Raw genomic sequence first — 72,089 nt, forward strand, 5'->3', positions numbered from 1 at the left:
TCGATTGTCCACGACATTGCAAGCGGCGCGAAGGCCAGCGGACCTTGGTCCTGCTCTTCGCCCCCGAGCGTCGCAGGCGCGAGTGGCCGCGAAGAGCGGGCCAGGGCCGCGCGGCCGGCGGAGCGCCGCGCGAGTTACGAAGCCGTGGTGAATGCAATCGTTATATTTATGCCCAGGCCGTAAGGCCTGGGCAAGCCCACGATAAACGCCCTGTCCAAGTGACTACAATGGAGCTAATGGCTAATGGCTAAGCTAATGGCTAAACACTGCCGAGCTAGGCTAGTAAATAAAGAAAGAGAGTCGCAAACGAGTGACGTCAGCGCCTTCACTAGAGAATGGCTGTCGTCGCCATCTGGTGGTGATTGGTGTGTGGTGAACGACAAAACAAGCGCTCTTACAATGAACGTACTGAGTTACCCAAACATACTGTAACATATATACATAAAGTGTCTTACAAAAAGAGACCATAGCAGTCAATGCTAGTTAGTGCAACAAGTATCTCACTCACTGTCATTGTTAAACAAAGCAAAATACTCAGAAACTACCAACACAACCAATTTTTGACAACCAATGTCAAAAATCAGTGCGAAAAGCCAAAACAAATTAGTATTAGTTAGTGCATACTTTATGACTGATGGGAGTAAAACAGGATGTTAACAGTATTGTGAGTTGTAGAGCACTCCTCCTCAACAGTAGCGGGCGGTAGTGCAGTTCGACATTGGATGACACACCTCCAATACACCAGAGAAGAAGGGGACACGTGTTTGTGAAAAAACAAAATGTCTGCGCCCTGTGTTGTCGTCGTGTGCTGAAACTGTTCTGATAAAACTTCTGTTTGTTTATTCTTGGTGCGTGTTAACGTCGAACGAGTGTTTACGTACCTTTTTAAAGATAGCAAACCGCTAAACGTGGAACTATGGCTCAGAGAAAGAAGAAGCTGACAAAGAAAAGGAGACATACTGGCCGTAGAGACGCTGAGGCCGATTCAGATGGAGATTTTGAGCTCGCTGCCGAAATTAAGGACGATGATAATGTAAGCATTACTTTTCTGACTAATTATTTGTTTAGCAATCATGCGGTGACGTAGTAGTAGGCTACTACTAGTAGGCACTCGTGTGTGACGTGGTACTTTTTGTTGTTGCTGTTGACTTTAATATCCTGTTGAACGAGGCATGATGAACATCGCCAGCCAGAGGTGTTTTTTAACCGTCTGTGTGTGAGTGCGTGTGCGTGTGTTTTTTACCTTTCCATGCTGTACAAACTGGTCTAGATCAATGGTTCCCAAACTCTGGGTCTAGACCCCCAGGTGGGTCCCCAGATGATTAGCTCAATGTGCAACATTGTTTTCTCACTCAACAAACCAACATACAGTAGAAGTGTATTATGAAATGTGCAGGGTATCTCTGGTTCCTCCTGGTACCACAGAAATGTGCAGGGTATCTGCACATTTCTAAATCTACTGTAAAGTTCACAACGGAAGTTGTAGTTAGGCTATTTTCACAATATTTATCTGTGGCTGGGAACTGAGTCAAATTAAATGTAATGCCTCCTCAACACCTACAATTGTAGGGTGACCACTGACCAGACGTCCCGTTTTACCCGGGACAGTCCCGTTTTCAAGCTGCGTGTCCCAGTGTCCCGACAAATATCTCTAAAACGCTATTATGTCCCGGTTTTCAACATTCACTGCAAAATTGTCCCGGTTTTCGCCAGAATTAAAATAATAGTAGCTGTTTTCAGTGGTTGCATAGACATTTATCATGTTCTTTTCATGAAAACTAGCCCCATATAGAACCTCACCCGTCGCTGCGTCCTGTTGTGCTCCGAGATGAGGTCCTAGAAAGGTGGCCACCGGAATCTTGCGACAGCCTCCACATCACAGTTGGAAAACACACAAAACGAAATTTTGTCCAAAAAGTAACGGCAGTTCCGAGCTCCCAGGTTGTGAAAACCTAACAGCGGTACATAAAACTTGAACCGCGGCATGAAACAACCCCTTAAAATCGCTAGTTTTGTCTGCCGGTAATGTTTACAAGCCTGGAAGTTGCAGCCGGAATGGCATTAGCGCCCTCTCTGGTCGAACGTAGCCCCAACCGTCGCTGCATTCGAACAGACATTCGACCAGAGAGGGCGCTAATGCTGCCATTCCGGCTGCAACTTCCAGGCTTGTAAACATTACCGGCTGACAAAACTAGCGATTTTAAGGGGTTGTTTCATGCCGCGGTTCAAGTTTTATGTACCGCTGTTAGGTTTTCACAACCTGGGAGCTCGGAACTGCCGTTACTTTTTGGACAAAATTTCGTTTTGTGTGTTTTCCAACTGTGATGTGGAGGCTGTCGCAAGATTCCGGTGGCCACCTTTCTAGGACCTCATCTCGGAGCACAACAGGACGCAGCGACGGGTGAGGTTCTATATGGGGCTACATGAAAACATGCTCACCTAACCAATCAGAAAAAAGGAACAAATTCATTGCGTGTCTGAATTCAACGCTGAGGCTGTTTGTCAATCACTCACTGCCTGTTTGCAACCCTGCGGTGCGTGTGTGCGCGTGCACGAACGTTAGAGAATGGGCACGCGCGTGCGCGGTAACGTGCGCATTGCTTTTAGGGTCCCAGTTTTAGGCAACAGTGTTTTGTGTCCCGGTTTGAGTGGCTGAAAATATGGTCACCCTATTAACAATTGGGAACCCTTGGTCTACTCTAGAGACTGTAAAACAATACCTTAAGAAACTGTAGACCTAGAATGTCTGTGATCTTACAACATATTACATTTCATGAATATTACAAATACACAGCCATAGATCTGTCCCCGCAGGTTAGCAGACTGACCTCCGTGGCACTTAAGTGTTAAGTCATCCTAGCCCCATATAGAACCTCACCCGTCGCTGTTGTGCTCCGAGACGAGGTCCTATAAAGGTTTCCCCGTGGGGGGGGGGGCGAACGCCTCCAACGTTGAGGTAGAAAACACTCTTCCCGAAATTGTATCCACAAAGTAAAGGTAGTTCCGAGCTCCCAGACTGTGATAACCTAACCGAATGTCTGTTCGAATGCAGCGACGGTTGGGGCTACGTTCGACCAGAGGGGCCGCTAATGCTACCATTCCGGCTGCAACTTCCAGGCTTGTAAACATTACCGGCTGACAAAACTAGCGATTTTAAGGGGTTGTTTCGTGCCCTGGTTCATGTTTTATTGACCCTGGTTAGGTTATCACAGTCTGGGAGCTCGGAACTACCTTTACTTTGTGGATACAATTTCGGGAAGAGTGTTTTCTACCTCAACGTTGGAGGCGTTCGACCCCCCCACGGGGAAACCTTTATAGGACCTCGTCTCGGAGCACAACAGTATGCAGCGACGGGTGAGGTTCTATATGGGGCTAAAGTCATCCACGCTACTTGTGTACTCACCCAATAATGAATTCCTAAGACTTGGGAGTCAGATATATGCCTTGAAGGTTCTGGCAGAAAATGTGTTTAGTATCTAAACAGACGACATTCTCAATCTATGGCTGTGTATTTGGATTTTGGAATACTGTAATGTACCGGTATGTAAGATCATAGACATTCTAGGGCTAAAAAACTGCTGCTGCTTTTTCCTCCCAGCTGCATAATGCTAATGTTTCAAAATGTGTTCTATTTAAACTGTTTCTGCCTCTTTCACTTTTTACCCTTTCCCCCTGTCTCTCACCCGCTGTTTTACACACATGTGATGCGACAAATAAAACTGATAACGATTCAAATCCAATTCCGCTTTTCAGCTTGGAAAAAGGTTGCCTCGATTCCCTACCGCCGACTGTCTGTCCGATGTGGAACCTGACACCAGGCAGTTGGTTAGGGCCCAGAACAAGAAGAAAAAGAAGTCCGGAGGATTTCAGTCCATGGGTAAATAAATATAGCCTGAGCAGAACATAGGCATAGCATTTAGATCATGAATGATGCCCCAAAATGGTGCATATCAGCTCATTTGAAAAAACTATGTTTTAATTTGATTTAGTAGAGAATTCTACAACTGTATGTGAGGGAGATAACAGTGGAGACTAGTGTGAAACCTGTCTTCAGAATAAGTCAGTTGCGTTCTCTCACCTGGCCAACCTCTAGCCAGTGGAATAATAGTGACATTATGGATGGAACCATCTGGACCTTGAAGGGTCCATTTGGTTCCATTTGCACAATCACAGAGTTACAGACCCATAAGGGTCCATGGACCCTAATAGTGCAACAAAAACAGGTATGGTAGGGCACAGAATGAAAAGATGTTGTTTTGGTGACTAATTTAATTTGCTATGAATACATTTATCTGGTACATCAGTTAACGTCTCTTTACTAGCTTAATAATTGTGGAGCATATATAGACAGTATTGAATCAACTTCAAATCATTTTCAGGTCTCAGTTACCCTGTTTTCAAAGGAGTCATGAGGAAGGGTTACAAAGTGCCAACCCCGATCCAGAGGAAGGTCAGTTAACGACTCGTCAGCTTATGACACTTTAAACAGACCATTTCCCGCATCGCACACTTTAGTGACCACAAATGCAGCAGTATTTTATTCCACGTTATTCTCTTATCCCTCTATATAGACTATCCCAGTGATTTTGGATGGTAAGGATTTAGTAGCCATGGCACGGACGGGTAGTGGTAAGACAGCTGCCTTCCTGATACCCATGTTTGAGAAGCTGAAAGCCCCCCAAGCACAGACAGGAGCCCGGGCCCTTATCCTGTCCCCCACCAGAGAGCTGGCCCTGCAGACCATGAAGTTCACCAAAGAGGTCAGTAGCAATGTTATGCTCTTTTTAGCTTTTGATCCAGTTTTCTCTTTTAACAGTTTCCAAGCCACAGGGGTAGATTGACGAGAATTATTAATTAGGCAGCCAGGCCACAGACGAAGATTGACGAGAATAGGCTATTTTTATTATAAAACAACCCAAAATACATTATTTTTGCCTAATGGCCAAACAGAACTTCATACCAAAGACTTTGCCTCCCTCCAGTGGCAGATCATGAGACTGAATGAAAACGGGGAAGTGTAGGCCCATGTGACTTCAGCTTTGTTGTGACAAGATGTTAGAATGCATGAAACACAAAAACACACTTTCCTCCTCACCCGTAAGTCCTATTTTGATTCGGAAAAAAGATCTGAGCAGCGCTCGACGCAAAAGTAGGTATTAGCTCATTTTGTTAGCATGATTGTATGAGTGTAACTGGTAGAATTTAGCGTCACCCAGGGTACTGAAAATAATGGACAGAACGGATAGATGTGTAAACAGTGTTTTCTTGTGGTTGTAAAAAAAAAATGAAATGGGCTGGCATGGAAACTGTTAAAGAGCACATTGTGACATTTGCTTCCTCCAAATTAGTTAACCTATAGTGATGTTTGTGTTATTTTGTCTTTGCAGTTGGGAAAATTCACAGGCCTCAAGACTGCTTTGATCCTTGGTGGAGACAGGTGGGTTGCCTCTGAGAGTCTGGCTTTGTTGGAGTCTGAAAATAATTCCTTTGTCCCATCACAAAGGGTCTAAATGTTTTTGTTTGTTTTTTAAATTTCTCTCTCTCTCTTTTTCAGCATGGACGATCAGTTTGCTGCTCTCCATGAAAACCCAGACATGTAAGTGGCGCTGAAGCAGGGATATTTGTTTTCTCACAATACCAGTCAATATAGCCTCCTCTGCCCTATGTTTATGTAATATTGTTAATCTTACTGCAGAATCATCGGTACCCCTGGTCGGCTCATGCACGTTATCAGGGATATGAACTTGAAACTACTTGGTGTGGAGTATGTGGTATTTGATGAAGCTGACAGGTAAGAAACACGTTGTGATTGTCACGTATTACTGAATTATGGTATATGCTGATGTAATAATAGTAATAGCTCAGATTTATATAGCTCTTTTCTAAGTACTCATAGCAACTTAACACAGGGAAGAAATGGAGATAAATAATCTGTTTGTCTAAAAGTAAAACCAAGGTGCTTGGGGAGTAAGGTGGGGAATAATCTTTCAAGAGGGTGTTTTTGAGGGCAGTTTTGAAGGACCCATTGCTGTGGTTAGGGAGTTAGTGGGAGAAATATGTGAAAAAGGTGTTCACTTCCGGCAGAAAGCGTGAAAATTTGCACCTAGGGGTATTTTTGTGCGCTGAATTCAAAAATTGACGGTCCCAAGCACTTTTCTCAAATTCACTTTTCTCTCATTCACTTACCATAGGGTTAGGGTTAGGAAAAAAAGACCCCCCAAAAATCTTCTTTAAGTAGCATGTGAGGGGTCTATCTAGGGGGTTTTCATGATTCTGAATCCATTCCAAGCATTTGTTTTGCACAAAAAACATTCCTTGGGGAAGAAATGGACCCCACAAACTATGGTTTAGTGATGAGTCATCACTTTTCAAAGTTTTGTTGTGTCCATTTCTCGGAAAGGAATGTTTTCCGTGCAAAACAAATGCTTGCAATGGATTCAGAATCCCGAAAAACACCTAGTTTGACCCCTCACATGCTACTTGAAGAAGATTTTTTGCGGGGTCTTTTTTCCCTAGTATGTAAGTGAATGAGAGCCACCAGATCCCATGGGAAAAGTGCTTGGGACCGTCAATTTTTGAATTCAGCCCACAAAAATACCCCTAGGTGCAAATTTTCACGCTTTCTGCCGGAAGTGAACACATTTGCCTTTTTTTGTTACATATTTCTCCCACTAAGTGCTTTTCACCGGGAGGAGGGCAGCCACTGAAAAGGCTCTTATCATGTAATTTAATATGTATGTTACCTTTTCCCATTAGATTGTTTGAGATGGGTTTCGCTGAACAGCTTACGGAGATCATCCGTAGACTTCCAGACACCAGACAAACCATGTTGTTCTCTGCCACTTTGCCCAAACTAATCGTGGAGTTTGCTAGAGCAGGTAAGGCTGTTGTCATCATCGTTGTTAGTGCTTTCATTATGTTCTGGTATTTGGTTCATTCAACATTATATTGACCTTTATGGCAACACTTGAGTCTCTTATGACATAGCCATTTTTTTCAAATGGTAGCTCAAGCCTTGTGTGTTTGTGAAGACAAGGGGATAATCAAATTGTTTTTGTTCCCAGGGCTGACAGAACCAGTGCTGGTTCGGTTGGACGTGGACACTAAACTAAATGAACAGCTCAAGGTAAAGGGATTAGAAAACTAAACTTATTAAAATGTCACTTGGAGAGCTTAGAAGACAATTTGTCATATTTTCTTAAAACTTAAATCACTCTTATCAATCATAAAATTATTGGGCGTAATGACACGGAAGTGGGAAGCAGTACCAGATGGAACACCATGCTTCATACCATTGTCGATTCTTCAGTGCATGATAACTGGTGGTTAATTTAGTATCTCAGTCGTTACCGTAGTCTGTGAAGAGGGGCGAGAGCAGGCTTGTTTTGATACACTAATGGTATCATTCTCAGTAGTTTATCAGTGCAGTAAGGGCTACATTTTTGTACATAAGGGCTTTAACACATCGTTGCCTCAAACATAGGGTCACAACGCTTTTTAGGCCGCAAATAAATATCGTCTTATTTTAACAATCTTTTAAATGGGCCTTAGGTAGTTCAATATTGCATTTTTGTAAGTTTTGGTCCCAGGGAGACACCATTATTTTTTCTCTTTTGGGTCTCGAGTTGAACATCCAAACTCACCGTTCCATCATATCTTCATTTCTCTTCTCTCCACAGCTGGGATTCTTCCATTTGCGTATAGACGACAAGCCAGCGCTACTCCTTCATCTTTTGAGAAATGTGGTCAAACCCCAGGAGCAGACAGTGGTGTTTGTTGCCACCAAACACCATGTAGAGTACGTCAAAGAGGTGAGACACTGGTTCTTCTTGGTGTCATATTGAATCTGAGATGAAAACAACAGATTGATTTGTGTTGACTAGTTTACAGCTATTAATTCTCGCGTAAAATTGGCCGTTCAGACCGGCCAAGTGCGTTCAATCAATGTGAAAAAAGTGATTTGTTAATTAATCGACTAAATCGATTTAGGACAGACGTATACAGCGTTTCCTTGAATTATAGATTTTTTTTTTTTTTTTGGGTGTGCCTTTTTTGCTTTGCCTTTAAGCTAATTTTTGTGTTTCTGTGCAGCTGCTGTCGTCAGAAGGTGTGGAGTGTGCCTATATCTACAGTGCCCTGGACCAGACTGCCAGAAAGATCAACATAGGAAAATTTGTCCACCGGAAGGCCATGGTTCTTATTGTGACAGATGTTGCAGCTCGTGGTATAGATATCCCTCTGCTGGACAATGTCATCAATTACAACTTCCCTTCCAAGCCCAAACTCTTCCTGCACAGAGTCGGTGGGTGACCCAAACACAATGCAGACATTACGCATTTAATAAATAAACATCATTTGATCGAAAACGGCCTAATGGGCCGGGGTATTTGAGAGATTTTTGCAATATTTTCTAACACTGACAGTGTCTAAAGTATTTCCTTTTTTCTTTTTTTTCTACTAATAATATTTTTTAATGACTTTTACATTTTATGACGAAGACAAAACAAACAAACACGCACAGCTCAGATACGTTGCAAACTCGGTATTTACTTTATCTGAGAGAGCATTCAGTGAAAAAGGTTTGGCCACGGTATGAAGGTTTCTTTGAGACATAACGGCAGCAACCAATATTTACACACGCCAGCTGTCCATGTTGTTTTTTCCCCTTTACCTCCTAAAGCATGTAGTCAAAATTCTAAGCTCCTATGATTTAGAGCTCTGAAACACAGATCTGTTGAAACCCTCACAATGCTGCTTTGAATTGTGATTATACAGTATGGTCATCCTTTGTCTGTCCGTTGCAGGTCGCGTGGCACGTGCTGGACGTAGTGGCGTAGCCTACAGTCTGGTGTGTGTAGATGAAGTGCCATTTGTCTATGACCTTCACCTCTTCCTTGGCAGACCCATGCAAATGGCCACCCCAGAACACACAAGTGGTAAGCCTACATAAGGCCTGCCTGCCGAACTTATAATTGATTTATAGAAACTAAAAGTAGGGCTGGGCGATATGGACAAAATCAACGATGACAATATTTTTGGACCAATACCTCTTATCGATTCTTTATAATTTCTTTCAAAATATTCAAAAATAATAGATCTACAAGGTCTTTTTTCAATAAAATAGCAAACCGATGTACAAGCAGATCACAACGCGTCGGATTGCGATGCGTTGTGAGCTATGTTTGAATAGTAAAAAAAAGAAATCAGACTATATAAAATAGGGCACACTTAAAACCTAAACCAGGAAAAGACAACATATGTCATATCAAGATGTTACAAAAACCAAAATCCATGATGTCTAGTCTTGCATCACACAATCAATATAATAACTGTACTAGCCCAGCCCTGCTAAAAGGTTTGTTATTATACCCCTCTTCCACTCCAACTTCATCCAACACAAACCTCTGTCCCAAATTTGTCCAGCTTCAGATGGTGTGTTTGGGCGAGTCCCCCAAAGTATCCTTGACGATGAAGGGTCTCATCTGATCGTAGCCCACGAGAACTCCCTTGACCTGCAGAACACCCTGCAGGTCTCAGACAATGCCTACAAGCAGTATCTCAAGTCCCGACCAAGTCCCTCCCCCGAGTCCATCAAACGGGTCAAAAACACAGACCTGTCCACTATGGCTGTTCACCCGCTTTTAGGTAAGGATAAGATGATCATTATCATTCTTTTGGAAGGTCATGATGAAAATTGCTGACGTGGTAATAATATAACTCAGATTACTGTGTCTCTGTAATTTCTCTGCAATTGTATTGAGTATTTGTTTTGGATTCTTTAAAACTGTACTTTCTCGCTTCATTTCAGGGTTGGGGTTGGAAAATGTGGAACTTGAGCGCCTCCAAATGGTGGATTCCATCAAAGGCTACAAAGCCAAATCAGTGAGTTGTTATCCTGTTGAATGGGTTGTGCACTGACTTTAGGGCTGCAACTATCAATTATTTTCTTAGCAATTATATTTAGATTAATCAAAGGATGGAGAAGTGTGTGTTTTTTTAAATATATTGTTAAAACGCTCCATATATCAATGAATAGATGAACCACTTGATTGTTATTTTATTCTTAAATCGGATTAACTGTTGCACCCCTTCTGTGGAATGGGTTGTAGGCTGACTCTTAACCAGAAGGTGTTTGCTTGCGTCCCGTAGACCATCTTTGAAATCAACTCTAAAAGTAAGAACGTGGCCAGTGAGGTAATGCGAGCCAAGCGGTCAAAAGACACTCGGCTGGTGGACAAGTTTAGCAGGAAGAGAGAGCACCTGGCTACAGAAAGCAGGCTCCACCAGGTCCCCATCGCTGGTACCTCCACTACTAGTGACCATCCCCCTGTTGAGGTGAACAGTGAGGAGGAAGAGGAGTCTCTACAGGTGAGAACCTGTGAATCAGAATCCTTTTAGTTTGATTCAATTTACATTTTTCTTTTTTATTAAGGCTACAATGAGATGAAAAAGACAATTATAATAAAGGGCAAACATACATTTTGTCATCTCTGATGTTGTCATTGTATAATCAATTTAATAAGATTACTTTTGTTTTCATTGGTTATTTAAAGTTTCAGTTAACCAAGCTTTCCTGGGTTGTAAAATGCTTTTTGGCTGCAGGGAGTCTTCTCAGAGGTGGTTGGTGGAAAAAGGAGAAAACCACACGAGTATGTTGATGCAGAAAGGCCAGGAAGCAAGAAGAGCAGAACGACGGGCAAAGATGAAGAGTACTACATCCCTTATCAGCCCAAGGACTTCAACTCCGAGAGAGGGTAAACAAGCTATCCTTATTCTTGAGTTTATCATTGTGCCTATAGTTCTTTTTTGGTTATCGTGGTGAGATTTGTACCAATGATTCATTGGTACAAATGATAATGAAGTCTTAGATGTAATCATTGGTATAAATGGTGTAACCTTTATCTGATGTATTTTGTTTCTTGTTTTGTTTATTAGCTTACGTTTGGGAGGAGAAGGTACTGCGTTTGAACAGCAGGCCTCTACAGCTGTTCTGGACATGATGGGAGACGAGGGTGACCGACTAAACCAGCACAAACACATGATGAAATGGTAGAGTCAGACATGTGTACACTCGCACTCAATCATACGCTTTAAGCTTACTAAATCTTCCATTTCTTTATTCTTAAACATGTCCTTTTTTTCTCTCACTGCAGGGATCGTAAGAAGAAGCGCTTTGTCACAAATACAGGAAAAGAAAACAGCCAGACGAAGACAAAAACGGAGAGTGGAGCGGTGGTTTCTAAAACCAAAAAGAACTTGTATCCTTTAAACAGTGACAAACTAAAATGACTTTTTGCACACTTGGCTTAAGCATGCAGTAGTAATAATCTATCTTTTGTTTTAGATCTTTGATCGCTTCTGCATTGATATATTGTATATATATGTACATTCTGGAATGAGTTATGGCTTTAATGCTGTGTCAGTTATGAGGAGTGGAAGAAGAAGTACAAGGTGGATGATGCAGACTCTGATACAGAGACAAGGGGGAACCAAGCTGGGAGACGTAAGAGAGAATCTTCAACAAGTCTTAAAAATGTCAATAGGTTTAGGAAGATTAACTTTCATATGAATGGTGATCCGGCTAAAAGTCTTATCAGCGGTGTTGGATATGAATTGATGGTATCTGATTATTACTTTAAACATTACAATACTGAAGATCCCTATAATATGAAGTGTAATGTTTAATATAACATGCGTTTCACATGACTTAACATGTAATCCTTTAGTCCAGGGGTTCCCAAACGTTTTTGTCTCAGGGCACCCCATAAATATTTTTTTAATCCGAGGCACCCCTACATTATAATTTTCACTCCCAGCACCTTATATTTATAGCATATCGTCATTGTCGGGTGGAAACCTGGTATGTCCAAAACCGTTTGTTTTGTATTTATCATCTATAAAATGTACTAAACTAGTGAAAACAGCAGATCTACAAGCACATCGCGAGGCGTTGTGTGCTTGTAGATCGGCTGTTTTCCCTAGTTTTATGTGACAGTCTTGTATGATGAAGCAGGGCTTTGCTTTACCAAAAGACATATACATACAAGGTTTCTGCCCGACAGTGACGATATTTTAGTGATTGTTGCGAGGAAAACGTTGACATAATAGCCATTTTGGTTAGAACTGACTGAAAATAACTTTGTACTTCAAGTTTAAAATTATACTAAATATTTTTTTGTCCAAATAGATCCAAATATTATCAAATGATCTCGCGGCACCCCAGGGTGCCCCGTCACCCACTTTAAAAACCCCTGCTTTAGTCATACCATCATTATATATACCCAACGATTCTGTCATCTTGTGTTCGCTGCACGCAACAATATGATCATATCTTCTGCCAGGTCGTGGTCGAGGCCGCAGAGGTCCCCAGGCTCCGGGCCCTGCAGGAGCACAACAGCAAGATGGCGGCAAGAGAGTGAGATCCGAGTTAAAGACCAAGGCACAGATCATGAAGCAGCGCAAGAAGACACAGAAGCATCAGTTCTTACAAAAAGGAGGTCTCAAGGACCTCCGTGGCAAAAGTAAACAGAGGCTGCAAGAATTTAAGAAGTCAGGCTTTGGACGCGGAGCCCACAAGAAGGGTAAAATGAAGAAGTTTTAGGGGCGGATAGCAAGAGAAAGATGGGATGGAGAAATCGGTCATTTATGCTGGCAAGATGGAAGACTTGCTGGGAGGTTGAGAAATTAATAGTTTGTTCTTTCCACCACAAAGTTCACAATTAATATCCCCTGTTTTGCGTTGTCATGTCATTGTGGATAGAAAGAATATGGTTTAAAGTTCTTAAAGGGCTCAGAGGACATACACAAGTCACGTTTTTGATTTGAGCAACACAATGAATAACAAACTAAATACTCAACCTCCAATAATATTTACTGGGCTTAAACAGCTGAAGATTTACCTGTATAAATAAGAGCATGGAAATGGAATGTTGTTTTATTATGAGCAATAAAGTGATTCAAGTATTTTTGTGTCCAGAATAATCAATTCCATGGTTAAGTATAAAAATCACACCCAATGTGAAGTGAGCGGTGGTCGTGCTTGCATAACGTCTTCAGACTAGGATTTGAGTCTAGGATGTACAGGCTATGCTACACACACGTTTTGCTATGGCAAAACGCTGAGGAAAAAGGCTACAGACATACAACATATGACATCACTAGACAAACATGATGCTACGTACACACATTTTGCAATGGCAAAACGCTGAGGAAAAAGGCTACAGACACGCACAGCCACTCTATGGAGCAGTTTACCAGCGCTCAAGAACTCAAAGTTAACAATAGTGGATTTGTCAGCTTGCCTTTATTACAGAAATTAGTTTTTGACTATCTGGTAAAAAGAAACTCAGCATTGTGTATACTCCGTTAAAGTTAAAATTTGTAGTCAAGTGCCTCAAAGTGTCACTGTTATTCATTCAGTTTGAATGTTTAGATAGAACTAGCCCTTACCCGTTCAAAGACATGAGCTCCAAAATTGTGCATGGCCTGAACAACAGCGCCCCTCCCTTAACATGTGTGGTCACAAAAGGTACTGTAGGCTAAATAGATATAGATAGACCATAAAAATGCTATTATACAGCATACGATTCGTGAAAGTGACAAACGGGCTTCACAGTTATGTCAGGTGTGTTCATATGCTGATGGTGATGCGATTTCAGATCAATTGCTCCAGCCACCGAGGAGAAACGCTGAGACAGACAGACACTCACTCAGACAGACACTCAGACATTCGCTTAATTATAGTATAGATGCAAGTAAACTGGGCCCTATACCGGGAGTTGCACCTGAGCCAAAGAATCCAGGGGGAAACATTTTGATTGTATGGCCAAGCAGGGCAAAACTTAAGCGGTGTAAAATTAGCTGTGCACTAATCTCTCAAGCCTGCACCACTGGCATACACATGTAGTGTTTTTAGGAATAAACAGGTCTGACTCTAGATGTCTCTAGTACACATTCAGTACACACAATACAGCCAAGTTCATGAAAAGAGTTGTTCATGCCAATGCTACCCCAGAGGAGTTTGGCACGAGAAACTAAAACATCTTCAAATCAACCTCAATAAAATGTACAGGCCGTAACACAAAGTAATAGCTAAAATATAAAAACGGCTATTCAATAACATATTATGGTCTCATATTTGCTGCTAGGTTCATCATTGCATTAAACATGACAGCAAAGACAAAAATAGGGAAAAAAACGGTGCACTGCGGTGGCTGACCTGGTAAAAAAGCACATATCCTAGGCTAAAGAGTGTTTCCTCCACAGCTGGGCAGGGTTCTAAACAGAGCAGAGGCTGTTTGCTGTTTGACATCCCCCCCCTCTCTCATGCCTTTCCTGTTTCTCTTCTCACTCACAAAGTGGGAGTGCCGAGTAGAATTTAACTAATCTAACCCCCCACAAAGGTCTCCATCTTTGAAGTCCTCTTCCATAACTGTCCATATTCCTTTGCCCCAAGGTATCTCGTTCTATGTTTTCTTTCTGTATTCATTATTTCTTTTGTGTGTCCATATCAAATGTAATGCTAAATGTCCAACTCGGTGTCTTGCAGCCATTCCTGATGGAGATCAATTGGGTGTAGGGGCTATACATAGAATTACCGTATATATCTTAGGGATCTCCTTTGCAGCCATGTCTGTTCTGGCGCACATCAGTTGGTACTTGGTATTTGGTTCTCTATTCTGCTGCTTAGTGGTGGCCATCACATTTCTGTGCTCCGCACAGAAATACTGGCCTCCTAGTATTTCCCTTTCTTCTTTTCCATTGTCTGAAACGTGTTCTTTGCCTTTGTCGATCTATCTCTCATACTGTATATGAAATGGTAAATGGTGCATTTATATTATGCCTATATCCAAGGCACCTATGTGCATTACATTCACCCATTCATTCATACACCGATGGTGGAGGAAACCATACAAGGCACCAACCTGCTCATCGGGAGCAATTAGGGGTTCAGTGTATTGCTCAAGGACTCTTCAACATAACAATGGGGGGCCCGGGATTGAACTGCCGCTCTACCTCCTGAGCCACTGCCGCCCCACATATGTCTTAAGGGGGATCTGTGTTTTTCTAAATTCATTTTTCTTTCTGTTCTTTCTGTTGCTGTTAGTAGTCATGGCTGTCAGTTCCCACCTGATATCATGTGGGAGTCCCACATTCTCCAGACCGTCCTGAATAACTGCTAGCTTGCATAACGTCTTCAAACTAGGATTAAGGTCTAAGATGTACAGGTCATCAGGACTGTATCCTCCAAAGAAGATGACACGATCTCCCACAATGCAACAGCACATCCTGTATGTCCGTGAACAGGGGCCCTTCCCCTTTGGCTTTACATTCATCCAGCAGAAGGTCTCTGGATTGAATTTCCACACATCATAGAAGGTCCGGCACAGATGACGATTGTCACCCCCAAATATGTACAGCTCTCCTTTGTAGGCAAAGGCTGAATGACCCTCACGTCCTTCTGGAAGGAGCTGTGCAGAAGGAGTGCTCAGCCAGCAGTTGGTCTCTGTGTCAAACACTCTGATGGTTTTACTGGGCTCGTTGATTTTGACCTGGTCCCCGTGGCCCCCAAATACAAACATCTTTGTCCCGATGATGGTGGCAGAGTGACATTCCGAAGCAGGAGCTGGGGTGCCTCTGGTATTAATTAGAGACCAGACCATCGTGTTGGTGTCCAGCTTGTGGATATCATTAGTGTATCCAGTCAGCTTGTCGAATACTCCAAATATATACATGATCTTACCCAAGACACAGGCTGAGTGGCCACGCCTTGCCTGTGGGACAGTCCCAGAAACCTTGGGCCTGAACCATCTGTGGGTGTCAACATGAAATGCATAAAGAACTTTGCAGGACTCCCCATTGTCGGTAAAACCCCCCCAGATGTAGATGATGTCTTCTATCAGCACAGCTGAGTGGCCGGAGCGCTTGGAGGGAACCTGGAGGGGATGTTCTCTACTTTCAGTGGTCACTGAAGGTGGGGGCAACGTCACCCAGCACAAAGAGATTGTGTTGAAGACAAGCACACCAATCTGACTCCCACCAGTGCTGTACCCCCCAAAGGAGTACACCTTGTGCCCCACTGCCACAGCCGCATGCAAGGTTCTATATGGTCGTGCCTTCAGCTGCAAAGCCCAGCATGACATACTAAAGACCAGAAAACAGATTTGCTTTGTAAAATAATGAAGTAATAGTGTTCACAATACCACCTATATTGGTACAGCGACACCTAAACGTCACGTGAAGGTCGACCAATCTGCAAAGCTGATGCCCGTTGACCTCGGCTAGTTGAGCACCATCATCACCATCATCATAACGATTGTCTCTTCAGATTGTCACTTTGTCAAGGGGTTTGTTTGTTTACGTCACCAATAAGTCGTGATGAGTCACACCTGTAGCCTGCAGCTGTATATAAGCCCGGTGAGTATATCATCCATAAATAACATCTTATTTAGTGCCTACAATAGTGACGGCCAGATGTCTCTGCCAAAGAAACGCAAGCTCGCTCCCTTCGTCCAGAACCAGCATCTTAACACTGCCATGGTCATCCAGGCCCAGCAGCTAAACGCTGCCACGGCCGACACCCTCCTGGAACACATGTGCCTGCTGGACATTGACTCGGAGCCGTCCACTGCGCGCCACACCAGCATCATCTGCACCATAGGGCCGGCCTCCCGCTCCGTGGACATGCTGAAGAAGATGATCAAGGCCGGAATGAACATTGCACGCTTGAACTTCTCCCACGGCTCACACGAGTACCACGCGGAAACCATCAAGAACATCCGCGAGGCATGCGAGAGCCTTGGGCCTGGCAGCGTCCACTACCGGCCCGTTGGCATCGCCCTGGACACCAAGGGCCCAGAGATCAGGACTGGGCTCATCAAGGGCAGCGGAACAGCCGAAGTGGAGCTAAAGAAGGGAAACGCCATCAAGCTGACGTGGGACGATGCCTTCCAGGAAAACTGCGATGACAAGATCCTCTGGCTGGACTACAAGAACATTGCTAACGTGGTCGATGTTGGCAGCAAGATTTACATTGATGACGGACTTCTGTCCCTTCAGGTCAAGGAGATCGGCGATGACCACCTGATGTGTGAGATCGAGAACGGCGGCACCCTGGGCAGCAAGAAGGGAATCAACCTCCCCGGAGCCACCGTCGACCTGCCCGCCGTCTCGGAGAAGGATGTCAAGGACCTGCAGTTCGGTCTGGCGGAGGGAGTGGACATGGTCTTCCCCTCTTTCGTCCGCAAGGCCGCAGATGTCCACGAAGTCCGAGCCGTCCTGGGGGACACGGGCAAGCACATCAAGATCATCAGCAAGCTGGAGAACCACGAGGGCGTGCGCCGGTTTGACGAGATCATGGAGGCCAGCGACGGCATCATGGTCGCCCGCGGCGACCTGGGCATCGAGATCCCCACAGAGAAGGTGTTCCTGGCCCAGAAGATGATGATCGGCCGGTGCAACAGAGCTGGAAAGCCCATCATCTGCGCCACGCAGATGCTGGAGAGCATGGTCCAGAAGCCGCGGCCCACACGTGCTGAGAGCACCGACGTGGCCAACGCTGTGCTGGACGGCGCCGACTGCGTCATGCTGAGCGGCGAGACAGCCAAGGGGCAGTACCCCCTGGAGGCAGTGCACACCATGCACATGATCGCGCGGGAGGCCGAGGCGGCCGTGTTCCACCGGCAGCTCTTTGAGGAGCTGAGGCGGACCGCCCCTCCCGCCAGGTCGCCCTCGGAGGCCATGGCGGTGGGTGCCGTGGCCTCCTCCTTTAACTGCGGGGCCATCAGCGCCATCGTCGTGTTGACCACCAGCGGCACGTCCGCCCAGCTGCTCTCGCGCTATAGGCCCCGCGTTCCCATCATCGCCGTGACCCGTAGAGCCGACACGGCCCGCCAGGCTCACCTGTACCGCGGCGTCTTCCCTGTCCTGTATAACCGGCCCGTGGCCGAGCCGTGGGAGGAAGACGTGGACCTGCGGGTCAAGTTCTCCATGGAGACGGGCAAAGTTCACGGCCTGGTCAAGGAGGGCGACCTGGTCATCGTCCTGACCGGCTGGCGCTCTGGCTCCGGGAATACCAACACCATGCGGGTGGTCCCTGTGCACTGAGGGAACACCGACTGACACCATGGTCCCTGTGCATTGAGGGAACACCGACACCATGTCTTCCAAACATTTTCCAATGGAGTTGGAAAATACTTTTCATTGGTTCAATATTTCTAAAACCCACACTCAGATACATAAAAGGTGTTCAATAGCTCAGATTAAAAAATAAAATACATTTTTAAATCACACATATTGTGAAGTGAGCGGTGCTATTTGTGAGTTCATTTAATCAAGCGTCCCGCTAGCCAGTCACATCGTGTGCTGCGAAGCTTGGCCAATGGGACCCTGGGCATACAACAAAAGCCTTTTATGCCAAGCTTCAGTTTACTTTAGCCCCAGACAATTTTAACAGGTTTTTCCCACCAGTTTGGGAACCAGACAAAGCCAGATGTTGGAGCTTAGCTCCTGTTTCAGAAATGACCTCTATAAGAATTTCTTATGGGCGGTCTCAGAATTTTCTGTGGTCACCCAAGCCCACTTGTGAATTGTGTTCGGACGGTTCCAACAGTGTGATTGGTCTTGTCTGGTCATTATATATTTATTTATTATTATTTTTGAGCAGTGCTAACCGCTCCCTCCTACATCTGGCTTTGTGTGTATGTATGTCTGTCCCTCGAAGCTGGCATTGGCCAAGCTTCGAGGGACGTTTAATGAAATTAACTTAGGCTATTAGGAGGCACCTCTCACTTCACACTGTGTGTGATTTTTATTATTTCCCTATTCAGACCAGGCTATTCTGTCAGTAGTGAAAGCAGTGGGAAAAGACATTGGCTGTGGACTCCTCAGCCAACCTCAATGGACAATGGAGTGAGGAGTCTACAAACATCTCAGTCCCCCTCTAGTGACCTTGCATGAATACAAACAGTCACAAAAAAATAGAAAAACATCCATACCTCTGTGACAAATGTCCAATATCCAGGTGTCAGAACAGTTGGGTTGGCAGTATATGGAGTATGAGGGGACTGCCCCATGGTTCAAACTCCCATTGGTCTGAACAGGTTAAAATTCACCATTGTCGGCAGGTTAGCTACGCATCAGGTTAGCATTCACCAGCGTCGGCAGGTTAGCTACTCAACAGGTTAGCATTCCCCAGCGTTAGTTTTACTGAGGTTAAGGTTAGGTTTAGGTGGTCGGACCAAAGAGAGTTTGAACCATGTTACCGGAGTATGAAAGGTGTCTTGTCAAAAATAACTTTTTTCTTAAGGCCATATAGAAGTTTGTATGTTGGATGGTGGTAGCAAAGATGCATCGATTAGCTTAATACCAGGGGTGTAGTTGGCTGGATTATTCATGAAGCTTTCCCGGAAGAGAAAGATCCCATGATTGGCTGCTAGTTGCGCTGTTTTCCCCCCGCGAGGTACCAAAAGATTTGTTCTTCACTGGACCCCATTCATTTTCCTCTTTGATTTTCTAACCTTAATAAACATCGTCATACATACTTTATGGTTCCTGTCGCAAGTGAAAAACTGCCTTTCAATTACCATGATATGCGTTTTGTGCAAATATGGTCCCATTTATGTTAAAATTGATGATAAAGTTGCGGGGGGCGTGGCCAACTAAACTGATACCAGCCAGCGTTCTTCTTCGTGTGCTGTATTTCGGGAGGCTCCGACCACATTCTCCCATGTATCCCTGCGGTTGCACGTGACCGTTGGCAGCCAATAGCATTCCTTATGATTCCTGGGGTACCATTCAAACAATGATGGCGACACCCATACAAGGGACAAAAAAGCATCATTTTCACCGCATAGAAACCAATGGCTTCGCGTCGTCCATATTTTTTTTACAGTCTATGCTTAATACCAACAGGTTTGTAGTCCCTAGCTCAGAGTTTGTCAGTTTGACAGACCAGGTGTGACTGCTAAATCAGCCATCACTCACGCCACACTGACAAAGTCTGCCATGAGCATGAGGATGCTGCTGATCCCCACACCGCTGGGGCTGATAGCCAGACTGTCTGGCTGCTCCTCATCAGAGCCACTCATCTGCCCAGCCAATGCACCGATGTGACAGGGCTCAGACAGCAGCAGCATTTTGGACCAAAAGCCTCTGTTATTTCCAGCGATTACAGAAACTGCTTGCCATGGCTCAGATATAAACGTGTCCTGTAGACCCAGGAAGAGCAGATGTAGCATGTTGTCCGGACATACAGGCGATTCCCTGAATGTGTGTGGCAGATTTATCCTGTGTGCATACTATTGATTAGCTCGATGCCCAACAGGTTGTGTGGTCACTCCTATCTCAGAGTCTGCAAATCAAACACAACACAGTATAAAGTGCAATAGATAGTGACGTGCGGATGCTTGTATCGTATGGTCCTTTTATCTCATTGTAAAACTGAAAATAAATTCTCTATTCATAAATCCACTAGCAAGAATAGGTGTGCTCAGTGCTCTTAATTAAGGGTGCTGCTGATGGTCTTTCTGGGAGCTTGAATGAGAGAATCAGTACTGGTTGCAGGTGCTTTGAACATTTATTTAGGCATGCTGACGTTTTATCATATTTCTTAGCGATGATTGTGCTCTGACAGATCATACAACTAAAGACTGCATTACTCAATACTGTTCCAATGTGTGGCTTTTCTGGATGTCTGTCACTATCTGTCAAGGCAGTGCAATGTGTGTGTAGATTCTCTGGGACAGAAAGCCTTTTTAGCTCTGATCATTCAGCTTCCAGCTAGTATAAGCTACTCCAGTTGGTCGGTTGTTGGTCGATTGGTCTATCTGTCCACAATTTGAATGCACAAACTGACTGCTGTCTACAGTTATGAATTATGTGCACATTTAGCTGGAGGGAAATGTTTGATTTTGAAGGCAGCCATGAGTGAATTAACTTGTTGGTTTTAGCCTTGCTAGCAGCAGGGTTCTAAGGATGACAAATTCCAGTGTGTAGGTTGTTGGACCAACCTTCCTGCTCCCCACTCCCAAGTGGGTTCATCCCTTTATTATAACTCTATGGTTCATCCACCTTGGCCTAAATTACCATAGTCGTTTTTCAATAAATGGACCGGTTTCATTCAGCGTATTTCTTTCTTGTGTGTCCTCTGCCAAAATGAGTCTTAATCAAAGTTTTAAGCAGCTTTGTTCACATCCAGGATGACTATAGCATGAAACAGCCACTTTCAGCCCTTGGTCACAGAGAAAAAGTAGTGCTCCATCGGCAAATGAAGAGTAACCCAGACATGTGGCCACGTCAGTAGCCATCTGGACACGGTTAGAATGCTAGCTGTTTGATGTTATATGTACATGCTATCAAGATTATGTCTATGGCCGGCATGATCTGTGGGCCAAGCTTTCCCTGTGAAGATTTGTTGCTTCCAGGCCTCGGCATGAATGTTGCTGAAGGTGGAAGAAGATGGGTGGTAGGTGGGTAATGTATTTGGTACAAACACGTCAGGGTCACCATGGAGATTGCCACAAGACACACACCAGAGCACTGTAATTTTATGGTGGATCGCTCTTATGACACTCAATTCATTCAAAGAAGAAAAGAAGAAATGTTTCTACATTGTAAAATTAACCAAGTCCTGCATGGTGCAGTTAACATGCCATTATTAGTTGAGCTGAAAAGCAATTCATGGGTTTCATTTGTAGTCCTACACTGTCCATGTGGACTAGGACCAACACAGGTGTTTCAATTGTCTGTCATAGAATGAATGTTCTAATCTACGCCAATCAAAACACCTGTGTTGGTCCTCAACATGGCCACTGTTGGACAGGACTACAACTGAAACCCATGAATTGTGAAACTATAGACGGGTTTCTGGTCCACGTCACACTGATGGGTCGGTACCAAAATTAGCCAATAAATAGAAACCATGCAGCGCTCCCCAAAACAACAGGTTTGGGGATTGGTGGGAATTGATTACATGATACATTCAGCTGTGCATTTAGTCTCAATGTTTGTAAACAAGAAACCGGTCTATAGAGATTGAGATAAATAGATTAAATTATTTCCATTTGTTATGACCACAAGGTTAGGCCTATGACCCCTATAGTCGTGAGGAGAGAGGAGTGACATTTTAAGTCTGGGAAAAAATACATTTCTAACCAATAAAACATAAAACATTTGAGGTTTTATTAACAAAGCAAAATGAGTAAAAAAAATAATCATTGAGTCATAAGTGCTAAGAATAAACAAAAGATAAGTATACCTGTATTCCAGTAACAAAAAAAGTACACAAAGGTCAATCAAGCTAAGAACACTTCACAAGGAAGCGATCAACTTCCATAAGAAAGTTCAAGTCTATAATCACACTCGGAGGAAGAGCCACAACAAGTTACCTAGTTTGTCTGGAAAGTGGCAACATATTCAAAATCTGACCTTGAGGTAAATTGACCTATAAGCTGGTAGCTGGAGCACACAGAAGAGTACGACACACTCTGGCTGCCAGTGGCGGGTGCATCCCCCCATTCCGACATGCTGCCATTCCAAAATCCCCCCATTCCGACACTAACCCTAACCTCTATGGAAGTGCCGTCACTCAATGTCAGAATGGCAGCATGTCGACACAGCCGGCTGAGAAAGTTACAGCAGGGTTTAGTGGTGCACCAGTGCTCAATCACTCAGTCACTCACAAACTGTAGAAAAAATCACTCACTGCGCTGGTGTGGTGTAATGAGGGAGGAAGGGAGCAGCATACAACAACCATAACTCCACACCCATAACACATTACAGATAATATACAGGCATAGGCTACAATACATATGTTTAGGTAGGATACATCAGGTCCATTTCTTGAACTGGGTTGCCAGAAACAATGGGTGAGGCTGCCAACCACTGTCAGTTCTGCACTTTGGACACAGCAGGGCAGTATTGGGCTAAAAGCTAGGTTGTGCACTACTGATTGGAATCAATATTGTCCCGGCATTCTCCAGGATGTCTTCAGACATCTCCACTCCACACCAATCTTAAGACAACAGTCTTTCCCGGACTTGTCTTACATTCCGAGTATATTCACACCAGAGTAAGCCACGCTTCTCTGTTCATCAGAAATTGGTCTCCTGCTAAATGATTGACAGTTATTGGAACTTTTGTCCTACACTATACCCTCTGGAACAACCTTTCTGATCACCTGAGTGCTATAACAACTGTCAACATCTTTTTTCTTTTTTTTTTAAAGATTTATATTTGGGCTTGTATGCCTTTAGTGATAGGCTGACAGGAAATAGGGAGACTGAGAGAGAGAGATGGGGAGTGACGCGCAGAAAAGGTCGTCGGGATCAGGATTCAACCCCGCGACATGCTGTCAGGCTGCATTGCACACACAACTGTGTAAGACCATATTCTCTCTGGCCTTCGGCCGAGAAAAAACAACATTCTCCAACAATTTGGGAGCGTTTGTGGCCAGTTCAGGCGATACATTGTCTAGACAGTAGACAGCACAGTGGCTCAATAAATCAAAATGAGCTTGTAGATTACTTATTGGTTCCCATTTGATAAAGTTAACCCATTTAGACCTGAGGCTGATTATACTTAATGTCTTCTAAATCCTAACAGTTTTCTGAAAATAGTGTGAAGTGAGCGGTGCAATATGTTGTGATGTAATAGTGATGAAATTGCTATCCTCAATCATTAGTGGACGTACAACAAACATTTCCCCCTGGGTTTTCAGACGGACAACAAACTTTGAGCTGTTTGTGGCAGGATGTAGGCCAGAAATTGAAGGCTGCGCTTCAATTTACTTAAGCATTTACACTTTTGAATGCGATTTCCCATTGGGCTCTGACCGGACAAAGCCAGATGTAGGAGCTACAGCTCCTGTTCCAGGAGCAACGCTCAAAAACGTATGTTACTATATCAGTGGTGCTCAAACCACCAAAATTACTGCTGAATTAAAGGGTTTGGTTCTAGGATTTAGTGCTGGTTGAGGTGTGTTCGCATCGCCATGGGGGCATCGGCAAGAACGCGTGAGGAGTTCCAGATGGTTGATTTTATACTGAAGTTATGGTTTTATTTTTCATATACGCATAACTAGGTTAGGGACTTTGGTGCCTCCAGGCCAGGCTCTCAGGTGGTGTTGTCTCTTCAGCTGCTGAACTAAATCTGAGAAACTGAGGCAGTTTATATAGGAGTCCGATTAGGGGTGAGTGAGCGCAGGTGTGTGGATTGAGTGGGAGTGATGCAGGTGAGGTGGGTGGAGCAAGTCCAAGGAATAGGCCAGGGGGAGGGTTGGCTGCTGGTAGGACTTTTCTACAACCGCCGACCCCCATCTCAAAGTATTTTGTTACATAAAAGTACTAGTAATAACATTTACATATTATCATGAACTCTCTGTCTATGTTTTCTGCCAAATATCAATACACTTTGATAAACAGCTTGGAAGCTGTCTGTTATAGATTATAGGTGAATTTGTTTGTCGAAACTAAAAGACACAGTGGCTATACTGTATGCTATGAAAACATTTTATTGTAAAGGCCAGATATGGCACTGTACTGGTTGCTCTCGAAGTGGATAGGAACAGACCGGACCAGAGTGAAGGAGGGTACGCTGCCTATGATAGCAGTTAATCCCCATGCAGAGATACTGGGCTATAACCTGGCTTCACTTGGTCTCCCTCCCTCTGTCCAACCATCCCTTCCTCCCTGTGTCTATCTGATGGCCCCTCTTTCAGGGCCAGTGCTCTTCAGCGCTACAGCGGCTCTCCAGTCATCAGAAACGGCAGGTTTATCTTTATTTAGGTTTCCCAGGACTGACACAGCATCCACTTGAGATAGGCTAAAGAGCTCAAGCCTCGGTGTACTGCCTCTCATAACAGCGGGATATGTAGCCGCGGCTAATGTTACATGCTTGGGACTGTGTGTGCGTGCGTGCACGTGTGTGTGTGTGTGTGTGTGTGTGTGCGTGTGTGCGTGTGTGTGTGTGTGGTGCAGATGGTCACAATGGCATGTTTGACCTCAACTGGTCACAACTTGATTTAATGGAACTGACATTTTTGGACGATGGTTTGGACCACATTATTTACTGATTGTCCACAGCCCGGAACCTCTTTCCAGCTGCTGTATCTTGTGACTTATTTTTCTCTTTTCTTCCAAGATTGACTAGCAATGCAAGTCAATTATGTTATAGAATTGTTCAAATAAAATGTTTATTCACATGTATGTCTGCTCACTGTAGGGCATTCACGAATAGTGATTTTTAGTATTCGAATTATTCGACCTCAAAGTATTCGAATAGTCGAATATTCGACAGGACTGGCCAAACTGTCAAATATTAAGTAAGCAAGAGGCGAACATTGTGAAAATAGCCGATCTACATGCGTTGCGAGGCATTGTGAGCATGTAGATCTGCTATTTTCACAATATTTATCTGCGGAACCGAGTCACATTAAATGTAATACCTACAATTCCTAATGCTTTTCAGGGTGGGGGTCTCCAGTTCAAATATGTTTATTTTGGGTATAGAGTATTAACACATTCATCCACCAGGGGCATTGACAACTCATTCTTATGACTTCCTATCTAGCCAAGCTTTATAAACTCTATGTTTTTTAAAGAGAAAACAACAATAAAAAAAAAAAAGTAAAAAAAAAAAGAGAATATTCGACTTGAACAACGTCGAATAGTGACTTTGATATTCGAATATTCGAATATTTGGTGAATGCCCTAGCTCATTGTCCACTCACTTTCTTAAAATCCACCACCCAATCTGCAGACTTTGGATCTCTTCAGTTCTCTGCGTGTTCCCAGGGCTGATAAGACTGCTGCCCTTTCTCAGGCTATCTTTCACAAGCCAAAAGGGTACTTGAGGAATGACAGGGCCAACATGACTGACATTAGCTGCTCTTGCCTTAGCACTTTCAGTCTTCCATGTACAAAACTGCTGACAGCTCATTGCCGGTTGACTATTATCAAAAGGGGATTCCTTTAGGATTCTGCATAAAAGTCACGCATGCTTCTCTCGGGAATTGGTGGATTCGTACTGATTGGGCTGATTTAATATATTGTTGTGGGCACAAATGACTGGGATGAAAGTTAATATTATCAAACTTATGTTAATATTTAAATAGGCTATGGAACCTCTTTGTGTTTGACATGTTGGCAACCAGAAATAGAGACAAGATTGGTTACTCTACTTCCCATTTGGTTTTAGGATATACACATAATAGTTACTGCTGCGGTATGTATACTGTGTACTGAGTGCACTAAGTACATTTACTTAAGTACTGTACTTAAGTACAATTGAGGTATTTGTACTTTACTTGAGCATTTCCAATTTCCAATACTTTTACTTCTATTCCACTATATCTCGGATCCAAATACGCCACTATTATTTCACAACTTTAGTATCGATAGATAGATAGATAGATAGGCTACTATCTGTAGATTTGACTATTACCAGTAAGACTCCCTAATCGGGAGATAAGCGACCGTTGGTCGCTTATCTCCACAAATATCACAACCTCCACCTCTCACGTCATACGGGTAGCCATAGTTACACCTGGAATGTTGAATCTCCATATATGGAGATAACCTACGCATCACACAAAGTCTGACCTCACCAGCCCATACTTGGGCATGGACGACTTATATCTCCATATACGGAGATGGCCATATATGGAGATACGATGACATCACAGAGTCCACAGCTGATGATGTGGCGTGATGTCATACAATACACAAACAAGCCCTATATAAAGGGGCAATTCTCACCAGGGAAGAGAGCATTGCCTGGAATGTTGAATCTCCATATACGGAGATAACCTACGCATCACACAAAGTCTGACCTCACCAGCCCATACTTGGGCATGGACGACTTATATCTCCATATACGGAGATGGCCATATATGGAGATACGATGACATCACAGAGTCCACAGCTGATGATGTGGCGTGATGTCATACAATAAACAAACAAGCCCTATATACTGATGCGATACGATGACATCACAGAGTCCACAGCTGATGATGTGGCGTGATGTCATACAATAAACAAACAAGCCCTATATACTGATGCGGAGATATGAGCAGGGCAAAGGTGTGACGTGTGACGTGTGACCGACCGACCGACCGACCGACCGACGGACGGACGGCCGGTGGAGGTTTTCATAGTAAACTGCTCCCTGACGGTCGCAATTACAAAACACACACTTCAGCTCTGTATACATTTAGGCAATTGGAAAAGTCCCATAGTACCGCCCAGTCAGAAACCTACACTGTGCCCTTTAAAGTTTAGATACCTCAATAACATTATATATATCGTGTACATCAAAAGATTAGAGATTAGAGAATAGCAGGTGAATGAGGTGATATGTCTTTTCATTTTACGGAACAGTTTATCTGACAAATGTCACAATCATGAAGACATTAAGACATTCATAATGCTTGTCCACCTGGCTGTTTGACTTCAGTGCATTCCATCGAACACCCGCCAACAGTTTGCCTCTTGGTGCATCTACTGCATGGTGCATGCTATGGCATAGAAGTAAGCCATTTACCATGAGAGGGAGTGGGTTGTTGGCTGATTCGCCTTCGCCTCGTGCCACAACCCTGAAACAGTGGTAAATCAGCCAACAACCCACAACCCTCGAATGGTAAATTGCTTTTCTACCACTTCTACCATATAAATGAAAGAGAACACAGTTGTAATTTAGAAGGTTATTTAGTTATACAACTGCAACACAACAGTGGGCGGGGTCCATGAGCCAACTCAAGGTTGTTGACTGATTTACCACTGTTTTAAGCCAATCAGAATCCAGTATCTGAACATGTGACCACAAAAAGTGGTAGAATGTGTCCTTTCCTTCTTAAAATAGCCTTAGTACTAACCACTGCCTGAGAGCCAAACACTTCTATTGGACTAGAAATATATATTTCTCTCTGAGCCAATGAGACCTTGCTTCATTCTTCAACATCACTGATGCTGATTTGTGTCTTACAGAGTAAAGCATTTTAAAGCATGATATTGATCACTTCAGTAACAATAACCATTTGAACACCACTTATCAACCTGCTGTGGGTTCTCCATTACATAAATATTATGTTCTCATCATGCTTTGCTCCCTCACATTGCTTTGCTCTGCCTTCTTCAATTTTAAACGAGCAAAAATACTAGTGAATCTTAATACGCTGATTTGAATATGCACATCTATCTTATAAAATATACTTGAGACTGCTAAAGAGCTGCATCATCATTATGATCTATCCGAGTCAACGTTGTGTAACTGTAAATCTGCATGCACCTTCTCAGACAGGAAAGAGGCATGTCAAAGGGACTATTACTTACATAGCATACCACAAGAACACCTGCCTGCCAGAATGTGATTTACTCTCAGTATTCAAAGGACGTTTGTTTTAAATTCTTTACCTCCTTTTCTTCTTGTTTTATTCCTCCTGCCTTGCCTCGCTCTCTTTATGTCAGAGTGACTGTAACCCCTCAAAATAAAATATAGTTTGTAAGAATTGTTGTTCTGTGTGTGAGTGTGCATGCGTGCATGCATGTGTGTTAAGGGTTTTAGGCTAAGATGTCAAATACCCTTCGTAGGTTTGGATGTGAATGTGACTGTGATTGTGGTGACAACTGTGTGTCACACTGATACACGTATTGAATACCACCTTTGATAATGGGCTGCGCTGAACTGTACAAAGCAGCGATCTGGAGTAGAGGATATACTTGGGACTCATCATGTGTGTATGGTTAAGGAGAGGGAAGCATGTTGGCACAGAGCCACAGCTCATTGGAGTATAGGACTCAGAGCAGGTTATTTTTGGGGAGGTCCGGGGGGCCCGGCACCCAATGAGGAAGCCCTTATAAAGAGGTCCTTTCTGGGTGGGTGGAAACTGGGTTATCAGGCTCACTGTCACTCCTCGACGGGGCCGACTCGTTTGCATCTAGTCAACACCTTCCACTCCTCTCAGGCAGAGATCCCACACTGGCTTCCTGAACCGACCCTTGGTTTCCTGAGCAGCCTTTGCTAATCACCTTGTAATCACTGCCATGTGATTGATAGGCCTACTCTTGTGCCTCAGTTCAATTCAATTCAATTCAATTCAATTACACACAATTCAATTACACATAAATTCAGTGTTTTGCCTCGTCCACTAAATGATTCAACCTGAAGGTTAATGGATGTCATGTTCTATGCATGAATGAGCTAAGATCACTGTGCCTAGGCCAGACGGAGCTGGATATTTCATATATCCCGGTTTTTCAGATATCCACATAGAAAAATATCTAGATCCACACGACAAATAATCTGAGTCCCCAGCGACCACCGCTCACTTCACATTGGGTGTGATTTTTATATAAAAATGTATTATATTTATTCTAGCAAATGTCTAGCTTCAGAAATATCCAGCTCCATGTAGCCGGCAGTGCCCGGCACCTTGATATGCAAGACCTCTGTACTGCTCACACACCTTCTAAGTGTCTTTTAAGTGTACAGTGTCTTGAGCTGAAGATAATAGTGTTACTTCTCACTTTTGCTCACAGACATTTGTTCAAGGAAATGGCCACAGAAATCTCCTTTGTGGATTAATGGTGTGCAAATATTGATGATAAATATGCCAATTAGGTTAAGAATGTGTTCTGTTGCTTGTTATTATTTAACTTCTTTTAAAGTTAATTTCATTTAAACTTAACAGACCACCTCACCCATTTCCAAACGTATCTTTATATAATTGGTCTTGGCCCTCGCGAATGCTCATTTGGTACGATTTCGGACACTCTGCGTCACAGTCCAGAAACTCATCAATGATCTCATCTGTGGTCATTTCAAACAATAATAAATGTATTGATGCAACAACACTTCAACAAACACTTGAGCTTGCTAACTTTTCAGGAACAGAAAGAATCCCCACCAACATTGGTAGACAGGTTTCTGAACAGGCCACCTCTGAGACGCAGAGACAGAAATGGTATGAACATGGGTGAAGTGCTCCTTTAACTTTTAAAGCCGTTCATACTTCATTATATGACAAATAGCTAAAATAGATCTATAAAATAAACTCAAATTCATTCATCTTACAATAAACAAAAGTTTTTCACCTTTGCCCAAAATAGGGATGCCAGGTCAAAATTGATTACACAATATTCCTGTCTGCATACAATTAGTATAAATGTCTTTTATAAAACAGACATTTTGTTTGCTTTTATTTGAGACATTTTGAAGCGTCATTACCACATCTTCTCTTTCTTCTCCTTTACCCTCCTCTTCCCTTTCATTTTCAAAGGAATGTTTTCCCAGACTCTCTTTTCACCTCCACAAGCTCTCTGTCTCTCTGTGGTTAAGCACTCCATTTGTCTTCTCTGGGATCAGAGAAGCACTGGAAATCAAAATAATCACTGGCCAATGAAGCAGGAGAAGCGAAAAAGACAAGCGCAGGTTAACAAGACGTCAAGGAGTTGTTCAAATACAGATGTTTTTGAAAGGTGGTGTAAGGGAACTTATAGTGAGTTTTTCCCCCCACAAGTGCCCCTATCCTGGTATATCATGATAAGAAGTGGACATTCGACAAAGATAGCGGATCTACAAGTTCGGTGTAGAGGGGGAAAACAGAGGGGACCAAGTCAAGTGTAGACCCCTGGGAACCTGGTCAATATAATACCACTTAAACCCATAGCATTCTGGGCATGTCATAATAGGTGAACACTCAGCACAAACATGGTAAAAATGGCGAATCTACGCTTGTGTTTGGAATTTGGAGTTCGGGAGGTGATAAAAAAAGGGGGAAATGTGTATGAAGCACTGAGGGAGCCTTCCTTGAATACATGTGTTTAATACTTGACGGATATTTCACAATCTTTGTGTGTTTAGCATTTTCTGTGATATTAATGACTAGTTTTCACATTAAGCTGTTCATTTAAAAAAAACATTAATATTCTCAAGGTGTTAATCAAATACATATATATATATTCTTTTTCATGTTTAGGAATAAAGAAAATCATTGAAAACCTTTTCACAAGATCTATTGGAAGCTTAGATGTCTTCATAAATTAATAGCATACTATATACCTTCTACCAGGAAACATTATTTTTCATGTCTCTCTTTTGTCCCAAATACACATTTCTCTGATTGATTTTGCATCATACATCCAAAAGACTTTACATGTCACCGGGGCTTTAAAGGTAGCCTGTGTAGGATTTTCTGTAAATGTATCATTGTCATGTGAAGTTTTATAATGCACTACTCCAGTGCATTTTGCTGATATAATATCAATATTTTCAATGTATTTTATAAATTATGGTGCTAAGATTATAGGCTACATTGTGTTATTCAGATTCGGAGATCATGTTATAAAATAGGTTTGACCTGTAATTCTACACTTGAGAGATATTCTGTGCCAAATGCCAAAATGGCTCCAAGGTAGCTGTGCCAGGATTTTTTGATTTTTCTTTTTTGAATTTTTTTGAAAAAAAAAAAAAAAAATTCTATACAAAAAACACAAAAACCGTCAAAACCGTCATTGGCACCCAGGGCTATTGAAAAAGGGGTTAAGTCCCAATTTGAACTGTGGTAAAAACATGGCTTTAAACTAATATTGCTGTATGTGTTCCATTGTAATTGTTATTGCCTCTATAAATGTTTATAAAGAGCTGCTCCATTCAGAATGTGTTTTATAGAAACCAATGTTTAACAGAACTAAACCTCTTGCCCTCATGAATTAATTTAGTTAAGTCAATGGTTCCCAAACACTGGTTCGGGGCCCATTTGTGGGTCGCGGACACATTTTTATGGGTCTTTTCATTTTTTGTATTTTTTGTATTGAAAGTATTTTCAAAAAACATTACAAAATAATAAGCATTTTTATTGATAAAAATGCAATGATTAAAGTAATTTCATGAATAAATAAAATGAAAATATCAGAAATTACATAAATTAGTAAATAAATGTTTAAGAAGTCTTGAAAATAGCTGATCTACAAGCTCACAAATGTGAGCTTGTAGATCTGCTGTCTTCACTAGTTTGGGTTAGGGTCATTTACATAATTTCTCTTTTGGGTTACGGCCACAGGCTTGGGAACCACTGAGTTACGTGACATAGGGTACTTGTTTGTGAACTTGTAGATCTGCTGTTTTCACTGGTTTGGGTCCCGGGAAACTTAATGTCTCTTTTGGGTGAGAAAAAAGTAGCAATATAAGCCCATCAGAATCCAATAGTCGTCTGTCTGATCCTCAGGCATTTGCAATCACAGTTTACACCTATTTACCAGAGGATGGTGCTAGAGTCTTTGTCCCTGCTCATGCAGAGTAAGCTGAAACCTAGTGACCTGACCTTGGCTAACACCCATATATCCATCAGATCTGGAGTAGCTATATTAGATTAAGAATACCTGCCTGAGAGGCATTGTTTGTAAAAAGTGCAATTAGATGAGGAAACCGGTCAAATATTTAACAATGCACCATGCATCTTAAAAAGTGGTCATGCTTTTCATTAACATTGTGTACGACTGAGAGAGGTTGTTTGTTCAAATTCAAGTTCTTTGAAACCCAATATGTAACCACCTGGAAATCTAACAGGTTATATACTCCACATCTGGCGCAGTGAGTAATATGCATGTGGACAGGAGCGTCACACCAAATTCGGTGCCCTGGGTACAAGGATTCACTGCGGGCCCCCCATGAATGTTAACTATTGAAAAATAGCAGATATACAAGCTCACAGCGCGGCACCGAGTGCCGCGCTGCGAGCTTGTAGATCTGCTATTTTTGAAAAATCGTGAAAATGTGTGCCAAGAAACCTATGTTTCCATGTCAGTGATGCTCAAACTTTTTCATGTGAAGGACCCCCCATCTCAAAATATTTAGTTCCAGGGACCCCCCCAGAAGTAAATTTTGAGTTACAAATGTTCACTTAAAAAATATTCAAAGATTTGCGCACATTTTCACGACTTTTCAAGAATAGCAGTTCTACAAGCTCGCAGCGCGGCACTCGGTGCCGCGCTGTGAGCTTGTATATCTGCTATTTTTCAATAGCTAAAGTATAAAATAATTAAGGCCCCTCCACCACCTTGGGCCCTAGTAACTCAGTCCCACTTTCCTACCCCTTGTGACGCCCCCTTGCATGTGGAAGAGCAAACGACCTAAAGCTATATCGAAGCTGGAAAGAGGAGGAAGGAGGCGGGGTTTTGTACCCTTTTCCATAAGGAAACTTTAGTGCCGTGATAGCTCCATGCCTCATTTTCCCATCTCTCTTTCTGTCTCGCTTTCCCTCTCTCCCTCTCACCAGACCCTGGATGGCACGCAAGGCCTTCACCACCGCCGCAGCATGGCGCCAAGACGGAGCAGAGTGTGTGTGTGTGTGTGTGTGTGTGTGTGTGTGTGTGTGTGTGTGTGTGTGTGTGTGTGTGTGTGTGTGTGTGTGTGTGTGTGCGCGCGCGCGCGTGTACGTGCGTGCGTGCGTGTGTGTGTGTTGTGAGGGCCAAATGTCCCCACAAGTATAGAATTTGAGAGATACCCCAATGGTTGCTTAGACTCTAAACAATATTTTTAGATTAAAATAAAATGTGATGAAGATTCTGGTTGGGGTTAGGATTAGGCATTGGGGTTATAGGATTAGGCATTTGGAGGTTTATGGTTAATTAAGCCTGATTTGCCTGAGCTTATTATACATCGCCGATTTTCATCTTTAGGGTTAGGGTTAAAAATGGGGAAAGAAAGGCATTTATAAAATCAATAACCTAAAATGTTGATGTGCTCACAAGTATAGTAATACAAAGGTGTGTGTGTGTGTGCGTACGTACGTACGTGTGTACATTTATCTTTTGTGGAGTGTGAGGATTCAGTGTTTATATTTGACTGGCAGTGAGATGAGTTTTGTATTTCCAGCCCAAACCTCTAATTTGTGCATCTTACATTGTTAGAGTGACACTGGTTTAAAAAATGTACAGAGACGTTTTGATAAGCAATTCCTCTGCGTTCATTGAGCTATACTACAACTGTTATTCACTGCTTTCTAGTAGCTCTCAAAACCGATTACCGAACATGTGCGCGCGCGTGCACGCCGCTTGCGCGTGCGACGTGTGCATGTGTGTACGCACTACGCACGCATAAGGGCTTGGTTGGAAGGCCAAGACCCCGGATATGCTGGAAGTGTATGGTGGACAGGGGCCAGACAGGATCTGACCTTATGGAGGAGGCCCAACTGGCCCTATAGGACAAGTGACCATCAGTCAACACCTTAGGCCCCGCCTACGGCCCGCCACTAGAAAACCACAGCAGGATTAGGCCCGCAGCCAAGCAAGCCAACATGTCGGGGAAATATCGGCTCTTTTCTTTTCATTCATCTCCTCAGTAAATGACCACATCACATCAAGATCGCTCTGGTTCAACAACATTTGGGCTAAGAGTCTTCGTGAGCCATATGCTTACTGACAAGAGGAAAATAAACAGGTCACAGAGGATGCCGCTATTCACATTATTTATTGATTGTTACAAAGGGCTGCAAAAGCTTGACTCTTTTCCAGGTTAGATAGCATGGGTTTCTGAAATATGTGTCTGGCACAACAGATGAATTTGCTGGCATGCACTGCATGAACACAATTTTGTGTTCACTCAACTTTACTCGTCAACTTTACTTTTTTAATTACCTTAATCCAGACCAGTGAATTGCAATTAGTGGACATGGTTATTTATTAGTGTTTTGAACCCCACAGTAATTTAGTAAGGACGCTTTCATGACTCCCACCTCATGGTCACAGGAGATCAAAGCTCTGGCTTGATTTCTCTGGTCTAGGCTGTCCAGGGTCCAGCCAGGACTTCGGACAAATGACCAATAGGTCAGGATCTCAGTTCCGCTGAGGCTGGAGGCCAAGGGCCTGAAATTGACATTAGACTGATACCACTGTGTTGCAATTATGGTAGAACATTGATGCATGACAATGTGAGACAAAGCCTTTTGATGTTTTCTTGTTAACTAGTGAGTTGACGGTGGAGGTGATGATGATAAGAGAAAAGTAGTTCTTCTTTTGTCTATAACATTGCACATAAATCCGATGTTGACATTTCATTCTGTAATGATCGTATATTTGTCGGTAACGATTTTGTTGGTCACTTTCTGCTATTTTTAGATGTTTACTTGTACGTTGTGAGTTAAAATGGTGCCACACTGATGTAATATTTGTTTCTGGCAAAATGGAAAGTTTAAGTTTGCCACCAGACAATTTCTTTTAGACAAAACAAGAATGTATGCTCTCTTGTTGGACAAAAAAACATTTTACTTCATAAATGTACTGTTCAATCATACACTCATGTGAAGTAAATTATTACATTAAATTAAGATGTCTAAATGAAGAGTCATCAACACCCTGTTGATGACCTGAAACATGCACAGGCAGTTCTTGAGCTTGCAGAGTCTAGTAGTGTCTTCAATACTGACCATTTGACTATTTACATCTCCATTCGGTGGTGACTGAGAGTTTATAATGATCACTGCGTTGGTTTGTCTGTGTCTGGGGGGGAAAAGTGCTAAAGGTGCTAATTAACAGAGCTGTCAGTGGTTCCTTGAAGTGAAGAGAAGCTGCCGATAAGTGGAGTGGCTGGTAGAGGGAAACCGGCAGGGCCTCTGAGGCTGCCATCTGGACCTTGTTCTCCTAGACGGCGGGACTGTGGCACAAAATACGGTATGGAAAAATATTAAATATATCAAGAAGTGTCGATATCCATAGAAGTGTATTGATTAAAGGTTGACTTGGCACACCATGAAAAGCGACCAAGGTATGCATTGATGTTTGCAGTATAGGATTGAAGGTAAATTCACATACAGGTGTGCTGGCACTCTAAATAATGCTTTGAAACATCAAGCTTGTTAGTGTTAGACCAGTGCTCACTATTGTTATAGCATTTCTAATTCCGGGAAGGATATCCTGCAAGCAGATAAAGCAACAGCCACCAATATTAGTTGTCACAGGGATACATTTTTTGTTGTTATTTGTCATATTTGTCTAGTACTGTAGTAGTACTGTAGCTAATTTGACCACAATGTGTCAGAATGTAGAAAAGCAGTAGATATTGTGCAAGAAACCAATCCACAATACAAATACATTAAATAATAATATTATATAATATTTCGGTTCATAAAGTTAACATGAGTATATAACTAAATGTGTTTGAAATTAAATCAAAATGTCATTTCAGGATTCCAATTAAGAAATAACAAAAAATTATTCAGGATTCCAATTCAAAAGCAGCAAAAATAGCCGATCTACAAGCTCAAAACGCATCGCATCGCAATGCGTTTTGAGCTTGTAGATCTGCTATTTTTGCTTTTATTGTATGCGATACTAGAATGACAAAGTAGGACGTAGCAATATGCAATGTGGCCCTCTGGAGTGAAGATGGAAATATAGTGGCCCTCGCCATCATCAAAGTTGCCCACCCCTGCCATATAGAATGTCTACTGTGTAGCCTATAGTGTACTGCAATACATGGGGGGTCACACTGCAGAACTCATTGAAAAAGGATTGCAATCGTCGTCTAAATACCACATCATGGCAAAAATCAATAAGCAGTGATGTAATTAATGTGTAGCGGTAAAAAAAAAAGTCAGAAGTTTAGTCTCCCTCCATCTGAGTGGCCGGTTTAGCGGTGTAACTGTGGCGTTGTTAATGTGTTATCCTGTGACACTGGAGGGCCAGCCTTGTCTCGTACAGGTAATCAACCATCATTCTTTCATGAGGCTTTGAGTGTTCAGGGAGAGACTCTGTATCTCCCCTGCTGCTTCTGCCAGCAATACATCCTGCTACACGTTGGCTAACATGACAACTGCACTCCCTCCAAGCTCGTTGCGCCTGAGCACGCTACTCCGTCTCTTGACATGATAGGTCAAGTCAGATCCCTGGCAGTTATAATATGGTATGTGAACATGCTTCGCTGAAGCTGGGATACCACAGTCCAAATCCTCAGTGCTAATGTGACTCCGAAGGGTGTATATAGAAATGGAGCCAAATGGACCCGTAGGTATTCTCTTCGGAGTTAATGATTTTCCAGGGATTTTAAGAGATTGCAAGGTCTATATTGAAATATACCTTGTGTAGTAAGTATTGTGAAATCAATAATTATGCAGTAGACTGTATACAAGAGGAGGAGCAGGGTTGTGGCTTTAGGTTGTGTATATATATATATATATATATATATATATATATATATATATATATATATATATATATATATATACATACATACTTTTTTTTTTTTTTTTTTTGTGTGTTTGGTAAAACAAACATGGACACTGTCAAACTTTAGAATTTTTGATAGATAATGCACTTCATATCTCGATGAGTTATCAGTTAAAGACTGGTATAATAGATGCATTTATATGAAGGTGATTTTGAAGAGCAGGGGAAGGAAGAGTCAAACATTGCCTCTAAACCTTTATGTTTACTCCTTTGAAAATCATCTTTTGTTTTTCTTTTCAGGTTTTTGAACAAATATTAACATTCCAAAAACAGTTCAATTCAAAATGAGGAATATAAATCTACTAAAAATGAACTCTTCTAGTCACAAGTTAAAAAGCCTATTCGTTTAGTAATACTGAGTACACTGATTAGATCAGAATTAGAGCAGAAGGCTTATTGAACGTATAATTGGCTGCCAGCAGCATTTAAACAAGAAACCTAACATTTGAATAAATATTTTATATAATGGATATTCTAATGGTCAGAAAATTTACAGCAAGCCACATTTATGGCAGGATAACCTTTGGCTTGTTTTTAAGATATATATTGGCATTTACAGGTGGTTGAAGGCAAAATCTTACTTTATGCACCAGCCTATAACAATTTATATGATAAAAGCTGACAAACAAACAAAGCTTTTAACTTTTTTTTAAATGTTTTAATTCTGGTTATATATACTACTACTAACTAATAGTGATTAAAACAGAGTAGTGTGTTTGCTAAATTAGTATTCATAAATAATTCATTTGTTAAACCGAGGTTGGCATATAGGTCAGTTTATACATTTATTCTTTGTATTATATGCTATATTGGTCAATGTGTACACCACCAGGGTTAAATGAACACTCAGGATTGTACCGTGCAAATGTCTCGTCATCCCGTATGCGTGATGTGCTCGTTGGTGTGCTGGTGTGCATGCGGCATGTATTGTCAGTGTGGTATTAAAAGGTTGAAATGATATCCAGAGCCAAGACATCAAACACCAGAGGCCAGTTGAGTTATGGCACATCGATCGACTTCAAGAACAAAGGGAGCAATGTAAAGAAGGGGATGGAAATAGTGGGGGAAAGAGATAGATGAAGGCGACAGAAGACAAGCCGCCCCTGGCAGGGCCTGCCAGGGGCGTCACAAGGGGGGAGGGAAAGTGGGACTGAGTTACTAGGGCCCGAAGGTGGAGGGGCCTGTCTTTAGCTATTTTTGAAAGGTCGTGAAAATGTGTGCAAATCTTTGAACATAATTATGTACTTTTTAAGCAAACATTTGTAACTAAAATTTTGCTTCTGGGGGTTCCCTGGAACTAAATATTTTGAGTTGGGGTCTGTGGCCAAATACATCATTTTGGGGGTCCTTCACATGAAAAAGTTTGAGTACCACTGACATAAAAGCCTTGGAAGGATTTGAAATATTCAGACTGCGCACACATTTTCACAATTTAAAAAAAATAGCAGATATACAAGCTCACAGCGCGGCACAGAATAGCTAAAGCACAACATGTGAGTGAATCCTCGTACCCAGGGCCCAGAATTTGGTGCGACACCCCTGGGGTCTGCAGTGAATTCTGTGCAGCCAGGGTCTGAGGCTATGGGGGGTTTATGTCAGTCAAGGTCCAGGGGAAAAAAGTTGCTCCCTTGAGGACAAGGAGTGGAGAGAAAAAGAGAGCGAGAGAGAGATATGCCGAGGGATGTGTGGTGGGGCACTGCAGCTCCAGATGAGGGGTGACGTTAACCAGGTACCCTCCTTGTCCAGCTGTTAATACATCCTCCTCTGCATCCCTCCTCCTCATCCAATATACTTTTTCTGTTTCATTCAGAACCCCAAAAGCCATCATGCTCATGCACGTGAACATAACAAACAATTAATATATGTTTTTAAATGTCTCATTGGAGCCAGAAGGGAATTCATGCAACAGGCGATTGGCATGCTTCAAATGAGTCCGTTTTTTCATATAGCCAGATAATAAAGCAGACATGGGTCACTTTTTACATCTCAGGTTTAAATTAACACTGAGATTTTACTGTGTACTGATCCCAACCATCACCATCATCACACACCACACACACACACACACACACACACACACACACACACACACACACACACACACACACACACACACACACACACACACACACACACACACACACACACAGTCCAGTTTAGTTCACACTGTGAGCAGGTGCTGCTGTCGTGCGTGTGTAGAGCTTGTGAATTGCTGCCTGTCTGTCTCTCTAATAAAGCAGACATGGGTCACTTTTTACATCTCAGGTTTAAATTAACACTGAGATTTTACTGTGTACTGATCCCAACCATCACCATCATCACACACCACACACACACACACACACACACACACACACACACACACACACACACACACACACACACACACACACACACACACACACACACACACACACACACACACACACACACACACACACACACACACACACACACACACACACACACACACACACACACACACACACACACACACACACAGTCCAGTTTAGTTCACACTGTGAGCAGGTGCTGCTGTCGTGCGTGTGTAGAGCTTGTGAATTGCTGCCTGTCTGTCTCCGTCTGTGTGTTTTAAGCTATTACAGTTCTTCTGGGCAACATGTCTAGATGGTGATGAACTACCAGACCCTCCCTGGTTATCTAGACTTCCTTTAGAGTTTCACTGAGAGCCAGATGTACCAATCTATCTTCATCTTTCCTCTCTTTGAGTCTAGATTGAAGTTGGAGGCCACTTTACTTTTCATTACACATCAAAACTTAAGAGGACTTGTTGTTATGAAGAAATCATTGTTTCAGGCAGATGTGTTGAGTTTGCCATAACCTCTTCTCCACTGACTGCATGCAAAAAAAGAAGGGGAAAAAAATAGCCATCAACACAATAATAACAGAACCGTGAACTGGTCAGAATGAATGTCAAAGTGTGACCCATGCTAGCAGCTAAGGCTGTCTTCATGTGCACATAAAGGTTTACTTTCCTCAAGCCATATTAATGCTAATGCACTTGAGATGTACTTGAATAAAAAAAAAGCTTTCACATCAAAGAGGGCCTGAGTGTGAGCTGAGTGGAGATGGAAGCCCTTGCACCGGTGTAAGTGTCAAGCAGTCTTTTTAAAAGGTCCACACTTCAGATTATAAAATATTCAAGACCCTCCACATTTGTACTTGTATCCAGATATATGTTGTAGATTGGGTTGGGATGGGTTGGTTTCATGCTCCGTAAGAAAAAGAAAGACAAAAAAATACCTATTGCTTTTACATATTCAATGTTAATTTAAATATCAAATACTGAACAGGTCTTGAAGCATTATGGAAAATAGTATATGAAAATGTCAGAAATGATAGTTAAAAAAAACATATTCTTTAAAGATAACAGGGGCACATCAAGAACTTCAGAAACGCCATGATAAATAAGGACTATAACTAAGTTGCCTGACACCAAAGAAAGACAGGAAAAAAGAAGACACACTTACACATTTCAGACAGCATCGTACTTGATGATGACAGATCACAAGCTATTATCTTTTTTTTTGTTGGGGGGGGTAGTCAAACTATGGCAAGGAACACGTGTTGTTAGAACGCCTGCGTTTGAGTAAGCACTATGCTTACTAATGCCTGCCAACTATTTTGCCTGAACAAGGAAGACTAAAAGCCTTCATCGTACAACGGTGAAGAGTGCAGAAAATAGCCAATCTACAAGCCCACAACGCTATGCCGGTATGATACGTATTGAGCTTGTAGATTGGTTATTTTGGATGCTCTCTATACCTTCTACCAGGGAGTATAAATGAGTTATTGTTGACCTTTAATTAAAGGAGCTATAGTCAACTTTTTCATTGTAGGGCCGACACTTTGTTTACATCCTAGTCTATAGACTAGAATGTAAACAAAGTGTCGGTCTGACAATGGCCAAAATTATTATTTTATCATTATTTTATTTTTACTTGTGGTCATTTTTTAATAGAAGCACATATATGAAGCTTATTTTTTTATAAAATATTTTCGAAACATAATTTTTATTTTAGCATCCGTTTTTCAAGAAAAAGTTGACTATAGCTCCTTTAAAGAGTGGGAGAAAACCGTCCAAACCGCTGGTGTGAGCCGTGTCATCTTAGTTATACCATATGTTTCTGCTTCCATTCCTAATGATTGCTTATTTGGAGGAATATGCCACCACAGGATTATGTACGGTAACAAATCTATCAGACAGCAAACCCCTCAAAGGCTTACAGTATATGATGCATGAATGATGATGCAAACCAGCAGAATATCTCACTTTCCTGCTTTACAAAGCCTTGTTTGGAGTCTTATTCAGGCATCATGTGAACTTTTCTTGTACTGTAGCTACTGCTGTATTTTGTCCTTTGAAAAAAATAAATTGGCAGGCATAGCTCGTTATGACCGAGAATAGGCCTATGATTAAATATAAATGATACTGTATACCAGGCCATTCTAAAAGCAATAGCAATTATGGTAAATTACAGTAGATTTGCTTTCTGGATGAACCATGTTTTCCCATAACTATAATTAGTTACACTAGTGTGTGTGTTTTTATGATCCTTAGGGTCATCCAAAAACACATATTAAAAATCTTCCAAAATATTCTTAGTGGATCAAGGTAAATTCAGGGGGTTCAAGTTTGGGTCCCTTCACTTAAAGGGATATTACACTTTCAAAAAACTTTTGGTCATTGTATGGTCTAATCAGGCTTGTATGAACACCCTGAACAGTTTTTAATTTGCTTCATTCAGTATTTAGATATTTGATGTAAATGTTACCAGCTCCAATACGCCCAGGCCCTCTCCACATACACACCCATTGTAACTTCAAACTCCATTTTAACCATGATAGATTCATCAAAAACACACATTATTTTTTCTGGTGACTCATAATACCCTCCTAATACGTGAGCAGACCGTGTTTTTTCAATAACTTTTTTCATTTATTTTCAATAAAATATTATTGTATTTAATGTTTTCCATTTTCCCAAAGAATTATTAAAAATAAAAGAAAAAGGTTATTGAAAAAACACGGTCTGCTCACGTATTAGGAGGGTATTATGAGTCACCAGAAAAAATAATGTGTGTTTTTGATGAATCTATCATGGTTATAATGGAGTTTGAAGTTACAATGGGTGTGTATGTGGAGAGGGCCTGGGCGTGTTGGAGCTGGTAACATTTACATCAAATATCTAAATACTGAATGAAGCAAATTAAAAACTGTTCAGGGTGTTCATACAAGCCTGATTAGACCATACAATGACCAAAAGTTTTTTGAAAGTGTAATATCCCTTTAATATACAGGAAAAAATACCCCCCCAAAAAATCTTCTTTAAGTAGCATGTGAGGGGTCTAACTAGGGGGTTTTCATGATCCTGAATTCATTGCAAGCATTTGTTTTGCACGAAAAACATTCCTCTGGACAAAAACGGACCCACAACACTATGGTATAGTGATGGTTTAGTGACGAGTCATCACTTTTCACACCTTTGTGGGTCCATTTTAAGCCTGAGGAATGTTTTTCGTGCAAAACAAATGCTTGCAATGGATTCAGAATCATGAAAACCCCCTAGTTAGACCCCTCACATGCTACTTAAAGAAGATTTTTTGGGGGGTATTTTTTCCTGTATAGTAAGTGAAGGGACCCAAACTTGAACCCCCTGAATTTACCTTGATCCACTAAGAATATTTTGGAAGATTTTTAACATGTGTTTTGGATGACCCTAAGGATCATAAAAAACCTTGAACCATTACTATTGCAATTTATTTTGGGTCAAACCTCAGATTGACTGGACTATTAGGGGTCTCCCCGTTTCTCGGCTCTTTAATAAACAGAAAATACAATTTCAGGTCCGGGATACCAACTACATCCAATCATACACATACAGAATACAGGATAAATTTGAACATTGAAGTATATAGAAAACAAATAAATGAGCAGCAGACAAAACTGAAAGACACAAGCTGAATGGTCTTTGTGTGGTTCTCTTTCCTGACTGGATGACAATTGTAACCCACCTGAAGTTTCTGTTTTAAGAGCTGGAGAGACGTGGGAAAGTGGAGATCCATACCGAACAAACACTATTGATTACTATCTGGATTAGATAAAGCTACATGTAATGTTTTAATGGAGGCCCACTGCTATTATTGAGCAAAGAAAATAATAATAATCTGTACCGACATGAGTTTTATACATATTCAGAGTCTCATGCTTCCTCATAATCATGCATCAGAATATTTGGTTTTGCTTTCTCTGGACCATTTTAACATTGCACATACAATGAGGCATGTAACTGCAGATTTGCATGACCCTATCAAGGCAACAGTAGGCTAATGAATGACTGCTTGCGCTATGGACATGTGCAGCCTACATGGCATGCAGATCTACAAGCTCACAACACCCCACAATGCAATGCGCTGTGATCTTTTAGATCTGCTATTTTGGCGCGTGATAGTGGCGGAGCGATGAAGTAGGCTATAGGGTTTATGTTCACAGTGTGGCTGCATTGTAGCCCACTAATTGATAGTAAACAGGTCTCATAGCTGGCTATTTTATTGCTTTTTCCAGCCTTGTTAATCGGGACAAGAAACGCATTGGGTATTTCCTCCATGATTTAACTGAGGCTTTCGTAGGCTGGTTTCATGAACATGCCTTTGTTATATGTACCGGTCTGGCCAAGCTGGTCTGAGCGGCTGTGTCAATACCAGAGACGGAAATCAGATGGCTGCCAGCCATGCCAGGTCTTGTCTTGTGACGTCCAAGTAACACTGGACAGAGTGTTCAATCGTGGATGACTGACTATATGCTTGACATTGGTCACATGTCACAAACATTAGGCTTCTCGAATTATTTTATTTCACTTTTCATTGGTCTCTCTATGTTGGAGATATGTTGTAGAGATATCAGGTACAAGATAGCTTGGGATCCAGACTGATTCGCTATGTTCGACGGATTGTTTTCTTCTCTCTTTATTATAAAATGAGGGGATCGCGTCTAGTACCGAAGAGGAGCGAATCAGTCTGGCTTCCAGGCTAGGTTCAAGAAGCGATGCCACCTATTCGCACAAGAGACTGATATTCTGTAGGCTCGTAAACCACCAACTTCCGGAAATCGCATGGGCATTAATTCCAGAATAGTCTGGAACTACACCTCCTGAACGGCGAGTAATGGAAGCTGCCATTTCTGTTCATGAAAATATATTTTAAAATGACATTTCTGATAAGCAGCAAGCTAAATAAATATACTTAGATGTTTTTTATTTATATTAGGATAAATGCGCGCAATGTTAAAAATGAAACGGAAGTGGGGAGGAGGCTTCACTTCCGCTTTAACTGCTCAGCCCCCTGTGGGAGGAGCCCAGACGGATTCACACTGCTCACCTGATACCATTAACACCACCTGCACCCAATCAGTGTTCCTTTAAAAGGCAGCCATTTTACCTCAGTCAACAGAGAGGCATGTTATTTTGTTTGGTTTCCTGAGTTTGTTTTCCTAAGTTTGTTCCTTACCTGAGTTTTCCTGAGTTATTTCCTGTGTTAGTATTTGATGCATTATTTGAGTAAGTATTCCTTGGTTTATTTCTTGACTTAGTTTGTTTCCTCATTTTTGGTTTTGTGTATTTGTATTTGTTGTTTCCTTTGTATTTCTTTATAACATTTAAATCATCAATTTACCATCACCTTCCTCATCTACATTGCCATGTTGCCATAGGGTCTAATTCCAGAAGGAAACAAATGTCAATGAGATTTCCGGAAGTTGGTGGTTTACGAGGCTAGATATTTTGTAGGCCTATTTCTGTTATCTGACTTTTGACTTTTTTTCCTTATTTATTCTTATATGATTATATTTTGTAATTTCAAAATCGTTGGAGCTTTCACTAAAAGTTCAGATCTGCAAATTAGTGCTGTGTGAAATGTGTGGATATAGTGCAGGTTTTTTAAGGGAAAAGTGTATATTATTATGGTCTATGGATATAAATAAGTACAGTGATTGTCTGGCAAATACATGGACATTGTATTTGAACACATATGGACAAACTCAGACCTTGACATGAACACAAAGACTACACACATTTATCAACAGAAGTATTATTATTGTTTTTATTTTATTTTATTTAGGCTATTTATTTATTTATGTGAAGTTTGGATATTATGTTCTTACGTGTGATGCATTATAGCCAAAGTCATCCACTAGGTGGTGTTTAGTCTATGCAACATGCAACCCTCATGGATGGAATCAAGCTTCCAGATTACAGCATAACCCGTCCCTTTGTGTGAGCGAAAGAGGTTGAGCGGTGGTGAGTTTGGCAGTGAAGGGAGAGAGGGAGGGCTGGGAGCGAATTCTTGTCCAAACATTCTGCACGCGGATTTGTATTCATTGCACCCCTGCTGCTATTGATATCATTACGCGGGGCGCTCATGCTGGGAGGTGGGGGGCTGGGACGGTTCGATGGGGAGGTCACGGAGCCGCAGGCTCTAATGAGAAGTGACACTGGCTCCAGGTCGGCCAAGCATCCACCGGATTTCAATGGGAGCCGCACTTTCCCAGTCAGCGCATTAGATCAAAGATCATTACCTGCTAATCAAAACAAATGAACGTAAGGGGCTTCCCTTCTTTCCTTCCCTTTCACTAAACTTTTCTAGGCTGAGCTGGGATTTTGGAGGAGCTATAGGGGAGATGAAGGAGGAGGCATCAGTTGCTTGTGGATCAGATGGACATCTATGGCCCCATGAGAATGGGAGCCCCTGACCTCATCTCTTCCCAGACCCATTCCCCCACCCACCCACCCACCCAGCCTGGCCTATGCCTGTGGCCTTTGTTGCCAGTATCACTGGGAAAAAGCTAGCTCTGTGATTGAAGGTTCTTACACACACGGGCCGTTTTTATTTTGATACATTTGCGCCAAAATATATTTTTGAAGCGGTGAAAGCCGCTTCTATTGGCTTTGTCTGTCCCGTACATGTTTTTTTGAGGATTCCCATAGATTCTCAAGGAGTGGCTTTGTCCCGTACATGTCCCTTGCATGCAGAATTGAGGATTGGTCAAGCTTCACATGACAATTTGGCCCTCCAGACAAAATCATTCATTCATTCAGAATTCATAAAAATATAGAACTAAAGCACATAGAAAGTATAGATCTAGAACACAGAATGCATAGATCTAGAACACAGATTTCATAGCTCTAGAACACATAGAATAAAAATTCACCGCTTCACTTCGAACCGAGGTTTGATTTTTTCAAGATGTTATTTGTGTCATGAGTTTGTTCACACATAAAGTGAATATTATGCTTTCCGCACTGCGAATAAAAGGCATCAAGATGTATGCATATTAAGGCATCAACGATAAGGAATGTGAAATATTAGGGGGTGAGTATTTCATATTTGTCTATTGATTATTCTTTGAGACACACATGGGTATGTGGATGCATTGTCACGTACAGGTTGAGTGATATATTTTAATTCAACCATGTTATGAGAAAATTAAGAGGGGACATCCAAATAATCATTTTCCAGGTCCTTAGCCATGAAAAAGATCCAAATCCACCACGCAAGAGGCACTGTTATTTGCTCCTCCAACACACTCACATGATGTTGATTCCCTTCCACTATTCGCATGTCACTGCAGCCGAAATAACTTCATCGGTCGTGCCGGTCATCAGGGGCGTCACACCAAATTCTGGGCCCTGGGTACAAGGATTCACTGTGGGCCCCCCATGAATGTTAACTATTGAAAAATAGCAGATATACAAGCTCACATGTAGATCTGCTGTTTTTGAAAAATCGTGAAAATGTGTGCCAAGAAACCTATGTTTCCATGTCAGTGATGCTCAAACCTTTTCATGTGAAGGACCCCCCCATCTCAAAATATTTAGTTCCAGGGATCCCCCCAGAAGCAAAATTTGAGTTCCAAATGTTCACTTAAAAAATACATATATTCAAAGATTTGCGCACATTTTCATGACTTTTCAAAAATAGCAGATCTACAAGCTCGCAGCGCGGCACTCGGTGCCGCGCTGTGAGCTTGTATATCTGCTATTTTTCAATAGTTAAAGTTACTAGGGCCCCTCCACCTTGGGCCCTGGTAACTCAGTCCCACTTTCCTACCCCTTGTGACGCCCCTGCCGGTCATGCCACCGGTGTGTAAAGCCTTGCAGTTCTCACAAACCTTCCACTGCTTGGAAACGCTATTGAACACTTGAACTCTAGCTAATCTACAAACTCACAAGCTCAGCTTGTAAAAAAGCTATTTTGAGTGAAGAGATTTGGTGTAGAGGGAAATAAGAGCAGACAAAGTACAAAGTCAGTCCTTATGTTTTGCAGAGAGACCAAGGTGATTAGCCAGTCGTTTTCTTTGCCTTTGTGTTTCTATAATCCCCTCAAGGATTGTGGTGATGATGCCTCATTAGGTCACATCCTCCATCTGATTGTGGCCCAACAAGGAACTCCACACACACCACAACAAAACATGGAGCTAAAGGTCTTTACACACCAGGGGTTTGATGAATAAACAATAGGAACATCACCAGTCAGTATTTTGCATCAGAATATTCATATAGTTGATGTCACATTTGTACAGGTTGTTTTCTTTCGTTGCGGTGAAAAATCTACCTCTTTCCGAATAGGAATTGTGTCACTTTCCTTGTAATGCACCAGTTTGGGAGTAGACAGAGATCAGTATGTAATGCACTGCGGTTCAGAACATATTATATATTTTTGCGTGAATTAGCTAAGAACAGAAGCATAATACAGATGTGGAGAGAAAACATATTGGAGGTACATCTGTGGCCTACTGGCAGTGGCACAAGACATTTCCATCCAGCGGTTTGCCAGATTAGTTCCAGACCAGGGGCGTGCAGAGAATGTTAGAGAGGCAGGGGCTGAAATGTCTTGAAAGGGCCTTTTGGTGAAAATATTGAAAAATAGTCGACCTCGCAGGTCGGCTATTTTCGGTATTTGATACCACACTGAACTATATAGCATAATCAAGTCAATACTGGAGATGTGGCGTAACGGCATGGATTTCTACACAGAAAGGGCAATTCTTTCAACATAAGATTCAAGTTCAGGAGAGTTTGGACAAGGCAATTCTCTTGAATGCTGCCTTCAGGTATGGCATGGAAAGCAGGCATTTGCATTTTCTTTCACCAAAGTAAAAATCAAACCTCGGTTCGAAGTGGAGCGGTGAATCTGAGCAGCTATACCCTGTGTGTGTTGCTAAATGCCTAAACTGTAAACTGTAAACTGTGCCTGTGAGTGAGTGGTGAGTGTGCCTGGCCTGCACAAAACAGCGCCCCTCCTTTAACTAGTGTGTTGTGTGTGGCCACTCAAGGTATTGCCAGGCTACGGACACGGCCAGCCAGCCAGCCAGCCACCCAGCCACCCACCCACATACCCACGGACATACCTGTCTATTGGGAGCGCTTTCACCGCTCCAAAAACTGCATTCATGGTCTGGAGAGGGCACTTTTTACAGACGGATAAAAGGGCAGGGGCTCAAGTCCCCTTTGATGTCTGTGTGCACGTGCCCGGATCCAGCGGTTTGCCAGATTAGTTCCAGACACACACAGCCAAACTTTCTGCAACCCAATCAGGCTGCACACAGATAGACCTTCTTATAGACAGCTGGATTCCTGTAGAGCCATGGTGTAAAAACGCCCCCGGTATGATAGGACCTTAAAGGTTAATTTATACTTTGAAGCGAGTCGGTGCCACGCACCAAAATAGCAGGTCTACAAGCAGATCTACACACTGCATGACACCGGCGTGGACGCGCAACAACGTATAATCTGGCTTTTTGACCTTTACACTTTACAGGATAGGAACTGTGGTGTACTGTATGGCACTGTTTCCCCAAAACTGGGTCGGACCCATTTGTGGGTCACGGACCAATTTTTATGGGTCACAACTATACATTTTTCAAAATATTTTCCCCTAACAAAAAATATGTTTTTAGAAATATTTTAATACATTTTAAAAAGAAAAACATCTAAGAAATGTCCTAAATTTAAAATATATAATTAAGAAGTAGTGAAAATAGCCGAGCTCAGAACACAGTGCGAAGCGACGCGTTGTGTGTTTTGTTTTCACTAGTTTGGGTCCCGGGGCAAACGTCATTTCTCTTTTGGGTCTTGAGCTAAAAGGTTTGGGAACACCTGCTAGTCAGGAGAGATTTCAGATAAAAGGCCTTCTATAAGGAGGTTGTAGGCATTTTGGGGTAAAAATGGGGAAACAGGCCATTTTACATAAATCAAGGGTGCGGTATCAGAAAAACATGGTTCCCAAGGGAAAAAAAGAAGAAAAAGGCAAGCAAAATAGTCTATAATCTATATCTTTGTTCTGAGTGTCAGACAATGTGATTAAGACAAATGAAAAATGTGAAATTCATGGTGTAGTCCCTTTAATGAAATGAAATCATAAAATGTATCAGCCTACACTACAGCCATATTTTGGTGTGACCACATTGGGTTTTTTCCTCCATTGTGCAGATGCTGGTTTTCACTCTTTACAGTGGACAGGATTTTCTCCAGTGTGTATAGTCTGGTGAGTCTTCAGGTGACCTAACTGACTGAAACTCTTGTCACACTCTTTACCAGTGAAAAGGTTTTTCTCCTGTGTGGATACGCTGGTGAATCTTCAGTACATCTAACCGACTAAAACTCTTGTCACACTCTTTACAGATGAAAGGTTTTTCTCCACTGAAACTCTTGTCACACTCTTTACAGTGGAAAGGTTTTTCTCCAGTGTGTATACGCTGGTGACTCTTCAGGCTACCTAACTGACTGAAACTCTTGTCACATTCTTTACAGATGAAAGGTTTTTCTCCAGTGTGGATACGTTGGTGACGCTTCAGGTCACTTATCCAACTGAAACTCTTGTCACACCCTTTACAGTGGAAAGGTTTTTCTCCAGTGTGTATACGCCGGTGACTCTTCAGGTCACCTAACTGACTGAAACTCTTGTCACATTCTTTACAGATGAAAGGTTTTTCTCCAGTGTGTATACGCTGGTGACTCTTCAGGTCACCTAACTGACTGAAACTCTTGTCACATTCTTTACAGATGAAAGGTTTTTCTCCAGTGTGTATACGCTGGTGTGTCTTCAGGCTACCTAACTGATTGAAACTCTTGTCACACTCTTTACAGTGAAAAGGTTTTTCTCCATTGTGTATACGCTGGTGACTCTTCAGGTTAACTAACTGACTGAAACTCTTGTCACACTCTTTACAGTGGAAAGGTTTTTCTCCTGTGTGGATTGACAAGTGTCTCTTCAGGTCACCTAACTGACTGAAACTCTTGTCACACTGTTTACAGATGTGAGTTTTCCTCCATGTATTAGTAAGCTGATGTGTCTTTACTTCTCCTGGTTGAGTTAAAGTCTTGGTAAACTTTTGATGACTGTAATATATTGGTTTGTCTGTGTCTCCTTGTTCCTGGCTGGTTACAATACTGGTGATTTGCTGAACAGCAGAACAGCAGACCTTAGTCTGGGGTGGCGGTTCATCATCAAATCCGTATCTATACATGTCCTGTGATCGGGGCAGGGTTTTAGGTTCTGTTGGGTAATGGACAATTGACTTATCCTCTCCTTCTCTCACGGCACTGAGTAAGAACACCGCATGCTCATCCTATGGTCTCTGTAGAATGAAGTGGAATTCAAAAATATTTTCAAATATTATACAATGCTGAGCAGAACTCTCGTCTGACCTCACTCAACATACAAACGGTTGTCATGCATGCCTGACAACACCAATGTGCGCAGGCTGCCGCCCCTCCATATTTGGGCAAGAGTGACCACAAAGATGGAAGATCATTGTAATCCGCGGAACCTCAACTCTCAACATCCAGGGAACCCTGGCGACACTTGTGTGTGTGGTAGAGTATACAGCCCTCCTTTTTACATCCAGGGACTGTCGCGGTTCCCTCCTCTCGACATCCAGGGAAACGTGACAACGCCTGGGTGTGTTAGAGTAGACGGGCCCTCCTCTCAACATCCGGGGAACCTCGACAATGCCTGCCCTGCTCTCAACATCCGGGGAACCTCGACGACGCCTGCCCTGCTCTGAACATCCAGGGAACCTCGACGATGCCTACCTTCCCCTCGACATCCAGTGAACCTCAACCTCGCCCGAGTGTGTGGTAGAGTAGACGGCCCTCCTCGACATCCAGGGACTGTCGCGATTCCCTCCTATCGACATCCAGGGAACCTCGACGACACCTGAGTGTGTGATAGAGATGACGGGCCTCCTCTCGACACCCAGGGAACCTCGACGACACCTGCCCTCCTCTCGACATCCAGGGATCCTCGACAAGACAACGTCTGCCCTGCTCTCAACATCCGGGAAACCTCGACACGCCTGAGTGTGTGGTAGAGTAGACGGCCCTCCTCGACATCCAGGGACTGTCACGATTCCCTCCTCTCGACATCCAGGGAACCTCGACGACACCTGCCCTCCTCTCGACATCCAGGGATCCTCGACAAGACAACGCCTGCCCTGCTCTCAACATCCGGGGAACCTCGACAACGTCTGCCTTCCTCTCGACATCCAGTGAGCCTGACCACGCCTGAGTGTGTGGTAGAGTAGACGGCCCTCCTCTCGACATCCAAGGACTGTCTCTATCCCTTCCTCTCAACATCCAGGGAAACGCGACGACACCTGAGGTTGTGATAGAGTTGACGGTGATTGTTACCTTGCTTATTGTATTGATGCTTATTGTATTGATGTATTGCCTGCTTATTGTAAGTCGCTCTGGATTAAGAGCGTCTGCTAAATGCCTAAATTGTCATGGTAAATTGAAGATATCCATGCACAGTAGATGCCACGCCATAATTAGACCGTTAATTTATTTTTGAGCGTTGCAAACCGCTCCTACGTTTCATTTTGTGTTTATTAGTACGGATCTCCATGGACATCCGTGCTCATAGTCTTGGTTCTCATATATATACCTGATTAAATGAATACCAAATATCTAAATTTTGAATCAAGCAACTGTCTGAGGTGGACACAAAAGCCAGAGTAAACGTGAGAATTAAAATATCCTTTTTAATCTAGGGAGCATTATGTTTTTTGTGGACTTTCACCTCCTATACCTGACCCTGACCCATGAACCAGGTGTGTTATACAAGGCATAAATCCCATGATAGTCTATTTATGGTATGTCACTCTGTTGACTTCAATATACTGTATTTATGCCAATCTCAACATCCGGGGTTCAACATCCGGGGCCAAATGTGGTTTGCTCACAAGCAAAACAGACATGTAGTTATGCAAATTAGAAGGTTAAAAACTACACATTTTGCTTGGGAACCATGTTTTTCAGATTCAGCGCCCTTGGCTTGTGTAAAATGACCTGGTTCCCCACTTACCCCAAAATGCAACAATCACCTTTTCCAGAAATCTCACATCATAGAAGATGCACTGGACCATGTTTTTGTGAACACACATGCAGCCGTGTATTAGCCATGTACAGTATTATACCCTCGGATTATGAATTTGTTGAATCAATGTAACCTGGTCACTGATTAGACCAGTGGTTCTCAACCTGTGGGTCGGGGACTCCAAATTATTTTGGGGAGTCCCCAGATGATTAAGTTAATGTGCAACATTGTTTTCTCACTCAGCAGTAAACAAAACAACATACAGTTTAAGTGTATTGAGGGTAACTGCACATTTCTAAATTATGAAAATAGCCGATCTACATGCTCACAACGCCTCGTGTTGCGAGGCGTTGTGAGCATGTAGATCTGCTATTTTCACAAGAGAACCGTGTTATACAAAATCAACTCTAAAAAGGTGAAAAGGTTGAGAACCACTGGATTAGACCAAACTAAATGGTGATTATATCCTGAGGAGGGAAAGAAGATTGTAGCACAGGGTTTTCTTTTCTGAAATTGAGGCATTTCAGTTCGGGGGTCTCTGCAGCTAACACAAAGCTTGAAGGCAGAGGCAAAGGGATTTCGAGGGCTGAGGGGTGGGGGGCAGAAATGTGTCACCTTAGCACAGAGGCTTGGGTCTTGAAATGCAGAGCCCCCTGACCAACAAGGAAGAGACACAGAGAGAGAGAGAGTGTGTGTGTGTGTGTGTGTGTGTGTGTGTGTGTGTGTGTGTGTGTGTGTGTGTGTGTGTGTGTGTGTGTGTGTGTGTGTGTGTGTGTGTGTGTGTGTGTGTGTGTGTGTGTGTTGCGGTGCGGTGCGGTGCGGTGCGTGCGTGCGTGCAGGCGCGCGTGTGTGTGACTGTGTGTGTGTGTGTGCAGAGAGAGGACTGAAGGAGAAGAGAGGAGGGTATTTTGCTGCTGTACTGAAGGGTCCATGGCCCATTAATCGTTTGTTTGAGTTTCCGCCCTGGCGAGCATGTCATGTCTCCATTAGAGGGGGTTTGTTTCTTCTTCCTGGCCGCCTCTTGGCAGCAGGGGGCTCTCACACATCTCACTTGGCCATGCACTGCTGTCTGGTGCCAGGCAGACTGTCCTGTGTGTGTGCGTGCGTGCGTGTGTGTGCATGCGTGCGTGCGTGCGTGCGTGTGTGCAGTGTGCACACATGCAAGTGCAAGTGTGTCTACGAGCACATATGTTTATGTAAAAGTAATCGAGAGGGAATTTATAGGATGTCTGTGTGTGTGTGTGTGTGTGTGTGTGTGTGTGTGTGTGTGTGTGTGTGTGCGCTCAAGTGTGTGTGTGTGTGTGTGTGTGTGTGTGTGTGTGTGTGTGTGTGTGTGTGTGTGTGTGTGTGTGTGTGTGTGCGTGTGTGTGTGTGCCTGCATGTGAATGCTTGTGCAAATGTGTTTTTGTAAAAGTAATTGAGATGGAATTTCAAGGATGTATGCGCATGTGTGAATGCCGTGTGCACACAGATGGTATATGGTCAAAATACCAGGATAAAAGTTGTTCTTAGTGATAGAGGTTGTATATTTATGGAGAGCACTTTCCTTGTTTCTGGCCACTCCTGTTGGTCAACATCAAAGCTAATCTCGTTGGAAGGGTTTAATATGTAATAGACTTTGGTTTTATGTCATTTTAGAATGGCGTTTACTTTGCTTGATGTTTTGTGTAAAGCACATTGAATTGCTTTGTTGTTGAAATGTGTTATACGAATAAAAATGGCCTTGCCTTGCCTACTAGTGTCAGTTCCTCTTTTATTACAGTTCTTTTGATTACTCCAATTGATGCATTACTCTAATATGATTAGCATCTCATCATATACATTTTAGTTTCTGTCACACTATAAACTGACAATAGCATTGATACGTTATTTCCGTTTTCAGTGTAACTACTAACTACTACGATGCCTCAGGGCGACATGCCAATTCTTGTCCATCTGGCCAGTGATGTATATCGGACCAATTACCCATATATGGAGACCCCATAATAAGGGGTTCCCAATGCAGCAACGCCCAAACATGGAGTGCGTTGTCTAACCTGACCTCATTGTGTCATCATGGCATCAGGCACAAACAAATCAGTCAGCTCCATATATGGGCACAAAAAGGGGCTTTCCCCTGTCGTCACTGTCGGGCTGAAACCTTGTATCTCCAAGTTTCAAATGTGTACGTTTTTTTTCCCCCCTTGTAAAGTAAAGCTCTGCTTCACCACCATACAAGACTGGTGCGAGGCGTTGTGTGCTTGTGCTTTTAAAGTGATAAATACAAAACAAACGATTTTGGATATATAAGGTTTCCACTACTATATATCATAATAATGATATATAGTATGGGCATAAAAGGGACACAGCCTGAGACTTACAGTAGGCCTACAGATACAGAGATACAGTTGTCCAAAGCCACAGTTCCGAGCGCTATGTCCATACATGGTCATGTGCATATACTGTATGGCAGTGGTTCTCAACCTTTTCAGTACGCGACCCCCAAAATAATCATATTTTAACTGGCGACCCCCCCCACCCTGACGAGCACTAAGAGTTGAGGCATTACATTTTGTATAACAAGGTTCTATTGTGAAAATAGCATGCTCTTTGAGCATGTAGATCGGCTATTTTCACAATTTCTGCCTCTAATATTTGACAATTTGACCGAAGTTTAATTTGTCATTTTAGAGGTATTAAAAAGTCTTTAAATTGCCACTATAGAAATGTGCAGATACCCTCTATACACTTAAACTTTATGTTGGTTTGTTTACTGTTGAGTGAGAAAACCAATGTTGCACATTAAGGTAATCATATGGGGACCTCCCAAAATAATTTAGGGACCCCCCTGGGGGTCCCGACCCACAGGTTGAGAACCACTGCTGTATGGGACCGACCAACGTAACTCAAGGACTCGAGGGAGAGCAGTACCAGCCGCCGAGTAATACGGATATTTGTCCAGAAAAGCCAATCCTACCAATATGCCCATAAAAGGTACACAGGTAGACAGACAGAAACAGACATCATCATATATGGGCACAAAAGTGATACAGCCAGGCGGGTAAAACGGGTACTCTGACAAAGCCAACAACACTATTACTCAGATAAATTGGTTGGATCGGCGGTGCGTGCGACCAGACCAACCAAACTGAACCTCTAGTTTTTATTTAATGTACTTATTGCAGTTATAAATCAAACTAAGTGTGCGTGCGTGTGTGTGTGTGTGTGTGTGTGTGTGTGTGTGTGTGTGTGTGTGTGTGTGTGCGTGTGTGTGTGTGTGTGTGTGTGTGTGTGTGAGAGAGAGTCTGCGTGTGTGCAACTGTGCATGTGTGTGTGTGCGTGGGTGCTCATGTGTGTTCAGGGGTGGGGTGATTTGAGTCACTGCAGAATAATGCTTTAACTAAGGCAGAGATGTTGGAACTATAGGGAAACCTTTATTTTCAATGTGTGCAAAACAAAATTCATACTGGAATACGAAAATGATGTATAATCTTTTTTATTATCGGCCTATATGGAAAGTGGAACATAATGATATAAACGTATAGAATTGTTGAACCTGTACATTCATGCTGAGAAGATGCAAGCAAAATTATGAATTTGAATTGAAATGATATCTACATTAACATAAACACTCCTGATGCAACTGTAGCATCCAACATTCCATCCAGACCAGTCTATGGCTTTAGCTCTCGGGTCTGCCAGCAGATCAGTGGTTCTCAAGCTTTTCAGGCCGCGACCCCCAAAATAATCACATTTGAACTAACCCTGCACAAGTACTTGGAATCGTAGGAGTTGGCATTACATTTAGTTTGACTCGATCTATTCCATTGTGAAAATAGCAGATCTACATGCTCACAACGCCTCCCCCCCCAAAAAAAATAATAATAATGTGGGGACCCCTCTGGGGGTCCCGACCCACAGGTTGAGAACCACTGCAGCAGATGACCTCCACTGCCACCGTCTATCTTCATGTTAGTTTGACCCCTGACCTTAGACAGCGGCCTGGTGACCTGTCAAATGGGCCCTTTTATAAATGTGACCTGCGGGAGCCGTCCTCTTTAAAACTCAAAGATGGCCGCCCGAGCCAACAGAAGCCAGCCAATTAGGACGTGGACAGAGATCAGAGTGGCACAATGAGCCGAGACTAATAAAGAGTCCTCTTTATCTGACACGGCCGCCTGTTCGTCTGCACGTCTCCTGTAATTCCACACAGTAAAAATCCTCAGTGTTCCTTTGACTCAAAGATTGTATACAAATGTAACTGGTTGGAGCATGTAGAGTATAGACCTCACTGACCTTGAATTTAGAATTCCCTGGTAATAAATCGTCGTTGTCGGGTGGAAACCTTGTATGTCCGTTTTGCACTTATCATTTTAAAAATGATTTAAGATAGTGAAAATATACGCTATTTTCACTAGTTTTGTGCAACAGTCTTGTATGATTAAGCATGGCTTTACTTAAAAAAAAAAACATACAGATCTGAAACTGGGAGAAACAAGGTTTCTTCCCGACAGTGACACAATATTGGTACTCATTATCGTGCGTTTAGCAACAGATTCAGTCCATGGTTGTCCACTCAGCTCACACATGGAAGTAGCAAATGCACAGATCAAAGATTGAATGTAAATATGACTTACTTTTTACTTTTAGTTTACACACAGTTTACACCATTGACAATTTTACCACATTAACTTAAACCCTTTAGTCTTAGTGAAAAGGACTTGAGCTCTGAGGACTGTACTCTAGATCTCTTCCCCCAAAATATCATATTATTTCAAATTTCAAAGTACAAAACATAAATATGAGTGGAGGTAATTCTATAGACTGTCAATGTGCATATAGTTTGCTCCTACAGAGCCACTGATACAAAAAATATATTTGATCTGTTAATATTTGGATGTGCTCTTTGTTTGGATCAGGTGGAAATCCTGCAAATGTGAGGGAAATTTCCAACTTACTGACTTCAACAATTCTTATATTTGATTTCCTAGGATGATAGTCCTTGAGCTGACGCCCTGTGATTGGGGTAAAGGAGAGCTTGTTTTAATGTGAAAACTTATTTCATACACCACGGCTTACCTACGTACCTATGGCCGTCGAATGCGTCCATGCACGGAGCCATCGGCTATAGGCCTACTCTCTTTCCACTGACAGCTCGCTCAAGTGTGCCTCATGATCCTCAAAGCCTTGCTGTCAGTGTGCCCGCCTTGTTTTTAAGTGATTTAAAAAGTAATGCTTTTGTTGTCAAATCTTGCTCATATGCATGGTGTCAAATGAACCAAGTCAGGAGTGCTCTTGTCCGATTGCCATCCTAGGAAATAATACACAGTATAGCCTGCCCTACTGTATTATGCCTCCTCTAAATGGAAACAATAAATGATCATGATGGACAGTAGTGATCATATGGATAAGGAATTGTTAATTCATCTAAATAATTCATTCTCCAGTCAAGTTGTCATCTTGAGTCACGAGTGACTCATAATGCGTATCTGGTTCAAATCTGCTGCCAAGTCAATCAAACTAAGCTAAGGGAAAGTGAACAGGAAAAACGGGCATGCCAACTTCTATAAAATCTTAGTGTACAGATATACACAAAGCATATTCTCACTACAATAAGACTTGTAGTGTAGCTAACTGTCTGAAAGCCTTTTCAATTGCACAGACCCGTTAGACTGTGTCTTGTTCTATAATATACACTGACCTTTCTCTGTACACCACCGGTTCTAAGCTATTTTAATTTGTAGGTATATGAAGTGAACTTGAAATTAAAAGTGTGGTCCCGCACCTAATTATTCATCTTTGTCTCTTTGCACTTGAGCGACTGTAGCTGCTTAGGGATATGGTCACAGACCTGTCTAAGTTGACAAATACTCTGGAGGTGTTCCCCTGACCGACGTGCACACACATTTCATTTTCTTGTTTAAAGATGACATCCTTGTTCCTGCTTCCCAGAGGAGCACTGTGGAGTGCCACCAAAGTCTGCAGAGTGTCCAGAGCCGATGAAAGGCTAGGGACAGAATCAATAGTTTACTAGAGTGGAACTATTGCTGGCTGTGAGCTTCAATTTCTCACCTTGTCACTTTGAAACCCAGCTAATGTTGTCCCATGTCTCTCTGTGTTGGATTGATATCGGTTGCATTTCAAAGCTACAGACTGTTGTTAACCCCCACCATTTTGTCAATAGTGAGAATGCACTCAATATGTCCTAGACCCATTTGTGTCTTTTGTCGGAGTAGATGGAGGTAAATAAACAGAAGTTTGAACTGATAACTTGAAAGGACAAGGCATATTCATTCTGCCATTTTACTTACTAAAATATACTGTACATTTGCTCTTATGACATTAAAGTCTTAGAGATTTAGTGAGAACGAAGATGCCTTTTATGTGTTATTGCGACCATCAGGTCGCAGTTACTATCAAAACCTCCACCGGCTGTCAGTCAGTCCATCTGTCTGTCAAACGTCTGTGACACTTTTGCCCTACTCATATCTCCGCCACCGTTGCCCCAATCCATGCCAAACTTTGCACACACACTCCTTGGCTGCCAAACCACACCCTCCACCTCCTTCATTTCTCACATGGCCCTCTTCTAGCGTCACCATGAGGCAGATTCTTGCAAAACACATTTTTGGACACTGCTCCTACACATTTTGCCCTAAAATCACGCAAAGTGATACACAGTATCTCTAGAGTCATGTCATCAAGATGGATCTGGCCCATTTCCCACCATTGCCTTCTAAAGTTTAGGGAGTCTTACTTGTATGACTTAAAGTTGTACCATGTAACTTTTTTTATAAAACAAATCTTAAAATTGTCCTAACTGTTAAATCGCTAAAGTTTTAGAACACCCACTCCGTTATTTTCAGCTTCTGAAGCCTTCTCTTTATATGTTTTCTATGATCCTGGCCGTGGACCGGATTTCGCGCCAAAATGACGTAATCTGCATCATCTGTATACGTTGTGTATACGTTGCCCAATCACATCGCCGATCATGCACACATGGTACACTACCGGCCAATCACAGCGCATCTTGAAGTGGGGTCGCCATATTTGTAGTCGCCCGTGTGTCTCTTTACTCAAAAGGTAATCTCGCCTACCAGGCAGGGTGAAGTAGTCCGTTTCTCCGGAATGCCTGAACACACAGGAACCAGGGACCCCTCTAAAGATAGCTCTCGGCGTTGTGGAGGCAGATGCGGGGGTGTGAAGGTACGAAAAACGGGCGAAAGACGCGAACGCGACCGCGGTTTGCTATAGGGCTACTGACCACTAGTTGAGCATCTTACACAGTATAGCTTTAAGTACATATCAGTGAATATAGTAATTCAAGCATGTTTATGATAAGAACACAGAAGATGCTTGTTGAAAACAAATGCTTGTATTTGTATTTGTAAAATACAAGTCATCATCTATAGCAAAGTGTGCTGAAGAAAGTTTGATGCAAAGACACAAAGTCATCCTTGGACCCATCCGTCCATTATCCACTTGCTCGTCTCAACTGTAATTCAAATGCCAGATAAGACATGCACATTGATGAGAAACAGGCATGGGTATTTTTACCTAAGGATCCACTTCTGTCCTCTGTCCAAGATAATAAAGATGGACCCAGGGCAAAGATTACCCGCAAGCCGCAATGCCTGCCAGCCCCCTTTCATTTTTCAGAGCACTCTCACCAAGCAGAAGGTACTTTGTTAAGTACTTGTTAAGTGTGTTATTCTTTGTACACACAAACACTACCTCGGTGATGGTACACTTACACATGCGCACAAGTGCTTGTATTATATGTCGTGTTTGGGTGTGTGTGTGTGTCTACAGTGCATGCACAATATTTTCCAAATTCTTGCCAAATCATTATACGCTTCACTGTGTTCTGTTGTTCACAACGGGTAGGTCATTAAGGGTGAGGTTCTAGGCTTTTGTTGTGGTTCTGTAGTCGCATGCAACTGGAGTATTATGGGGTGTTCCTTTAGTTTATTTGTCCTATCCCTGTTCGTAGTAACAGAATTTAACAGCTATGATGTGATGTAGCTTTGAGAATTCCATAATGTGTTAAAATAGGCAACAACAACTCTGACTTATGTCTATCCCAGCATACATACTGTGTTTAAGGTTTCCGTATTGTTATCTTGTGTATGGATAAAGTAGTTTGTTCTAGATCCTTACACATTGTAGCAGCAATATAGTAATAATAGTAAACATATACAACCACAGGGAGAAATGCATGAGTTAATCTTGTTATTAAGTGATGAGATTGGTAAGCTTTTGTCACGGTGCCAAGCTGGAGGTTTAGGACCCAAATACAAGACAGACAGCGGCACAGGCAGAGCAGTTGAATGCAAGACATGTTTATTACAAAAAGTAATAAGTAAAGGACAACAAGGCTTTTGAAGAACCAAGAACACATGAGGAGCAAACAACTGAGCAATAGTGACATAAGATGATATAGTAAACCATTGATAAAGGAAACAACAGGGAGACAGAACAAGACAGATCATGGCTACTGTTTTTCCTTAATAGTGATGGAGATGAGACTTTTAGAAATGGATCTCTCTGTTTGTGTGTCTGTCTTTGTGTCCCTGGCTAATGTCGCAAACCGCTGGACCGATCAGCACTGCTAAGCACGCTGACGCAGTAGGACATGGAAGTAACTGTACATAAAAACAAAACAAAAACTAAAAAAATGTCTACAGTATGTCTAAATGCCGTCTATCACATCCAGTGGTGGAAGAAGTACTCCCATTTTTTATTTAAAGGAGTAGTTCACCACTTTTCAACCTGTCTTCATATAATAGGTCCTCACTAATGTTCATGATAAAATATCACAATTTTTTCCTACTCAGTCCAAGTCTCCTAGGAGAGCAGTGGGAAGTTCAGAATCCATCGTCTTGTGACATCATCATTTTCCCAAAAAAAAAAATTAATCAATATTTTTGAAAAGAATATTTAGATTTTTATTATCGCGAGAACAATGGCTTCCACTTTAAAATTGCAACTTTTCAGGAATAGAAAGCCTGCAGTTTCTATAAGCTGGATTGGCAATCGATGATGTCACAAGACTATGGGTTTCTGACCTGCCCACAGCCCTCCTCTGAGAAAAAAAAGAAGAAAAAAAAAGAAAAAAGCAATTTTTGAGTGAGGACCAATTATATGAACATATGTTGAAAAGTGGTGGAGTACCCCTTTTTTAAGTAAAAGTGCCAACTGCCAATAGTCCACATTGTAGAAATACAAATACAATTCCGGTACTCAAAAAGGTACTTGAGTAAAAGTAAGTATTTACACATTACATATACTTTAGTTTTCAAATGTATAAAAATGCTTAAATTGCATAAGATCTAAAAAGCTCACAACACATCGCAGTGACACGTTGCAAGTTTGGAGATCGGCTAAATAGCCAAAGTATTATATAGGACTGAACATGTCTTGTAAAAATATCTAAGACAATGTAGTAAAAAGTACAATATTTGCCTCTGAGATATAGTGGAGTAGAAGTAAATGTATAGAAAATTGGAAATATTTCAGTAAAGTAAATAATACATACCTGTACTTATAGTAGGTACAGTATATACTAAATGACTTTCCACCGGGGGGGAAGAGTGTTAAAAATGTCTGCCTCGTTTGTTTTGCGCCAGGGTCCCATTGGCCAATCTTTGCAGGACAAGTTGTGATTGGCTAGTGGGACGCTTGATGAAATCAACTCATATAAATAGCACCCCTCACTTCGTAAATAAGTATCCGGGCTCTGAAGCGTGGCCTACATCTGGCCTAGATCTGGCCTACATTCTGACTCAAATGGCTCAAAGTTTGTTGTCAACATGTCCCACTTCATCCCAAATTAACCACATTTAGCAGGACACTTAATGAAATGAACAATAAATATCCTGTCACAAACAGCTCAAAGTTTGTTGTCTGGTCAAAACTGAGGGGAAAACGTGTAGAAAAATGTCCGCCTCAAAGTTTGTTTCACGCCAGAGTCCCATTGGTTAAGCTTCGCAGGACACGCTGTGATTGGCGAAATTAACTAATAAAATAGCACCGCTCACATCACACTTAACACTAGGTGGGATTTGAGCGGTGCTTGATGAAATGAACTAGCACCGCTCACTTCACACTAGGTGTGATTTTTAAAGTGACTGAGCAGGTAATGTCCACCCCAAGGCCCTGCTGGGCAACCACACTAAAAAGACAAAACTAATTTCCCATAGGAATTCACTGGGAAATAGTTTTTTCCAAGATCTCAAAAAGTATAACAATTGGTAACGAGAAATATACAAGCAGGGATAACTGCGTAAAGCTTGAACTGAATTTATAGCTAAAAAGGAATTTGGACTAGTTTTGATTGATTATAGTAGAAGTAAAAGTATTGGCAATTGGAAATACTCAAGTAAAGTACAAATACCTCAAAATTGTACTTAAGTGTACTTAAGTAACATAAAACATAAAACTTGTGGGCCATATCTAGGCCAGATGTAGGCCATGCTTCTGTTTACTTTAGGGCCCAGACATCTTTTGTGACCTGGACAAAGTCAGATGTTGGAGCTTAGCTCCTTTCAGGAGCACCGCTCAAAAAAACATGGCATGGGTCTTCAACAGGGGGTCTGGAACCCCTAGGGGGTCCTCAGAATTACTATAGGGGGTCCTCCAAATCTTTGAGTGAAAGTTCCACTTGAACCCTAGTGTCCATATTCTGAGAACTTTAGCCTAAAATAGCAGATGCGCGAGGCGTTGTGAGCTTGTAGATCAGCTATTTTCGGCAGAGAGCTTTGGTGTAGAGTTTAAAGGAGCTATAGTCAAATGTTTTCATTGTAGGGCCGACAATTTGTTTACACCCTAGTCTATAGACTAGAATGTAAACAAAGTGTCGGTCTGACAATTTGGCCAAAATGATTATTTTATCATTATTTTATGCTTTTTGTGGTCATTTCTGAATAGAAACACATATATGAAGCTTATTTTTTTTATAAAATATTTTCGAAACATTATTTTTATTTTAGCATCCGTTTTTCAAGAAAAAGTTGACTATGGCTCCTTTAAGTATTGAAGGTTCCAGTGGATAAATATCTGAAAACACAAATTTAAAAAAAAAAAAAATACACTGATGACTGTGCTGTCAAAAGATGAAACTATATGGAATCTATGAAAAGGTAGTGGGGGTCCCTGCTTCATCTCTCTCTCAACTAACGTTAGGGTTAGAGACCCCTGCTGAAGACCCCTGCTGTAGATTAAGTTGTGCTGGATCATTAGCTTCAGTGCTCAGATTCATATAGCCTATACTGTACCTGTCAATCACTGCTCTTGGTGATAAAGTGCAATGAGCTTTCATCAAATAGCAAGCAGAAGACCATTATATGTATTTTACTTGGCTTCTTGAGCTACATATTTTTTTAGGTGCTCTTGAAACTTTCCTATCTTTCAAGTGTCAATTGATAGCTTCAGTTGCTGCATTTGACTGTCAAGTTAGATTGTCCATTCCCATGCATGGAATAGCAATAGTGGAAGTGCGCAATATTAAATTAATTCACGACCAGCACACTCACATGTACTGTAGATACCAAGCACTACAATACTGCTAATAGCAGATAGTGTCTAGCCCTGGGAATCTGCCATATACAGCTGATAGAGTTTTAATAATACATTCTTAGACTTGAACAGAAACTGAGTGACATGGGCATCATTTGTTGTGGCAGGTGCAGTATGCCTAGCCTAGTAAACTGACTCCTTCTACCTTTGCCTAATAGGTTGTGCCAAATGTAGTTCTAAGAGCGGCCATTTCTTGGGTAAACACAGCCTTACACAGGTGTTCTGATTAGACTATAACATTAGTTCTATGCAATCAAACAATTGAAACACCTGTGTTTTTACCCAATAAATGGCCGCTAAGGACTACAATGACGTAGCCGCTGGCACACACTATAGCCAACCCTGCACTCTGCCCTTTTCTTTTATTATTAAGGTAATTTCTGCTTTAGTAGATAACAAGCAATTTGTGTCATGTTATCCGTTGCGGGAACGTGTTGCTGTTACTACATCTCATCTTTTCGACACCCGACTCTAACCCTCACCCTAACCTTAACCTCCGTGGAGTGAGTCGCTAACCCTCCGGTCGAAATGATGGGCGTTCGCAAAAGCGAGATTTCCCCATCCATTGCTCCCTCTCACCCCAATCTGTCACAGTGCCACAGGAGGCAAGCCCAGGACAGAGGTGACAAAAACCATAGGAGTGACAAAAACCATATGAGTTTCAAGAAGAACCAGGACCAGGTAGTCACAAGGAAGGAGCACTTAGAACTACTTATGGCATATGATGACAAACTGACAAACGGAATTCCAACCACACAGTGGAGTTTAAATAGACCCAGGGAATAACCGGACACAGGTGAACACAACGGGTAACTAACACAGGATTGGCTAGGCGGCTAGAGGACACAGCTGAACAACGTTAACTTGCTAATGACAGGACTGGTGAGGCAAGACAGGTAACTGTTAACAAAGAAAAACAGGAAACACTAGAACGTCACATCACAATAATAAAGGTGGACAATTGCAAAGTAAAACAACAAACTAAGAAACAAGGAAGACATTACTTCAAAATGAAGGGCAGTCATTTCTGTAAAGTAGATCAACTATAACAAGAAACAAAGAACACTACAAGACAACATAACAGGTGCCTACCATGTTGTTGCCCGCCACAGCCACAGACATCTTGCCCGTCACAGACAACTTGTCCATCACAGACATCTTGAACTTCATACAGATCACTTTTAGGTCTGTGACTATATAATCTCTCAAGACAGATGCTGTGCCTTAAACATGTGTTGTTATTAATAGGAATGAACACAGAAGCACCCGGGAGCAAACTGAGTTGCTGTTTCTACACAACAAATAGGCCCCAGAGGCAAAAACAAAGGGGGGAGTTTTCTTTTCTTCATTTTTTTTAACTGAATGGGTTCCCAGTTTGGTAAATGCCTGGGTTCCCGAGGCTATCAGTTTGGTGACTATGGTACTTTGCGGTACAGGCGTACAGCCACCCGTACATGAGATTTTAAACAGCTGTCTCACTAGCCATTACAGTTTCATAAGAGTTACTCAGGTGACCACGTTATTGTCTCCACCAGCCGAAGGCATGGGGGAGAGTATGTTTTCCCCTCCGTCCGTCCGTGTGTCCGTCCGTCCGTGCGTCCTCGCAGTTTGTGAGCACCTGATCTCAGTCGCCGTTGGCCCGGACGCTGCCAAAGTGAGCACACACACTCCCTGAATGTCAATCTAGAACCTCTGCCCTAAATTTTTCAAATGGGCCTTTTCTAGCACCACCTAGTGGCCGATGTTTGCAAAACACATTTCTGTGCACTACTCTTACAGATTTTGTCCAAAAATCCTACAAATCGGTAGGCAGTATCTCGACAGTCATGTGATCGACACGGATCTGTCCGATTTAGTATATTCCATCCTGATTGGCTAAGATTGGCTTCCAAAGTTTGCAGGATTTGGCCGTTTTGAAAATAATGCCTCAAATCCAAAACGCAAAGTGCAATTATCATGAAATCGCGCACACACGTTCCCACTAGGTCGAGGAAGAAATGCCACTGCATTTTTTTTAAATCAGCCTCATGGTGGCACTATAACAGGCCGATTCGTGGTTTTACCCATAACTCCACCGATCAGTTTCAAACTTTGTAAGCGCACTCCCTAGAGGCTAAGGATAAACCTTTGCCCTGCATTTTTCACATCAGCGTTATATAGCGCCACCTTTGGGTCGACACATTTTTGGATATTACTCCTTGAGATTTTATCCAAAAATCACGCAAATCGGTACACACTAAACAGTAGCTCTATAGACATGTGATCAAGTCCGATCCGTCTGATATTTCATATTCCATCCTGATTGCCTAATATTAGCTTCCAAAGTTTGCAGGATTGCTCCGTTTTTGAACAAAATGCCTCAAATCATCAACGCAGCTTGCGATTACCGTGAAATTTGCCACACATATTTCCACTAGGTCAAGGAACAAATGCTACCTTTTTCACATTGGCCTGGTATAGCGCCACCAGCAGGTAGACTTTAGCAAAACACATTTTTGGAACACAATGCTTCAAATCATGCATGCAGCATCCGATTGCCATGAAAGATTTAAGGTGAAGAACATATGCCACCCTTTTTACATTGGCCTATTATACAGTAGCACCACCAGGACGCACAGCCTGGTGGAGACCTGTGCTCGGAAGAGCACTGCTTCTAGTTTTAAATTAAATTAAAATTAAAAAAGATTGCTAAATGTTGCATTAAGTTAACCTTCTCTTTTGATTTGTAGGTTACTTGACATGATAGGGTCACTTACACGGAACAGTTTATATTCAGCAATCTGTAAAATATACATATAGAATACCAAAATGGTCCATTTGCATGGAGCCTCATTTATACATCGTCACACACACGCTGCATCATGTTGTTCACTTGGAAATCTGTTATATTCACACAACTAAGTTTAAATTTGGTTTTAAACAAGATGAGCGTTCATACATAATGTTTTCACTCTATCCTGTGGCAAATTTAGCTTGTTTGCTTATACCTTACAAACATGCCAGTGCTGGCTCAAACTAAAAGGCTGTTACAGTCTGGTCTCTGCAAGAGCAAAATGTTTGCAAGAAAAGCTAATTTTTGAGTGTCAGTCATTATTTTTGCCACTGCAGTTACAGACTTAACCCATTAAAAATGGGAAAGCATCTGTGTCACTTCTCTTCTTGAAGTGTTTGAGATATATATATATATGATATATATATATATATATATATATATATATATAAACTTGCCACAAAAAGTTCGGAAATCTAACTTTGGTCGATTATATCTCCCCTTTAATAAACCCAAATGGTATTGTGTTTTATATAATTTTTATTGTTGATTTGTCACCTTTACAAGAAAGTACAGCTTGTAAGCATTCGAGGCATGAGCTACACAGCCAAACGTGTGGGTAGTGCCGACCAGAATTTTGCCAAAATGGTTTGCAATATACTGTTCTGATGGCATTTACTCTCGTTTTGGGCTTCCCTGACACTGAGCTTAACATTAACAAAGTGTAAAAATGGCCAATATGTGTTGTTTTTTCTTTTCATTATTACTTTGAGAGAGTGCAATCATTCAATGCCCCAAGTAACAAATGTGAACACCAAAAGAACAGTATTGCAGGCCTGCCAGGCCATTTTGACCATTTTTGGAGGGGCCCTACCCACACGTTTGGCTGTGTTGCTCATTCCACGAATGCCAGATCCTTACAAGCTGTACCTCGTTGTAAAGGTGACGAATCAACGATAACAATGATATCAAACGCAATACCATTTGGCATAATTAAAGGGGGGATATAATGGACCGAATGTTGGCAAATTTTGGGTCGGCACTACCCACACGTTTGGCTGTGTACTCATGCCTCGAATGCCCGATGCTTACAAGCTGTACCTCGTTGTAAAGGTGACAAATCAACGATGAAAATGATAATTATTTTATTAATATACATCCATATACATATATGGACTTAATATTAACATTTTCGGCCTGGGATTGATCACATCAGAAGGATATAGCCGACCTGTTCTCACAATGATGTTGCAAATGTATTCCGTCCTTGTCTGACATCATAGACCTACAGTATGACGTCTATAATGTCTGACATCTTACAATCCCTTTTAAGCCCTGATGTCATCAATAGTCACACTTACAAATGAATTCCGTTCTTGTCCCTTTTATGCCCATATACAGTATGTCATCAATATTAAGCCCATATCTGCAAAAGCCCATATTATGGACACATTGTCAGTCTCATGTGATATATGCACGTCAAACAGACGTCAGTCATCTCCATATTTGGGAAAATATGGCCAATTCATCCACCCGTTTCCGCGGGAGTTTACTGGAGATTATTTGGACCACACTTCCGGTTTAACAGCAGACATACAAGCTCACGTCGCATCGCAGATGCAGCCCGTTGTGAGCTTGTAAATCACACTCGGCTGTGGCGCCGGAAGCTCGGTACAGCGTCTGCGCACTGCACTGAACCCACCAACAACCAACCAGGTCTGTGCATTTCTTTGGTTAACGTTGATCCCATGCCAAAGCGCCAGCACTCACCCAGCAGTATGCTGTCACCCAGGCGGATGCGTGCACGCACCCATGTGCACACGCCCATCCATGCGCTTCTCGCCCTTAGGGCCTCTTACTGGTTTATTTATTTATTTATTTTTTCAGATGGCGGACAGTGGCCATATATATATCGACTTGGGGGTCCTTGGCGCGAAAAGGAATTTGAGAACTACTGTATGCTTTCTTATACAGTAGAATCGGCATCAGGTCTTAATATTTGGTAAATCCACAGAGCATGGCTCTATTGGGAATGTAACTGGAAGGCTGAAAGGCACTTCAGAGCCATTCCCAACAAGGGCAAAAAAGTGAGGATAACAATGAAGATAAGTGCCTTCTCCTGTTGATCTGATGGCTGGAGACCGAGCAACTTGACAGACATACAATAGTCTGTCTCCTTCAAAGAGGCATCTATCATGTTTTTACTGTAAGGTCAAAGTGATTTTTGCGATTAGACTAATCTGAAAGCATCTATCAGGGGTACAAAAATAAAAAAAATAAAGACAGGGATTGGCACATTAAAGGTACTAGTTTACTGGGCCAACATAATGTGACCGCAAACCCAAATCTGTGTCCTGGGTTCACCACAAGCTCTAAATATATATATGTTACAGTATGTTCAAGAAACCAGTAAAAGTTGTCAAGGAGCACTCGTTTTGACGTTCACCACACACTAATCACCACCAGATGGCGACGTCAGCCACTGGATAAGAGAGTTACGTCACGCTTTGAACTCGCTGCAGACCGGAAGTGTTTACTCTTTATTTACTAGCCTAGCCTAGCCTAGCCTAGCCTAGCCTAGCCTAGCCTAGCCTAGCATAGCCTAGCCTAGCCATTAGCTCCATTGTAGTCACTTGGACAGGGCGTTTAACGTGCGCTTGCCCAGGCCGTCTAAATATAACGATTGCATTCACCACGGCTTCGTAACTCGCCACTCGCGCCTGCGGCGCTCGGGGGCGAAGAGCAGGACCAAGGTCCGCTGGCCTTCGCGCCGCTTGGGGCTTCGTGGACCCAGGGGGGCCTCGTAACTCGTTTGGGCTTCGTGGATACAGGGGGGCTTCGGTAGCCGCTCGCAGTGTCGTGGACAATAGAGCGGCGCACCGCCTGGAATACGTTGTTGTGGCGACCGCTTGCTCCGCCCCGTGCCGCATCACGAGTGCTCCGCGTCTCGAATGTGCTGTTTCTCCAATATACTATGACATATATACAGATCCTTCTAAAAAGAATTGAATATTGTGTGAAAAAGCATTGCAGATGCCCTAGCACCCCAAATCATAACTGACTTCGGGAACTTCCCACTGGACTTCAAGCAACTCTGACTTCAGAAGGTTGACATTTCTCTATTATAAATCCTTGTTTTGAGTGGTCTCGTGTAATATTGTAATATTTTGAAATATGGACTTTTGATATTCATGAGCTTTATGCCTAAAATGTAACAGAAAAAGGTTTGGAATAATAACACTGAATGTCCAATGTATCTAGAATATATGAAAGTTTAAAGAAATATATGAAAGTTTCAAGAAGGTTTACTTTTACACAATATTCAAATTTTTCGAGAAGGATCTGTATGTTTTAGATTTTTGGTCAAGTCTACATATATTTGTATTCTTCACTTCAAGAATAAAGCCTTTCTGTCAGACTGCTACATTTGTAGAGTAGTAGCTAGAAGAAATGTGTACACCCTCAGAGAGTTAAATCAATTCCACTCAGGAGTATACAGTGTAGGCCTACTATGTAAATCTCCCCTTTTTTATGCAGAGTTTATAGTGCCAGCACAGACATCTAGCCGATTTCCTTTCATTGTGTAGCAGTCCACACTTCAGCACAATGGCTTCAGTTGTGGATCCAACGGGGCAAAAAAGATGGGTCAAGAGGGAAAGCAAGCCCTGAAAGATTGTACCGCTTAACCTTGACCTCCGCAGTGCATTTCTTCAAATGTCTGTGTGTAGAACTACAGCTGCCCCTCTCGCCACTTCAGAGAGTGTTTACATTCTGGGAGAGGTCTTTATCTCCCCCAGGCCTGGGGTCCCTCTGGGTGAGTTTATACAGCCAGAACACACACACACGCACGCACACACACACACACGCACACACACACCATGCGCGTTCGGAGCCAGGGGTGTCGTGTCGCACCAAATTCTGGGCCCTGGGTGGGTACTTTAACTATTGGAAAATAGTAGATATACAAGCCCACAGCGGCGCTGCGAGCTTGTAGATCTGCTATTTTTTTTAAGTCTTTGAATCTTTCAAATCATAAGGTTTTTTTTTTGGAAAAAACTATGTTTCTATGTCAGTGGTGTTCACATTTTTTCATGTGAAGTAGCCCCAAAATGATATGTATTTGGCCACAGACCCCCATCTCAAAATATTTTGTTTCAGGGACCCCCCAGAAGCAAAATTTGAGTTACAAATGCTCGCTTAAAAATACATATATTCAATGATTTGCACACATTTTCACAAAAATAGCAGATCTGCAAGCTCACAAGATGTGCTATTTTTCAATAGCTAAAGTATAAAATAATTTCAGGCCCCTCCACCTTGAGCCCTAGTAACTCAGTCCCACTTTTCTCCATCTTGTGACGCCCCTGCTCGGAGCCTCCCATAGAGGGAGCAAAGGGAGAGTGCTGTCACACACCCATCCATCTCCTCTACATTCTGGACCAAAGCCGGGCCTAGCAGCGCTCTCTCCCCCCAGCCCAAACACAGCAGAAGTAGGTTACCTGAAGTCTGAAGCCGGGAGAGGAGGAGAGATGGAATGTATACACTCTACCAGAAAGGGCGCATAGTGGACGCGGCAGTGGTGGATATACTGTTTAAGCTTACCAGTAACATCATTCTTTTACGCTGACTTCTATTGCCAATAACTGACTCAATAAATAACTAGATTCTATATTCGCAGCATTTACGTTATACAACAGCTGTTCAAGCCACAAGCCGCTGTGGGGGTTTCTGTTTTGCCGTTTGCTGCAGTTGGAAGGTTTGCTGAACTCCTTGGATGAAGACAATCCTGATCACTTGTGTCATTTGGTTACTTGTGGTGTGAAACATTCTCCGTAATATATGCAGCTGTGTGCAATAAAGTAAACCAAGACCAGACCAAATAAATCTAAATGACATCCAGAGATTACAATTAACCACTTGACTCGTATTAGTGGCTGGCACTGTCCCTTCTATCATCGATGGTGTCTGTCTGTTGTCCTATCAGTTTGTCTAGCCTCTAGACTGTCTTGATGGCCCAGCCAAGCTCATCTGTCTTGATAGGGCTCCGAGTTAAGATATTGTACCGTGGTATCTCGTCCATACTGTTATTGTCATCTGTCAAGTATTAGCTTAGCATTGCTAACCATTAACCGATACCTGCCATGACGAGGGGCT

General features: G+C 42.3%; 3 protein-coding genes across 3 annotated transcripts; 2 read left to right on the plus strand and 1 right to left on the minus strand.

The window, feature by feature from the left end:
* The first annotated feature begins 798 nt into the window (after positions 1-798).
* ddx54 (DEAD (Asp-Glu-Ala-Asp) box polypeptide 54) lies at positions 799-12,910 on the plus strand. The gene is made up of 20 exons (XM_080742621.1): positions 799-1,033; positions 3,754-3,877; positions 4,380-4,450; positions 4,572-4,760; positions 5,388-5,437; positions 5,555-5,596; positions 5,696-5,791; positions 6,757-6,878; positions 7,065-7,126; positions 7,680-7,811; positions 8,092-8,302; positions 8,805-8,936; positions 9,424-9,645; positions 9,809-9,882; positions 10,150-10,368; positions 10,603-10,754; positions 10,936-11,049; positions 11,154-11,258; positions 11,424-11,503; positions 12,342-12,910. The coding sequence occupies exons 1-20, from the start codon at positions 917-919 to the stop codon at positions 12,599-12,601; spliced, it is 2,574 nt and encodes an 857-aa protein (XP_080598747.1). The 5' UTR covers positions 799-916; the 3' UTR covers positions 12,602-12,910.
* A 2,101-nt stretch (positions 12,911-15,011) lies between these two features.
* LOC308299628 (kelch domain-containing protein 3-like) lies at positions 15,012-16,142 on the minus strand (the record flags this gene model as incomplete). Its single annotated transcript, XM_080743423.1, has 1 exon — positions 15,012-16,142. The coding sequence occupies one exon, from the start codon at positions 16,140-16,142 to the stop codon at positions 15,012-15,014; it is 1,131 nt and encodes a 376-aa protein (XP_080599549.1).
* Positions 16,143-16,473: 331 nt separating this feature from the next.
* On the plus strand, positions 16,474-18,105 carry LOC308299629 (pyruvate kinase PKM-like; the record flags this gene model as incomplete). The annotated part of the gene is made up of 1 exon (XM_080743424.1): positions 16,474-18,105. One exon carries the CDS (start codon positions 16,474-16,476, stop codon positions 18,103-18,105), a length of 1,632 nt encoding a protein of 543 aa, XP_080599550.1.
* Positions 18,106-72,089: the final 53,984 nt, after the last annotated feature.

Source organism: Nannobrachium achirus (assembly GCF_963921795.1).
Source record: "Nannobrachium achirus genome assembly, chromosome: 15".
Taxonomy (NCBI): Eukaryota; Metazoa; Chordata; class Actinopteri; order Myctophiformes; family Myctophidae; genus Nannobrachium; species Nannobrachium achirus.

Bases quoted from the DNA above. Each gene is read 5' to 3' on its own strand.
- ddx54 (XM_080742621.1), top strand. From the start codon at position 917: ATGGCTCAGAGAAAGAAGAAGCTGACAAAGAAAAGGAGACATACTGGC. The intron at 4,761-5,387 runs GTCAGTAGCAAT...TTGTCTTTGCAG, and splicing joins CCATGAAGTTCACCAAAGAG to TTGGGAAAATTCACAGGCCT. The intron at 10,369-10,602 runs GTGAGAACCTGT...TTTTGGCTGCAG, and splicing joins AGGAAGAGGAGTCTCTACAG to GGAGTCTTCTCAGAGGTGGT.